Source organism: Hakea prostrata, chromosome 10, assembly GCF_041222555.1.
Source record: "Hakea prostrata isolate BN-2017 chromosome 10, UWA_Hpros_2, whole genome shotgun sequence".
Taxonomy (NCBI): Eukaryota; Viridiplantae; Streptophyta; class Magnoliopsida; order Proteales; family Proteaceae; genus Hakea; species Hakea prostrata.
In genome coordinates this window covers 39,365,626-39,426,573 of record NC_142609.1, presented here as the reverse complement: position 1 = coordinate 39,426,573, position 60,948 = coordinate 39,365,626, and the positions used below count along the sequence as shown (strand labels likewise).

Sequence of the window (60,948 nt, the reverse complement as noted above, 5' to 3'; positions counted from 1 at the left end):
GGGGATCTAACATTAGTTTATTGTCCACTAAAGAAATCCATATATAAAAAACTTTTATATTTGCTATATTGACTTACGTTTTTTAATGTTTACTCACAAATTTAAAATAAATAACTTTAGACAATAAAATAAGTGTCAATTTCTAAATACACTTCTACAAAAAAAAAGTTATAAAAAAAATGTGATCCAACCATTCCTATATTTAAACCCAATTAATTTACTTAAGTAACCACCAGAGCATTTAACCAAAAAAAAAAAAAAACCTTGTATGTTTCAATGTGTTCTAATGTAGTTTCAATGCTTACAGTTTCAAAAATGTAAATAGATTTTTGTTTCAATTTCTTATCCATTTTTTTCGTTTGATTTTTGTTTATGGATGGATCCTGATATCATTATTATTAATTATTATATTAAAAATAAATCAAATGAGGCAACAAATTTTTGATCAGAAGATTGAAAATTTGGAATGCTTTTCTTCTGATCTTTTTTTTTTGGGTAAATTATTTTCACAAAATTAACTTTATTTTTATACATTTTCTTTTAAGTCTAAGGACTGAAGGGTACAATTAATTCTTACAGGAAATAAAAAACAAGCATTTTCACCAAATGAAAGAAAAGCAAAAAATTTCAGCACGTGTTCTAAAATATTTCAGCACATGTTATACACGCGGTCACTGGATTTTTACACGACTGATATCCACAAAATGGACTAATGGAGCGTAGAAGATGAACGTATAAGAGATGAAAGTAGAAAAAGGCCCTTGAGAAGTTACTTATTTGCACAGGGACCAGGGCTTTCTACTATACTAGTAATCTTATTTCCCCTCGTCGACTCGACTCTGTCCTCCCGTTTAAAAACCGGCTTTAAACGCGAGCGAACGAGTTATAATCTAATCTCTCTGTGCTCACTTCTTCCCCTCCTCTCTCAGCGTTGTATCTTCAAATACCCGCCAAAAAGGTTTATAAACAGCTTATAGTTTTTTAAAATTTTAAACTTTTCCCTCGTTCCGTCGTGTTACCTTCACCTCTACTCGTTCTTCTTCTCCTCCTAGGGTTTCTGGTCTCTCGTATCTCATACATGGCTTCTGATCTGTCTCCTGTGCAGGTTTCTAGTTCGATTCAGGCTACAAAGTGGTTAAATTCGACGGGGAGCGGCTGTTTCAAGCGAATTACGAGAGTTGGAGTGTGTGATTACCTCCAACGACGTGTACGGAGGGGGTTTTTTCATCTTCGTGTGCAGCGGTGGAGATCTTTCGGTGAATGAGGGCTTAAGGATTGTCCAGGGATGGATCCGGCTGGTTCCGAGACCGCGGTTCCTCCAGGGAGTCCAGAGAAGTCATTAACTTCTGTTGGTTGTAAGAGGCCAGCAGAGAACGAAAATGATGTTGATTCTGGTAGGCGATTGCACAAGAAGGCTAGAGGAGATTTGAATAAGGATATGAAAAAGGTTGCGGAGATCGTTTTGGTTTTGTCGGAAATGGGAAAGATGCGTGGGGGGAGGAATCCTACCGACGTGGAGAAACGGCTAATGGCGGAAGCTCGGCAGACGTTGGCAGAGATGTGTGAACCACTGGCTCCTAAGGATATCGTTCCTGGTGATGCTGTCAAGGGTGTTATCGAGGATCTCGGACTTATTCATAAGTCAAAAGATCAAAGATTAGGATTTCGTCCTCCCAGAATGTCCATCAAGGAGAGGTTGTTGCTCACGAAGAGAAAGGTGGGTCGTGTTTTATTTCTGACGCCTTGGTCAAATCGATTTAGTTTATGGCGATTTTCTCCTGTCTTTGTGCCTGAACTTCTGTTATCTCGAACATATTGGGTGACGACTATTGGTTTTGTGTAGGTTGTTAGTATCACCTCTAGTTTTCCATTTTATAAGCAAAACTTGAAATTGCAAATTGTTAGCATGAAAGTAGACGAAGGGGGCGGAAGTTTTCATGGATACTTGCCATTGCTGGTGGAGGTGGTAACTGCAGATGTTTGTGTAAATTGGGGTAATCTGAAAAGGTTGGAAGTGCTCTCTTCAATGCATGTCATTGGTGATTGAGGTGGTAACTTGATCTGTTGGACACAGGCTTCTTAGATGGAATGTTCTTCAGATAATTGAAGCTTTTAAAATGCTCCTACATATGGAAACTATTTGACCAGTTGCTGATCAACTGCGAATAATTTCTGTTTATGTGTGTAATAATTGGCAAGGTTCTGTAATTTTCTGTATTTGAGTAGTGTGTCTGAAGACTCTGAACTGTTATGGAGACGTATAATGGTATGGAAATGTTAAACATTCTGGTTTTTCTTTTTCCTTTTTTTTTTTTTTGGGGGGGGGGGGTTTAATAGTTGGTTGGCTAGATTATTCATGTTGACTTTTATTTTACAGCTTTCCTGGCTTGTCATATGACCCCATCTTGGTTTGCTTATCCATTCAACCTTCTGACCCAATAAAGATCCTTTACTGTCTGTACATATGTGTGTTTACATCATCTCACTTAACACCATAGACACAATTGTGTTGGGAAAGCCTCTTTGCGTTCTTTTTCTGTCTTCACATCCTTTGGATTGGATACCATTACTTGGAAGAAGGCCAATTAAAGAAGTCAAACCGTGCTCTTCAATGCTGTTTTTGGTATCATTTATTACTTCCCATACTTAGTTTAGTTTCACATGTTTGTTTTGTTTAACTGAACTTTGGTCCGATTCTACTCCATTGTTGGTTAGTTTAAGTGATCTAATTTTTGTCTAGAAGTTACCTGGCAATCATTAAAGTCAGTAAATGCTAGCTGAATGCGCTCAGTTGAGTCAGCTATGCAATGTTGTAATCCAACTTAGACTTTGTTTTCTGGCCTTTATAAACAGAGCTTTGTGTGGAGGTTCTTAAATGATATATGCTGCTTGGAACAACCTAAACCCAAGTGGGTTTTCAGATAGAGGTGATCTGGGTGGCGTTAAGTTACAGGTCTAGTAGAATTTAGGAATTTATTTTATTTGGGGAATAATGCTTTATTTATTATATTTTAAGTATTTTAGAATATAAGCTGCCTAGGATATTTGATTTTGATTCTTTGAGTTTCCTTATTTGGATTTGTGTCCTAGTTAGAATTAGTCTTATTTTAAGAGCCTTGTTTCTTTATATATGATGTAATCCCCCCATTGTTGGAGATAGATTGAAAAATATAAATTTTGGTTGTCTGGAAGAGCCTATGTGGCTGTGTGCATGAGCACTCCTCTTCCTCTTATGTATTCTTCTCCTACCCTTGAATGCTGAATTTTGCTTCAGGTTTTATCATTTCAACCAGTCCGTCATCAACTTGATATTAGAGCTGATGGATCCATCGTCCTTTTTCCATCAATTTCTTAAATTCTTCTGCATCTTCTCTGCCCTTCTCTACCCTTATTGTTCTGCAACCGGTGGCAGTGGAAATTGGAGAAAAAAGAGCTGTCAGTTCCCAGCGACATCTCTATCTCTCCTTCTCTTTTTGTATCCCAACTTCCAAGGGTTTGAGCAACCCCTTCCTCAACCTGGTGTTTTGTCAACAGTCAAAATAAACTTAAAAATAGAAGAATCTTGTGTCATGTTCTATCGTCTAGTGAAACCAGAAGCCCTTTTCCATTCCCTTGTGAACATGCATTCACCTCCCAGATCCACTTAGGGAAATAAAAAAGAAAGAGAGAGGAGCCCCGCTGCCCTTTCCAGATTACAGATAACATTACAACAACAACGACTACTACTACTACTACTACTACTCAGCCTTACCCAACTAAATGGGGTTAGCTGCATGAGTCCTTGCCTTGTAATCAGCTCTATTTCAGGTTATACTGGATAAAAGGTCTAAGCCTTGGCTGTTTTAACTGTTGTTCGATTTTCTACTTTTTGTGTTCACATGACATGAGCTGGAGTTTTCCATGTCAGACTCTTGCCGGTTTGTGACAACATGTTTGGTTCACAGAAATGGAAGACTCTGTCTTCTTGTTCTTCCATGGTTTCTCAGATTTTTCTTGGTTTGTGTAAGACATCACAAACCCCAGGGTGACAGCCCCTTCCCTATTTTTTTAGTTTTCTTGAAAACACATTGCGACCTTGCTTTGCTCTTCAATTCTTTTCCCCAAACTCATAATTCCTATTTTTGTTCTTTTCCTTTAGTTTTTTCTCTTCTTTCTAACTGCCCCTTCCTCTTGCTTTATCCTTTTTGTCCTATTCTTTTTAAAACTTATTTCCAAGTGTTCCCCTTCCTGATCATACTATCAACACTCTGTTTCTAATTTATTTGTATTCAAATATTATGAATCTACCATCCCTTATGAATTCAATTTGTTTCACTCCTGCCATTTTTATCATAAATGCCTGTCTTGGAAGTTGATCAATGCATTTTCCTGTGATTGGTAATGGATATTGTGAAATGAAAACAAAACTTTCTAAACTGCCAACAGGTCTTCAGGAACTTACCAACATTAACAACTACTTGTGTGTTACAATGTCAAGCTTGATACAGTTGTCAGAAGGTGAATCAAATGCAGAAGCAGCTGCTAACAATTAAAAAGACAATCAAATTTAAAGTACATGGTCCAATCAAAGTGGTGATCGGTGGTCTGTTTTTCGTTGCATACTTCCATGATCCTGGTGGAGCTATGTTTTTTTGTCGACAAATTGTTAGCAGATCATGATGGCTGACCCTAAGATGTGCAGGATTATTGCCTCATCAAAGTCAATGTCTGTATGCTAGTCAAATGGTGTTGATACTCCAATGTTACAAAATTGTTGGGTGAATTTTTATCAACATGAGGCTGATCATACTCCAAAGATGATTGTGGTTTGGTTGGGCTAGTTCACAAATAGGTACCTTACAGATTAACAATGGAAATTATAATATAAACTGAGAAATGATGTGACTGGAAATCTTGTTGAGGCTTTGACCATGAAGTGGTTCAATTTCGGTTATTGTGAGGTTGCCTGGGAGCGCCAAATTGACGATGACTAGACTGACAAGTGTGAATGTAATGAGAAGGGCTAAAGGCCAATTAGAGTATAATATCAATCATTTGTAAATGCTTGGAGATGGCTGACAAACTGATTTTGTTGTGAACTTCTTCCTTGCACCAGACATAAGGTCTTCAATATTGGAGCTCTGGTAATTTGTAAGGAAAGGGGGAAAGATGAAAGGAGGGTTTGGGGGATTTCGCTTTTGAGTGGCATAAGCTGTCTTATCCTTGTTGGTTGAGTTAGAGATGTGTTATGTGGTAATATTGATGGAACTGTTAATTAAAAAAGCTACCTTAAATTCATGATTTTTCCATGTTATATTTCCTTTTGTAGTCTTGTACACTTGAATTTTCTTTTTGGTTGGAATATCAGTTTTTTGTGTCATCATTTCTGTCTGATGTTTCATTTTGATTTCTCTCTAGATGGAAGAATCCAATAGATTTACTGGCCGGTCTGGAACATATTCATCTCCGTTATCACAAGTAGGCTTCAATTCAACAGTTGAAAGTCGTGGTATATTGTCACAGGGTGGTCATGCTTTTCCACCAGAAAAACCGTGTCCTACTCCAGTGTCTGTTGGAGTATTTCAATCTAGTCCAGCCACAGTTCATGTTTCTCCTTTGTCTTCAACATCCTCGACACATCAGTTGCCTGTTAATGAAGTTCAGCCATCTGTGGTGTCCAGGGGATTGTCTAGCAGTACACTACAGAAAGATTCTTCTTCAACTCTGCCTCGAACAGAAGCAGCACATTTCAGATTGGATGGAAGATTCAATGGGTCAGCTTTTGCATCCCAAGTTCAAGGTGCGTCTATTTACAATGTTGAATAGCTGTTGTCATTTGTTTTCTTTTCAAAGTATTGTCACTGTTTTCATTTATATTCTCTTATCAGATTCTAACCTTCTCAACAGCTACTGTTTCTTCTCAGTTGTCACACTGCCTTGCCCCTTTTTTCTTCTTAAGAAGCTAGTAGATGTTACTATCAATGCCTTCTGCAAAATTACACATGATGGATGGTTTCTAAATTCGTTATGGTTCCTTTGTAATTAGACATGGCTTTCTACGATTTTTAGGATTAGTCCTAGTTTAGTTTCTTAATTTTAATTCTATTTTCTAGAGCTGACTCCTAGTAGGATTGGGAATGCTTGTCATGTAATACTACTCCATCAAGGAATTACGGGGAACTGCTATTCTGTCTGTTAGCAGCTAGTGTCAGAATTTACGGTAAGGTTTCTGAGAGAATTCCTGTCTAGATACTGTGTAGAAAGAGACTGAGAGAAGAGTGGTAAACAAGAACTTTTTTTTGTCTTGAGAGCACTGCGATGTTCTATTTTCAATAAGAGAAATAAGGAAATTACAAGTGGACCCCTATAAAATAACAAAGTTAAAAGTTAAACCCATGTAACTCCAAAGCTCTCATTACAACAAAAGGTTTCTGCCCCTTGCATGTGGAGTTACTTGAAATTTTGAAGTCTGAGTGTCTTTTTACATTGTGCACTGTAACATTTCAGAGAGAAGGTAAACAAGTAACTAAATCTTGCTGAAATTTTGGTTGAGATATTTGAGATAACAGGTTTATGTCTCAGTCATGGAATTGTCGGATTTTTATTGGTGGCTGCATCGGCTCCCAGCCGTGGATTATCGTGATCACGCGATATGTAAAACAGTAGATCTAACAGTTGTGAAATAAAGCACCTGGGTTTAAATGTAAATATGATATATTTTTTAAAATCTTACTAAACCCCGCATAACCTTTTAAATTCGCAAAAGAAACTCCCTGTACACGGCTGCAATATATTTAAGGGTTTCATAGGTTGTCAAATCTGCAAAATATACCCTTGGCTCATACCTGAACCTCGCAAAATGGCTTTCGGCCCTAAAGTTTTTAGCAGGTTGCAGATCAAGAGGTCAAGGAGTTCTTTTTTCTAAATTGTTCTACTTTGTGCATTTCTTTCAAGAGTTTTCATAATGAAGTTCCAAAGCTTGTAGATCTATAACTTTGGGTAAAATTAGGACTAAGAGGCCTCACTGTCTCACTTTATTCTTCATTCCAAGATGATTTATATGATGTTTTCATACCCTAGTGAACTGGGGATAAGGTTATTAGAAATTGATTTTTCTTAGAGACAAAGATGATGTTAATGTGCTTTTCCAGTTTTCTAGCATAGTCAATTTCTTAAGAACAAGTGACGATGATGTATGTGGGAATGCCAACAGATTATGATTTGGAGTTGGGCTTGTTCATGAGAGAGAGCAAAAGTAGAAGAAGACTTAAAATGAGATTTTGGTTACTTCTTAAAGTCGATTATAGAAAAGGCTATCCAGGGAGGTTTTTTTGTAAATTTAAAAGGATGAGGATTGCTTTGATAAAATAAAAAAATTCATACCCAGGCGCTTTATTTCACATCTGTTAGATCTGCTTTTTTACCCATGGCGTGATCACAATAACTCGTGGCTGGCAGTCGGCATTGCTGCAAATAAAAATCCAGACCTGTCTTGGTGAGCTTGAGTTTCTTGAGTTTTCCCAAATGTAGTAGAGGTCTCGGGGAGATATAGAAGAATATTAGAAATTATTTTTTGGGATCGTACTTGTATGGATATTATTATCCCTGTGAAGGGGAGAATTGGATATATTGGATTTTTTTCATGATGGTCATCCTTTGAGATGCTAATTATTGGTGGTTATTATTTGTCCATGTGTGACACTATACTGAGGGGGAGATTGATGGTCATTGTTCTCTTATCATCTCGTTAGCTCAAGACTATATATAATTTTTTTTTCTTCTTCTTCTTCCTGAAGATGGTAGTCAACAACAATTCATATTTATTTGGTTGACAACAACTTGATGTTTTCTAGTTTGCAGTAACCTATATTGCCTATTTGGTTTGTAAAAATTCACAGACCAAGTGTACTACTTATCTATACTGTCTATCTGGTTTGTGTTAGTGTCATCCCCCCACCCAAAAAGATTACTGATGTAGGACAGCCCTAGAAACTGGGGTGTTCTACAAAGAAATAGGATCCTAAGCTAACTAAGACACTAGGAAGGATTAAGGGAGAGGGTTGCACAGCACATATTTGGACCAACAATGGAAATTTACTACGGATATAATTTCATCAATAAGAAATATAATGCGTGCAAATTTTTAATCCAAAGACTCAATACGAACAAACCAAATAAAGCTTAGTCAATCCACAGAACTAGAAAACGAGAGGGGAGAATGGGGCATTGCATTCATGGCAATCGAAAAATTTCAGCAACAAGTGATTTGCTTTATTATTCCAGTAGGGTCAACATACATAAACAATGTCAATTTCAACCCAAACCAAAACTAAAACCTAACCGAAGATCCAAGGGAACTAAAGTAACTAACCTGAAATAATATAACCAGCAGCAAGTAGTTGTAAGGCAGCAAGGTAGCAACAGATAAAATAACAGGGCAGAACTGTGGGAAGAAAAAGATAAGAAGGCACTAGGCAGGGTTTTCTGCAGAAAAAGGGGTGGCTGCGGTAGGAGTGTGGGGGATAAAGGAGAAGAGGGCAAGAAGAAAACCCAAGTGATCGCAGAAAATTTTTACTGCAGCAGGGACTTAAGACAGAGGGGAAAGAAAAAGGAGAATAGGAAAGGAAGTTCTGGGCATAGGGGGTTGTTGTTGGGGGTAAGGGAGCAGAGGGACCAAGGAGAAGAAGGGAGAATGAATACTGAATGTCTGAAAAAAATTCTGTAGGAGGGGGATGAAGACATTGAAGAGAACATAAAATAGGGAATAGAGGGGAAGGAAAAACCAGCGGCAGAACTGGGATTACTGTGAGATCTTCGGGATAAAAGAAAAATCAGGAGAGAAGAAGGAAAAACAGAGGAAAATCAGGCGAATGAGGTGCCGATTCTCGGAGAGGAGGATTGCGGGACCCCCCCCAAGGATTAGAAGAAGTTGAGAGAGCCATCAAGAGATGGAATAGAGGATTTTCCGCCAGCGAGAGAGAGGGACAGAGCTGCATCGTTGAGTCTTTTGTTTTCTTTCTAATTTTTTCATAACATGATCCTTGCTGTTGGTTAGTGAAATAAAGGAAAATTTTTCCTTAAATAACCCAATGAGTAAAAAGGAAACAAGAAAAAGGACTTTCCTAAATAACCTCATCATAATAGAATCCTATAACTTACAAGATATGAAAAGAAACTCCCTAAACTACCCTTACAATAAATAATCCCAAATAATACTAAAATACTAATACTAATGTAACAAAAGAAAAGTGTGGTATGGACCATGGTCCCAAGGGTCCAGATGACCTTTTCTAGTAGATATCACCAAACGCCTTGCTGAACCAGGCCGAAAGGTTCTGTTGTCTCTGTCTCTGGTAATGACGAATGATGGATTGAGGTGTGATGTCCCCATTAATTACACTTTATTTCAAGTAGATGCTACTTATTACCTGCCTTCTTTGAGCAGTGCTCTGATTTAGCCATTGGGTGCTGCACTTTTATCTTTCTTTGACAAAGTGTCTACCTAATATTGGTCTTCTTTGTGGAGTGGTATCCACTATCACTAGCCTTCTTATGAAGTACTTTTGATATTGATACTGTTGTTGCTGATATGATGTTCTGGGCTGCAGTTAATTTTAACTACCACCTATTTGGTTCACTGCAGATTGGATTTGTTTGCAAATGACAGTTATCAACTGATGCCATTGTTGATTTGTGTGCTTGACTTAATTTTGCTACTTGCTCTTTCTTCCGATTTATGTTTACTCCAGCATGAGGAAGTGTACAGTTAAAGATATGTGCAGGTGCAGCTGATGATTTGTGTGCTTGACTTAGTTTTGCTACTCCGATTTATGTATACTCCAGCATGAGGGAGGGTACAGTAAAGATATGTGCAGTGGATGTTGAGTCTATCTGTCTGAATTTGCTATCATGTCCTATTATAGTTAGAATTTAGAAATAGTTTCCTACTATAGTTAGTATTAGTCCTTTTTTAGTTTCCTAATTGCAGTCATATTTTCTAGATCTGTTTCCTAGTAGGATTAGGAATCCTTGCTATGTGTTACTACTTAAATTTGAAGAAATGAATAAATGAAATATTTCCTCTCTTTTCTCCTTTGGCTCCCTGTTTTCGCATATTTAACTTCGTTACATTCTTAAAGATTGGGTTATCAAACTAAATCTGTTGTTTGCTTTATGGCTGGTACATTTTTTCAGAAAGTGTCTGGATTAGCTTACTGGTTCACTATCTAGAGGAAAGAATGGTCAAGAATTTTAGAAGTTCTTTCTTTAGGAGGTTTGACTTCTTATTGATGCATTTTTGGGATTTTCTATGCCATTTGTGGGTCAAATTATTACTAAATTTCTGGTGATTAACTTTGATTGGTAACATATTGTTTTTGAAGGCAAACAGGGAGGGTGGGGTTGGCTTACACTGTTGTCTGTGTTCTTCTCTAAAGTGTTGCATTAATAACTTGGGTGGCCTTTTCATGGAAATTAATTTTCTGCTATTATGCTTCTCTGCTGCATTTTTTCTCTTTGGATATTAGTTGATTATATTAATTTTATATGTACAGCAAACACTTCTAGTGCTCACCAGTCAGAGAGCGCCTCTACTTTCTCTCTTCAACCTCAGCCTTCTTCTATGGTTGGATTTGGTCAAACAAACGAGGGGTCAGGTCATACTCCAATCAAGACTGAAGGATCTTCTACCAATACTACTAGCTCCCAGGTATCCCTTCAAGCAGTAAAAGATCAAAGCCCTAAATCCACTGTAATTCAAACTGCAACTGGAAGCCTGCCAAGTGTACAGCAACCTTCGCAAGATTTTTCACAGTCCAATAACTACAATGACATTGCAAGGAACGTTCAGAAATTTTTGCAACCAAGGCTTCCTGAGTATCCTAATTGGACTCCTCCTTCAGTTGAGTATATGAACAAGGCCTTAACTTGTCAAATATGTAAAGCTACCATCACCGATGTAGAAAGTTTACTTGTTTGTGATGCTTGCGATAAAGGAGTCCACTTAAAATGCCTTCAATCATATAACCAAAAAGGAATTCCTAAAGGGGAGTGGCACTGCCCCAAATGCATAATATCAAGCAATGGGAAGCCATTGCCCCCCAAATATGGTCGTGTTACAAGAAATGTAACTGCTGCTAAGTTGTCTTTAAACACCAATGGAACTCTGATATCTGCAGAGAAGAAGGTTGGAATTTCAGATCAAAAGATTAATAACCAGAAGGCTGCTGCTAATGGAAACCTTGGCGTAGTTAATTCTGCTGGTGTTGGTAGTACTGGAATTAAACATGTTCAACCATTCCAGGAGCTGAAGACCTCAAGTATAAGAGAACTACAAGGACCTGATATCACAATAGGCAAAATAGACCCAGAAAAGTTAAGGGAAACTGCTGTGGTTGTTAGTGAAACTCTTTCTGGGGCAGTGAATAATAGTTCTAATCCATCCATTCAAAGTAGTGGGTCATCTTCATGGGAAACAGAAGGATCAAATCCTAAGTCACAGCCAAGGTTTGATCAAGGACAGGACTGTCCTAAGAAAATATCTGACACAGATATTGATTCTGGTTGTCAATCACAGGCATCATTTAACTCATTAGATTTTGACTCAAAGGGGCTATTAAACCGTGAGGCCTCTGGAAATCAGGAATGTGTTCATATTCTCAACAACAAAGAGCTTGAGAAACCTGATTTAAAGCAGACTTCTGAATATAAGTCAGGTTGTGAGATCAGGCCAGAGAACCAAGATTTTTCTCAGGCAGATTCCATTAAGGTTTCAGATGTTGAAAATGGAGCTAGAGATTGCAATATATCTCCTTTTGATGATTTGCATGGTGTGGATTGGGTTAGCGATATATTTCGTGTTGAAGATGAGAAGTCATTTTATCAGGCTTGTTGTGTTAATGGAGTAGGATACAAGCTTCAAGATTATGTTCTTTTCTCTTCTAGTAATGGCAGTCTGATGAGACCTTCAAAACTTCAGGTAAGACATGATCAAGCATTTTATGATTCTTGTTGCTTATGCTGTGCATGGATTATAATTAATTTTACCATCAGATATTTTGGATTAAGGTTGAGAGTTCCCTTCAACTTTCAGACACTTTACGTTATCATGAACACTATTTCAAATTTTGTCTATGGATTCTGCTAGGACTTGTGGTATGAAAAACCTCTTTCTGTCACAGGCCTTGTGGGAGGATAACAAAACGAGGAAAAGATGGGCTATTGTGAATTGCTGTTACTTGCCTTGTGACTTGCCGGAGGCAGTTGGCCGGCCGTGTACTCCTGAAAATAACGAGGTAGTAAATTTTTCTATAATTTCATCTTTGAATTTTTGATCCCCAGCCAATTTAAATTTCAAGTTAGATGTACTCTGTAATCTTCATACATGTTTTATTTGGTTAGAAATGTTCTTCTCTCTTTCTCTCTTTCCCCCTATGTTACATCATTTTTTGCTTTCCGGATGTGTACATTCAGGAACAAAATTGTGGTTGCACATTGGATTCATACATGTATTGGCTGCATTTTGTAGGTATATGAATCTAATCATGATAGCACTATAATGGCTGGCTTAATTCAAGGCCCTTGTCAAGTTCTTCCTCCAAACAAATTTAAGGAAGAAAGTGAAAGGCGAAGCCATTTATTGGATGGGGCAAACGATGGGTTACAACCTATTTTCCTATGCAAGTATGTCTTCATTTTAATTTTACAATCAAGTAATTAATTCCAATTTTATGTATTTGCTTATTATGGAAGATAGCAAGCCAAAGAATATGTCAATCAGACGTTCTTGTGATTGTGATCAGCTGTGATATTTGTTTTTGCATATCATTACCAAATGCTATTATATAAAGAGGACCAGCATCCTCCTTTATTCTGCAGAGGCAGCTTTGCTCTTAGCTGTGAGTTTGAATAGTTTTTGACAAATCTTATAGAATTGTTTCTTGTTGTGAGACCAAAAGCTGAAGAAACAGACATCTCAGATCCCACAACCCTAAGCCCCCTGGCCCCTTGGCCCCCATTGGTTTGGTTCAAAGGCTACATCCCCTGTCACTTCCTTACCCTTTGGAGGGCCCTTAACCATGCTCTCCCCACCCAATCCTTCCTTGTTGACCGCCACATCCCCGCTAACCCCAATTGCATCATCTGTTGGACCGGCTTGGAGAATCTTGAGTCGCTTTTCTTTGCTTGCCCCTTCTTTAGATCTATTTGGGAAAAAGCCCTAGCATCCATTTGGTCTTGTTCGAGGCGATCCTACAGGTTTTTTCGAGATTGGTCTTGGATTTTGAAAAACTTTTCAGGTTCTTCCATTTGCGATCGGATTGGTAAGCTAATGTACTATGCTTTGATCCATCACCTATGGTGGGAATGCAATCTTTGGAGATGGACCTCCAAATCCCGCTCTATGGATAGGATTTGGAATGCCCCATCCCCCTGTTGATGATACTGCAAGGAATATGCTTATTGTTGTCTTTTAGGATCTTAGTTCTTCTTTTCAGTCTTTCGCTTAAAGACCTTGTTCTCTTGTCTAAAAAAAAAACTTGGTATTAATTTCCACTTGAGTCTCATCTATCAATACAATATCATCAACAAAAAGCATACACCAAGGGACCTCGTCTTAAATTTCTTTGGTTAATTCATCCATTACAAGTGCAAATAAATATGGGCTTAAAGTTGATCCTTGATGTAGCCCAATTGTAATTGAGAATTCATTACTTTTCCTCATCACTGTTTTTACACTTGTCACTGAACCATCATACATATCCTTAACTATGTCTACATATTTACTTGAAACACCTAATTTCAGTACTTGCCAAATTAACGCTCTAGGAACTCTATCATAAGCTTTTTCTAGGTCCATAAATACCATATGAGGTCTTTGCTACACTCTCTATACCTTTCCACAAGTCTCCTAATTAGGTAAATAGCCTCCATTGTAGATCTTCCGGCATAAACCCAAACTAGTTCTCCGTAATTATTTTTAAGTTTCTCAAACAAGTTTCAATTACTCTCTCCCGTAATTTCATAGTATGGCTCACTATTTTAATGCCCCTATAGTTATTACAACTTTGAATATCTCTTTTATTTTTATAAATTGGAACCATAATGCTTCTTCTCCATTCATCTGGCATTTTCCTTGTGCTCATAATCTTATTAAAACAACTTAGTCAACCAAAGTAGCCCGTGGGTTCCTAAGCTCTTCCATACTTTTGTTGGGATTTCATCAGGACCTTGTGTCTTGCTTAGTTTCATCCTTTTTAGGGTTTCTTTTACTTCGAACATTGAAATTCTCCACATATATGTTTGAAAATTGGTGCATAATCGTCCGAATCACAGGTTTTTGAAGCATGCTCGTTTAGTAGACTAGAGAAATAGATTTTCCATCTTTTCTTAATGTCCTCATCACATACTAGTACTTTTACCATCTCCATTTTGAATACATCTAACATGGTCAAAATCTCTACTCTTCCTATCCCTTATTTTAGCTATCTTATAAATATATTTCCCCCTTTCTTTTGTACCCAACTTATTGTATAACTCTTCATACTTCTTCTCCCTTGCTTTCCTGCAATTTTCTTAGCTTCATTTCTAGCCAACCTCTACCTTTGAAGATCCTCAACATCCTTAGTTCTTTGCCATATCTTAAAACTAGCTTTCTTATTTCTAATGGAAGCTTGAACCTCACTATCCCACCACCAAGTCTCTCTCTAAGAATGAACTTTTCCTTTTGATTTACCTAGGACATCTTAGCCACCTTCTTGATACACATACCCATCTCATTCCACTTCGCATTAGTGTCCCCCTCAAAATCCCACTTTCCTTGTTTGACTACTTCATTATCAAAGGATTTCAATTACTCTCCTTTTAAGTTCCACCATCTTATCCTGGGATAGTTAATCTTGCATCTTTTATGAGTTTTTGGGGTTAGACACATCCAATACCATAAGTCTATGTTGTGCAGTTAAGCTTTCCCCTAGTATCACCCTGCTATCCTTGAACAACAATCTATCAATCCTTCTAGTTAGGAAGAAATCTATTTGGCCTCTATGATGTCCACTTTTGAAGGTAATTAAATGCTCATCTCTCTTTAACTCAATTAAAACAAGAAAAATTTACCAAATTGCCCTTTATTATTGTGCAATCACCTGTAGAGCCATAATGTGTTGGGCTACTAGCTTAGGCCTTGTTTGGCCCTGATTTTGGTTTATGTCAAAGAAAAAGATATAAATTAAAAAAAAAAAATTTCTAATCACATGGATTCCTATAAAAGAGGGAGAAAAGGAGGAAAAAACAAAGTAAAAAAGATAAAAAAAATCAACATAATTGATTAAGTAAGTAAAAACAAGGGGTAATTTGGCCATTTTGGAATATCAAGGGAGAATGAGAGGTAATAGTTCACTTTTTGGGGGAACCAGAGATGAAACTTTTGAGAGGGGAGTAAGAGTAAATAAAGAGAAAGTGTAGGGAAGAGAGAAATTTTCCCATGTATAAATTCTCATGTAGGGTGTTGGAATTTGAATCTTAGTCTCTCTCTCTTTTGGAATGGCTTGAGATGGGTCTTACTTTTTGCGCTAGGGATGATCTCCAAGGGTCCAGACTAAGGTTGAATGACTGAAAAGGGTTCTCGTGAGATCAATTAAAAGATAGACCAAGTCTGATGTAGGGAAATTAAGGTTTTAAGGAGATGACAGGGCAACAAATAAAATAGGGTTCCCGTGGTCTGATTGGCCTTAGACTTGGATCGAACTTAGGGGATGGTTTATAGAGATGATGCTCCAAGTTATGAGCAGATCTGATGATTAGGTTGATGGAGATTTACCTGTGAAAATTCGGTTTCTTGGTGAATTCAAAAATTCGAGAAAATGGCTGGATCTAAGGTTTGAGAGGTGTGATGTGGGTGATGGGTCTATCACTAGGTAATGGTGGTGATGATGTAGTCCAAAAGAGGAAATGATCCAATGGACAGATTGACCGAGCAGAAAATTCACAAAAGAACACCTTGCTTGCATCTCTTAGAAGGTTCTGTTGGGGAGTTGCAGCTTTTGCTCCAATGGTAGCTTGCTAGGATGTTCTTGAGGCTTTAAAGAAACAAGCATTAGAGGGGAAAAGTGATTTTGGGATGATGGATCTGCTTGCCAGGATGCTGTCTTCTGAAGGCAGTGGCTTGTAGGGGAGATGCACAGCCGAATTTAAGGGTTGGATATTACTTACTAGCTCCTACCAGCGTCTTGTATTCCATACACAATAAGCATGCAACTTGTATGTAACGTACCTAGCTTTTATCAAGATATTACTCATCAGAAAAGATTGACAAGAGAAGAAGGCAGCATTCAATTGCTTAGCAAAATCAATAGTTCTAGTTTCTTCTTCTTCTATTGTGTGTGTGTGTAAATAATCATTAGCTCTAGTTTGTTTTCCTTGTCCTGCACAATGGGATATTATATTGGCATTTATCATCCTTAATTACAGAGTCCTCTCTCATAGACAAACCAAGTTAAGACATAGAACTGACCTTCCCATGCTTGAGGTGTGAAAAAGGCCTAATAATAATCTAAAAGACTAAAACACCCTAATTTAAACTGATTCATTAAATTTACTAAATTTGAACCAATACTGAACTGGTACAAACCCTTAAACATAATTAAATTAATTAAGTCTAGTTTTGTGTACAATCTAACTACCCTATTTTGGGTCCTTCAAAGATTCCCATTACTACTTAAACCCATGGGATCAAAGAACCATACCTAGGTAATTAGGTTATTTCATAAGAAAAATATCCTGATTTAGTGCTGGATCTGGATGGGCATCAGCTGATGTCTTGGTTGGTTTGCCTACTCTTGAGATGTTATAATGTCTTAAATCCTGTACTAAAGAAAATAAAGTAAAAGATTGATTATATCGTTTGTACCGTTGTCACCTGGCACTTTGTGTCTTTTGATCCATGGCTGTATACTGTTGACTTTATCATTTCTCGGAAGCCCTATTGTCTTTCTAAGAAGTCATAGAAGGGCAGCTTTCCATAGTTTTAATGTTTATTGTCCAACTATCAGTTGCTTATTGGGACTGATGGCATTTATGATCCTGTAGGCACTGTGCTTCTGCAGATACAATTCTATTAAATTATGATGTTTGTTTTGGTGAGCCACATGTAGTTGTTTTCTGAGTTTCAAGAAAATTCTTTTTTGCAGATGGTTTTATGATGAACCAAAGGGGCTTTTTCGAGCCGTCACTGACTAATTCAAGCAACACCTTTTTTGGAGCACTATTATCTGAATTGCATTGCCTGACAATTTTCTGAATATCAATCGTTTTAAACTGGTATGCTTTCATTGTTGTTGCTACTGTTATTTCATCTCACTTTTCTGTCTCTATTCTTCAATAGAATATTGTTTTGTCACTGTTGATGGCTTAGTGTTGCAATAGCAGTTGACTGGACAGACTACCATGACCAAGTTTTGGAAACCCAGACACAAACTGAACTGGTCCAACTTAGGATTAAGTCCAACAAGTGTTCAGAAGTAGTTTAATTTGTTAGAAGTATTGGTTAATTCTCAGCAGTGTTCACATGATCATTGCTCACGTGGACTGTGGCTCTGTTGTTAGTGTTATTTGCCCTTTTGGCCCTTTACTTGTTCTCCAGGTCTTCTGCAGTAGGCCTAGATCTCTGTTTCCTTTTTTTTTTTTTTTTTTTAATGAATTGGGGTATAGTTGTATTGCTTCCTGTGCAACTGTCCCACCTCCTGTTCATTCGCCTCGATTCTCTTCTTCGTCTTCTCCTTCTTGTGTATTAGTTTCTTCAGTTTGTTACTTGTCATATAGTTATTCATTTTGTTGTTAATTTGTTTTTGAATTGGGTTTGTAGAAATAAATTATTTAGTGTTGGAGTTAGATTGCATGTTATTTTCAGTCTCAGAGTCCAGTTATGGGGCTCCTCTTTTTTTTCCTTCTTCCTTTCTTTCTTTTTCCCCCAATTCCTATATTTTTGCATAAATTGAGTAGCATTTGCTGTGTAAGTGTGTAGTTGTGCACTTGTTTGTTTGCTTCTTCTCATTGCAACTCTGAGTTTCTTTTCAGATTTCCTCTCTCCAGTCCAGCTTTCCACCAGCTTGGTATCAGAGCCACAGTATTGATCTTCCTCCCATCAGTATCCCTCTTCCTTCTGCTAAGTAGTATCAGTTACTGTTTTTGTTTTCTCAAGCATTTCATGCAGCAGTATGGAACTATAGAATATTGCTAAAAGAGAGGAGTTACCCAACATACTGTCTCATTGAAACCATAACCCCATCCATTTAGTTTCTACAGGCAACCCCAACACCTATTGCCTCGGCTGAGCACCCCCCCCCCCCCAAAAAAAAAAAAAATAAAAATAAAAAGGATCCCACAGGCAAAACCACCCGTTACCCTCCTTTCCCCTTGTTGACATCACTCAATTCCCCCTCCTCTCTCTCTCTTTATTAAAGAAGAGAGTGAAAGAGATGTAGAAAAGAGAACTCATACCTGGTTCTTTGAAGTTGCAGTTTCAATTGCAATCCTCTATTATCATCTTCCTCATCAGAAAGTCAATTCCCCACCTCCAGAGTGGTTCACTTCATTGATTGCACCCCTCCTTCCACACATCATGCCACTCCCAAATGCATTTGTTTTATCTTCAGAGGTTGAATACAATTTGATCTTTGCACCCCTCCCTCTTTGCATGATACGTCTCCCTTTTTGATTCCCGAAATTTCCCATATTGTTCCTCTTTAAATCCAACGTGATCTTAAGTTTTTTCCTCCTTCCTTTTTCTAGAACTAACCTCCATCCATGTATTCTTATTCAAGCTTGTCCGTTTTTATTCAACTTTTAAATCAGCCATCCTACCCACACTTTACACTTCTCTTGTGTTTCTAATATTGTGGTATTGCCACTTTATTCCTAATTTCAGTTTATTTACTATTTTACCATTAAGCTGTTGTCCTAAATGTTCTTTTGCCATGTGACCCAAAACTTGAAATCCTCAGTGAGATAGTCAGTTATCTCTGTGTTGTGATCATGGAAAAAATTTAGGTTGGAATTACCATAATTTCGACTAAAAGATCTGGAAAATTTGAATATGAAACGAAACTCCAAGAATTACCCTAGAGTTCAAAGTTTTGACCAAAATTTCAAAAATTTCGATCATTTCGCAAGTTTTGACCTAAATTTTGTAGGTTTCGACACTAAAATTGGGTTTTCCTTAGTTTTTGTTAATTTTTATCCCTTTTCACCTAATTTCCACAACTACTTTGCCTTCAAACACCTCTTTTGCTCATTTTTTTGCCTTCAAACACCTTTTAAGGCACAACAACTATTCATGGGCCTAAGCCCAAAATACAAAGGAAACTCATCGACAATAGAATGTGAAGCATGAGCCATACCCAACAATTCCAAACTTCCATTTTATCATTTTTGTTTTCTTCAAGCCTTAAATGATCTTGTATTGCTTTGAATTTATTTATGTTTAGTCTAGGACTATTGATCTATGATTGTGTGTTGTTAAACTTATATTTTGATTATTGCAACTATTTTTTTAATTTTTTTTATCTTTAAAACTATTTTTCTAAATTTCAAAATACATATGTATACATGATATATGAGCTTGAACTTAATACATGTGAGGACACCATCACTTGATCTAGTTGGTCATTGTATTTTGTTGACTTGTTGTATATATAACCATTCTATCAAATTCATGTATCCTGATAATTCTATGCATGTATACAGTACAATTTGTACTTGTCGGAACCAATCATTTTTTAGTATACTTGAATGATAACTTTTGAGTGATATTTTTGGGGCAAAATGCTAGTTCCATTGTGTTTATTATGCTTTAAATAGGTAAAAGGCAAGAAATCAGATGAAATGAAGGTCATATAAGACACAAACCTTGGGTCAAAGTTTAAAAAAAATACTAGGTTTCCACCGAAATTTCGCTTAAAACTTGAAATTTTCGGTTTTTTGCTAGGCCAAAACTTAATATTCGGCCGACATTTTTGCTATGGTAGCTTTTGATCAAGGAAACCGAAACCAAGATTTTGACCAGAGAAAAGGCCGAATTTTTTAGGTTTTGATCGAAAATTCAGTTGAAACATATGATTTTTAAAATTTTTATTTATTTTTTATTTTGACCTTAGGTTTCGGGCCTTATATGACGTCCATTTCATCTAATTTCTTGCCTCCTACCTATTTAATGCATAATATACACAATGGAACTAATATTTTGCAAAAAAAAAAAAAATTGAAAATTTATCATTCAAGACTGGTTTTGACAAGTACAAACTATACTGCATACATGCATAGAATCATTGGCATACATGAACTGTTTAATAGAATTGTTACATATACAATAAGTTAACAAAATAAAATAACCAACTAGATTAAGTGATGGTGTCTTACATATATTAAGTTGAAGCCTATATATCATATATACATAAAATAAAAATACATAATTTAGAAAATAATTATTAAAATCAGAAAATGAAAAAATGGTAGCAAATAAAAAAAAAAGTTTAACAAAACACAATCTTAGATCATAGTCTTAGGCTAAATATATATTAATTTCAAGGCAATACAAGGTCATTTAAGGCATGAACAAAGCAAAAATAAAAAAAGAAGAAGTTTGGAATTGTTGGGTATGGCTCATGCTTCACATTCTATTGTTGTTGGAGTTTCCTTTGTAGCTATTGTGACTTAGAAAGGTGTTTGGAGGCAAAAGATGAGCAAAAAAGGTGCTTGAAGGCAAAGGAGTCATGAAAATTAGATGAAGATGGGGTAGAAAATCAACAAAAACTGAGAAAAAACAAGTTGGAATGTCGAAATGGTCGAAATCTCCAAATTTTTGTTCGATACCTATAACTTTTCCAAAATAATTGGAATTTCATTTCGGTTTTAAAAAATGCAGGCATTTCAGACATCTTCTATGCTTCTGATAATGACAAGAGTCTCATGTAGTATAGGGATTTCCATTCCCTCAAGGTCTATCTCATGGTACATCATCATCATCATCATATGGAGTTGGTCAATCCTACTTATGGAGCTGAAAGAGTTGCACAGCTGGTTGTCCCTGATTTTTATGTGATAGTAACTTAAAGTAGTACCTTGATTGGCTTCACAATTTGGAGACATGTTTTAGATGGTATGACTTAATTGAGGCTAGTAAAATTTTACTTGTAGGGCCTAACTAATGCGCACGAGAAGAGACTGGTGGTCCTCAGGCCTAAGGAATTGGGTTAGTCGCTACTTGGTCTGGGATGAGTGAAGCTGTGAACTGTAATTCTTGTATCAACTACAAGCAATGCATACACTTCAAGTCTACATATTGAGACAGGAAAGCATGATAATTGAGGAATATGTGGATTCTACTATTTTTCCACTCATCCTGATTTTGAATTGGGGTGAATAGGCATTGATAGCATATGTTTCCATCCATCCTGATTTTGAATGGGATGAATAGGCATTGAAGCATAGGTTTGCAATGGTTTTCACCCTTGGATCAATATTGGCCTTGGTGTTGAGAGTATCAGAGTCTCCTCTTGATGTAGGAGGATCCACAGCCACCCCAGAAGACCCACGGAAGGCCTAGGGAGGCTGCCCCGAACCTTGGGGCCCTCCCAACAGCCTAAGAAATTTCGGCCATCATGAAGAGTGTTGTGATATTTTAGGCAGTCCTAAGCAAGCTCAAAGATGTCTTAGTTAGAATCAGAATTTATTAGGAGTTTGAGTAATACTTTTATTTAAAAATCAGGTGGGCGGGAAACATTATCACAAAATTAATTTCATTAATCATAATTTGAATTTTACATTATAGAGAGGCTTTTCTTTTGGATGAATAAATAAATTCATTACTAAAAGGAAAAAGATACAAGAGCACAAGGGCAAAGCCCACGCAACGTGAGCCATAGTGCTCAACTAACAAGCAACTAGGCAACAAGTCTATGACCACTCATGAGCAAAATAAATGGTTTTTTTTTTTTGGGGGGTGGGGGGTGGGGTCAGAGGTACAAGAGTCAAAGACAGAGAGAGGTTTATTTATAGCCTTTACTCAACTTTTGAATTTAAATCATACTAGGACTCATACTCATACAAGTACTCTTTCATATCTTAGTCTGGAAGGATTTAACTTGAAAACTAGAAGTATATGGAATCCTTGCAAGAAGTAGATTGCAATGGTGGACTTACCTTACACCTTGGGAATCCCAACCTAACTTGGACTCTTCAATAACTTAGCAAATAATAATTCAAACTGAAAATAAAAGTAGATTTAGGATCCCCCAAACATATTGGACCCAATGAAACCCTAAGTTGACTCAATGGAAAATTTACAAAATTACCAAAATACCCCGGTACAATGACAACCACAAGTCTTGTCCCGATTAAATGAGGTTGAGTACATGACTTCTTGCCCTCCAATCAGCTCTATTTGAGGCCGTGCTAGATACAAGGCCTATGTTCATATCATTTCTCTCCACTTCTTTTAATGTTAAATTAGTTGTGCCCTTAGCTCTTCTAAGTTCTTCAATTTGAATTTTATCACTTCTCCGTACAAGGGCATTTACGAGCCTCCATTGAATGTGGCTATGCCACCTCGAATGACTTTCTCATACCAAAATACCCCTATGCTGGCCGAAATTCCCTGGGTTGCTGGTAGGGTCAGAGGGTACTGGTGACCTTGTTGGGGCCGTTGTTGGGGTCCTAGATCTGGTTCACATTACTCTTTCTCCATGTTTCTCTGGGTTTCTCCTCAGATTTTCTTATATTTGCAAAAACAAATGATTGTTTGGTTACTTGAGTCTCAAGATTTCAAAAAATCTAGAGATTTCAAAAAATCTAGAGATTTCAAATCTGTGGAGTCATGGTTCATAAAATTAATTGTTTGGTTAGCCTGAATCTTTGGAATGAAATTTGTAGTTTCATCCTAAAAAAACATTTATGGAGTCATGGTTCAAATGTTTAACACTTTTATAGTAGGGATGAAATCTCTGGATTTCACCTCATACCCATAAATCTATAGATTCACGTTTTTAGTGTAAAAAGATGAATCTCTAGATTTCATGAATCCAAAGACACACAACCAAACGGGTATAAATCTCCCATTTGTGAATCCAGAGATTTGAAATCTCTCGATTCATGTAACCAAATAGGCCCTAAAAGTGCTCCATGTTTTTCATACAACGCAGTATAAGAGGTACATGAATAGCAAATCTCAAGGTCACAGATGAATTGATATTGGATGAGCATCAGACACAGTTCTCTAAAATTCTGGGAGCGAATGGCAGGGTTGGCCAATCCACTTGAGATCAGTTGCCTGCCCTGTTGCTGCAGTGTCCATGCCTCATTACTTCTGGATCGCTTTCTGTATTGCAGATCAATTAAGTGATTATAAAAGTTGGTTGATCACTCAGAATATTGTTAATGTTAGCTTCCTGTAATGGATAAAAACTGTAAGCATGGTCATCCAAAAAAGAAGCACAAGCTGCAGCTTTCCCTCTCACCAATCTATTTGGCTCTGTTTGGTAGGGAGTGAAGGGAAATGAAATAAAGTCGAAACAAATTAAACTGGAACATAATTCAATCATTCATTACCGAGAAGAATTGTTGACAAACTTGAACTTATTAATTTTTAGTGATTATATTATCCTGAAGTTTTCAGAGTTCTTTGGAAATAAGTCACTATAGTTGTGTCAGGAATTCTATTTGAAAAACTTGTCATATTATTTGTAAGATGATCGAGATAATTGCAAAATCATGACTATAAAAGATCAAGGGTACAAGTGTTCTCTTGGTGGACCTTACCCTCAAATCTCATCTTAAGAAGATACTGCTGCCAAATCCATTTTACCATGCGTGAAACTCAAATCATTTATAGGTAATTACCATTTGGCATTTGACTTAGCGTTCTGCAGCATCTGTCTAGTCAGATTCCTGAACCACTCTCTTTGGCTAGCCGCCAAGTGAATTATATTTTCTCTTCTTAGTTAAAAACAATCTGATCAGATGACTACAATAATCAGTTAGGTTAATATTGGGGAGGAAAACTTTATCAGGATCCATTGGCTTACATGTCTCATATCCTGAATATGGTAAAGTCCATATTGACCAGAGAAAAAACCTCAGGGCTGCCCGTGAATATTTTTGTCTCCAGTTTATTTGCTATTGTAATTTACATGTGCTGTTGATCCCGCAAAATTATTTTGTATTTCCCTTATTCCTCTTTGTCTTAACAGGTAGAAGGCAGAAGGTGATTACATTGATTTTCTGGCATTTTGTTGAGGAAGGTGATTGGAAAGCAAAATGTTGTACAGTATGTAGGTTTAAACAAGTTTGTAAGCTTCTCAATAGTTTGTAATTGCAGTCTTTTCATCATTTTGTTTGTCTATGGTTCCTTTGGCCTTTGTACTTTATGTTGTCACCCAGTTATAGTCTTGGTCCTTGGCGTTAGTAATTCTTTGATGTGTAACTCTGGGTTTTCTGTAACATGCTTTTACACGCGACCGCGGCAATCCTCAAGGTCTTTAAAAAGCTGAAGCCTTGGAACGGGTTCTCAGTCCTTGAAAGAAAAGGTTTGAATTCTGGAAATATCTGCAATTTTAGATTTTTTTTTCGCTCCATGGACAGAAGAAAATAAAGAGAAAACCGGGGGGGGGGGGTTTATCTCTTCACCAATGGTGACTCAATGTGTTTGTCATTTAATCAGAGCCTTTCTTGACTGATCCGTAAGCCCTTAGATGGTAGGCAAATTAGGGAGGGATGAAGATGCAAAAGAAGAAGGGGGCGGTGGGGAGGATCTAAGTATAGAAATTTCTTTTTGAATCTTAGGTTCGTCTGGGCTAGTTTTTGTGTATTTAATTACTTCATCAATGCCAAAGCAGATCTGTTCTAGTGGTTGAAAGTTGAAACCAACACCTCTTAGTGAAGATGTCGTGGGTTCGAATCTTGCTGAGGCATATTAATACCCCAATCCTCCGACTTAATAAAGTCCCTTTTGAACAAAATAAAATTACATCATCAATGTGATTTTTATAAATTAATATTACCGGGAGGTTGGTTGTGGGCCATAAGAATAATTGGAGATTTGATCATGACAACTGAGTAACCCTGTAATGCTAAAATATATATTGTGAATTTTACAATTTGGGAATAATACATAATAAATTATTGCGAATTTTTCCTAAGCCTTCCTTTTCCACCTGGACCACCTCTTCTCCATTGCACTATTCCTGTCTTGCCCGCTGCATCTGTCATTTCTCTGCTTCACTCTTCGTAGTGGTGTTGGAGCATGGATGAACCCATTTTATTATTTTCAAAGAGAAAAGCTGGAAATATGCTATACAGCAGGTAAAGAAACTATAGTTCTCTGGAGCTGGAGCTGCTTCAAATTAACTTGTACAGTAGCTTGAATTTTGAAGTACTAGAAGCAGAAAAAGATTCCACTCTCAAGTAAAAAGTAGAAAAAGATGATAATACATGGTGAGATATATATATAGAGGAAGAGAGAGGTGCGGATGGTAGCCGAGATGGTTGGGCAAAATAGAGAATAATCTGATTAATGACATATGGGTCAGATTTAATTTTCCTTAGTGCATTATATTCTCCTTGGTGCCTCTCTCTCTCAGGGAGAAATCGGTGCCAAATGTCTCTCTCTTCTTCTTAATGGTGTTCCTACATCGTTAGATTGGATGAGTAGAAACTTGGGTTTATAGGTTTTGAGACTTTTTTTTCTGAGTTTGGTAGTGTTAGGTTCACTTTTATTCCTAGATCTAAAATCTAAGCTTCCTAAAATTCCCATATAAATCAACCATTTCCCTAGTAGAGAAATTCATCATACACCATATCCTTCCTTGTAAACTTCTTCTTAAAGCAATGGAAGCTTCAAGGCACCTTATACGAAAGACATTAGTAATATTTAGTTTGTTTATTTGTTGTTGCATTCAAGTGACGCTCTTCTTTGTTGAAGCAAGGCCAATTCACATGGATTTCAAGAGCAAAACCCCTTCAGGAATACACTCAAAAGGAAATGTTTATGTTCAAAAGCAACATAAAGTTCCAAGTGGTCCAGCTCCCAACACATTAATGATGTAATGAGTCAATGACTATCTTGGCCAATTACATGAGCTCTGTATAAAAAATCTTACTTGATCACAGTTTGTAATGACACACAATAAGAGTTGCTACTTTGAATAAATAAAGTTACTTGATGACTTGTTTTTTAATTTTTTATTGGGAAAATTTTAAGAACACCCAAGACATATGGGGAAAAGCTCAGATACCCTATAACTACACCAAATTGATAATTACTTTCTTTTCTTTTAGAACCATTAATTGATCAGAAAAATGTCTAAAATACCCTTGATGGATATGATGCCAACGGTAAAAGATTTTCTTAGAAGTTACATTTATCCAGCCTAGGACATTCTAAGTTTACAAAATAAAACCCTGTTAAAGATTTTACCTCTGAAATTGGGACCCATTATGGTAGCCTACCTGTGCTTGAATCTGACCAGTTCCTTACTTGTGGTAAGATCTGTGGACATTCAATTGGGATTTGGACTGTAGGGAGGCAACGAGACAAATTACCCCCTCCTAGTAAGATCCTAATATGAAGTTATCAAACCAAAAGAGAAGAAACTAGAAGAAAACTAACTTATAAAAAACAATAAAGCACAGAAATTGAAGAAGGACAAACTTCAGCAATTTTCTTTGTGCATAGAAAGCTCAAAAATTATAAATTCATTTTAAACAAGACTGAGCTGATAAATTATTGAGTCAATATGGTCAATCAATTTTGATTTTATGCCACCAGCAATTCTTTCAAAGAATCGGTCAAACTAGTTCAGTTGCTGGTCGTTCGTCAACACGACAAACAGAGAGAGTCATTCAATTCTTAAGCAAGGTTTAAACGCCATTAAAATTTTTACTTCCTCCCTGATATCCTGGAGGTTTGTGTTCCACTCGGTGATGGCAATTAAAGTTGAAGGGCGAATGATATGAGCGAGAGAGGTGGTTTCGTCCATCTCCCTCATAGAAAAAGAAAAACCCAGAAGATTGAAGAGTTTGGCTTAATAGAGCAGTTAGAAGTGCTTCGTTAAATTTTCTCAGTAGAGTTTTAAAAAAAATTCCCTCTGATCTTTGCTTTGGTCTTTTACTTCAGCGAAGAGATGAGGGCGATGCGATGCTCAGACTGGACTCTGTTAATGGAAGAAATTAATGAAGACAATACGTACGTACCTTTTCTTGATCTTCTTGAAGTCCAAGACATGATCCATCATGGTTTCCATTTGAATTCATCTTTGTGTGCAACTGATCAACGATGAAGTGCATTAAATGAGTAAATATGAACTGGATTCGGAAAGAAAACTTAACCGGATTGATGAACACATGAGAAAGAAAGCCAACGTACCTCTTCTGGTTTTCTTTGAGGGAGAAGGCTTGGGAGAAAGACGAACGTTCCTCTTCCGGTTTTCTGAGGGAGAAGGCTTGGGAGAAAGAGAGAAAAAATGCGACAGCTTTCAAAATGAAGTGAGTTCAAAGTCCAACTTCCCTTCACCAAAAAAAAAATAATAGAATTTCTTGATTTTGAGTCGTGAGGTCCTGGGTTGGCACCCATCAAGTATCGCCAAGTGTTTGGAATTTGAACGTAAAAAAATAAAAAAAAAAAAAAATAAAAAAAGAATAAAGTTTGTTAATCTAGTTGGTCCACTAGGTAACTTCCTAAGCTAGGGTTTAAACTGTCCAAAATCTAAATTTCAGGGAAAAACTTTCTTCTCATGGATATTGGAGTGTTAGGTTGAGGGTTTGGTCCAAATTAACCTTGATTTTATGCTTTGAATTAATATTTTGTTTTAGCAGTGATTTTCCACTTTAGCCCCATTGTTGTTGAATGTGATTCCTCCGTTCAGAGTGGGTCGGGTTCATGTTCTTTTATCTTTTAATGCATAAAACTTAGGGCTATATAGTGGTAATCACGGGCAATCTTAAGTTAGGTTGATCCCAACTCTCTATAAATGTTAGGTTGATCCCAACTCTCTATAAATGTTTTTTATTTTTTTTTTGGTCTAAGGTTCATCCGGGTCAGCTTGCATGCACCTCGATTACATCTTGAGAGGGAGCTTTGTCGTCCGCAAGGGTCGAACCCATGGCCTCTCCACTGAAAAGTATGGATCTTACCACTCTACCAACCCTGCATTGACCTATTTACCCCTAGTCCTTTCACCTAAGAAAGTAATAATCCAATCTTCTCTTAGAAATTCAGGTGAAAAAGGAAGTTATTTAAATATATAAAAACCTTTTTCTACTAGACAATATAGTTTTTGGTCCAAGGGAACTTTATATATGTTAGGGGCATGCTACCAGGGGGGTCTATTACATAATTCACCAAGTAGAGTCAAATTCAAGACCTCTTCACTAAGAGATGTTGGTTGTTGCAAAATGAGCCAACCTTTGGTTGTCTATTGCACAATATAAGAACATCTTATCTTGGAAGGACATACATTATTTTTGTCTAAATAAAAGGACCAAACTTTATTGGATATTAGAAATGGAATTACACACACAATAACCAAACACTTAACCCTACAAATATAGTTGCCCCAATACACCTTTATTAGAAATGAAGCAAGAAAGACATAATAAAATAGCAACACTTAACTAAACCTGAATCTCAGGAGCTGCATTGCATCCCATCGCCACTCTCTTTGGATAGGTTTAGGCCACTCGCCTCTTGAGGTAGAAGTCTGATCATTTGTTGCAATTTGCAAGCAAATTTTCAATTGGATTCGTTCACGAAAGCAATGCGAGATTCTCCATTCGATGCTTTCCTAGTAATTTTCATGCCATACCAAAGCTGCAAAATAAACCATGAGATGCGAAATCCATTAGAGTGTGTTATGAATTCCATAGTTAGATTATGGGGAAATATTTCTTGAGATTCCATAGGTAGATGATAACTAAAAATTTTCTATTGGCACCCATTCTAGACTTGCACAATTTTCAGAAGTTAATTAACCTCTATAAGTCCTTGAGAAACTTTAGCCTCGTGTAGACCTGTAAACGGATTTGATTCAGCTCGGATACACCAGTATCCGAATCCGGAACTTTGTCGGATATCCGATAATAATCCGATCCGATAAACTATCTGATTTTTGATTGGTGATTGTCATTTTTTTAATTTTTTAATTTCGATTTTCAATTTCTAATTATCCGATTACCGGTTTCCGAATACGAATAGTAACCCTTTTTCTAGAGAAGAATATTTATTTCTTTACTCTAACCGAATAATTTTCGATTATCCGATTATCGATTACCGGTTTCCGAATCTGATTATCATCCCTTTGCAGGAAAAAAAAATGAAATATCAGCTAAGGGTCCATAGCTCAGTGGTAGAGCATTTGACTGCAGATCAAGAGGTCACCGGTTCGAACCCGGTTGGGCCCTCTTACTTAAAATTTTTACCTTTCTCAAAAAAAAAAATAAATAATAAAATACTTTATTCTATTTGGATAAAAATTTATCCAGATATTATCCGATAAGCAATTATCTGGAATCTAAATCCTGTTTTTTGGTAAGAAAATTTTTGGAGGAATAAATCCGTACTTAAAATGAACTCGAAAATGTGTTTATATAAAGCCCAAAAGTGGGTGAAGGGTAAGGTTATCTCTCTAATGGCATCCCAAAAGTGGGTGAAAGGGTAAGGTCATCTCTCTAATGGCATCTACACATTTTCACCCAGGGCTTTTCAGACTAAGTCCCAAGTCATATAGCTCGGTTCGTGTGGCCCAAATTAATATTACATGGGCCCTTACTATATATAAATTTTATAATCAGCTCCTCTCAACCTGATGTGGGACTAAATAAAACCATAGGATAAAAGACACGATTAAAACATTTATTTATATAAAAATAATATTAAGTTTTAAACATATTTACAACATACATACGCAATAATGTAAAAACTTGTGCAAATCTTTTTTTTTTTTGGGTAAATTAGTTGTGCAAATTTTGAAATGTACAATCACCTTCGAATAGCTACCAAATGGGGGCGTCCAATATTTAAGGCGAGAGAAACTGATATAAAACAGTAAAACCCACTGAGACTTTACAACGAGATGGCATGAGATTTTTTCACCATATGGTTGTCTCTCTTACTAAATTTAAACTGAACTGTGTCCAATGTGAATTGGATGAAATCTAGTTCGTGCTTCTGCCATGGTGATAGCAACTTCCTGCATAGAGGTACTAAGATTAAGAAAGTCTTGAGTTCGAACCTTTCGTCCCTCCATCCATCCCCCAAGTTTCTATACCATGAGCCTATAGCCCCCATCCCTTATGTGAATGTACATTGATATATGTGAGGCATGGTCCAGGTGGAATCCACAATGAAGGACCCATTTTTTATAGATTCAATCTAAAGGACTCATATGCATTCCTACACTCGTAAGTTGGGCTGTAAATGAATAATCGAAATTCGCTTTTGAATTCACATTCGTATAAGTTTAGGGGTATCCGAATTCGTCCGATTATTAATAAGATGCAGATATGATACACCCTTTTCTTACCGATTATTCATCCAATAAAATTATCCGATTAAGTTACTTATTTAGATTTATTTTTCTTATTTTATAAATTTTGTACCTATGATATGTGACTATTTTTTCTATATTTTCTACTAAAATAAATATCAAAGTCGTTAAATTTTTAAATTTCAAACTTAACCCTCACAAATAAAATGGTAAAGATATAAACATGTAGTCTAAAACTTGTGTTCAATATGTATTCATGCTCATTTAGAAGAATCTACTTAAGAAAATAATTATCTAATTATCATCCGAATCCGTCCGTCTGATATAATAGGATGCGGATATGGTACTACCACTATCTGATTCAAATCCAGTCCGTTTACACCCCTACTCACAAGTAAAGATTCACTAGCCCATGCTTGGAAAGTAAAGAAACACACAATAAGATATGAACCAAGTCGATGCTGCTAGCTGTTCTAAGAGTAGTAATCTCTTACTACACAACAATAGCTACCAAATAAAGAAAGGCAGAGAGAAAATGGAACCCTTACGACAATCTACAATGAGATTGCGTGAGATCTTTTTTTATCCAAAATTAAACAATTAATTATATTTATATGATATTCGATACTGATTTCATACTAATGTTCAGTAATTGCCAATTTAGTAGTTACCAAAAATTTCCGCTTGAGTATTGATTGATTTGATGATTTCCTTCCGTTTATTTCTCGTTGCAACTACACTTAAATGGCTTCTGATCTCACTCTGCAATTCGAGTTTTCCATATTATTCTTCTTGAGATCTTCAAAACTACCAACCTGCCTTAACCGTGACACAGATTCAAACCTAAAAATTAAGTTTCTAAATATAATTCTTTCCGAATTCCCAGTGCCCTTCTATCCCTATATAAGAGAACCCATTGTAGTTACACGATTCGTGCACCAACTCTGAGCTTTCTTTTGTTCTATTCCTCTTTCTTTGTGTTAATGGCTACTTATTCTGCAACAAGAGAAAGCTACCACTGTTCTACTGCTGCTGCCACAATGCTACTTCTCTTTGGACTGCTAATGGCAATGCTAGACGTAACAGGTCTCTCTCTTCTTATCTGCAAAAGAAAAATATGTGCATGTCATACTAGTTTTAGTGATAGTTTTGTCATTTGATCTAATGATAAAAAACTAATTCTGGGTCTGTGTAATGCAGGTGCACAAATAGGTGTTTGCTATGGAATGAATGGAAACGATTTACCACCTCCACAAGAAGTTGTGGATCTATACAAATCCCAAAACATTCAAAGAATGAGACTATATGCTCCAAACCCAGAAGCTCTCCAAGCTCTGAGTGGCTCCAACATTGAACTCATGTTGGGTATTCCCAATGAAGAACTTCAAGGTATTTCAACCGATGATGCCATTGCAAATGACTGGGTGCAGAGGAATATTGTTGCTTACCCTGGTGTTAATTTCAAGTACATTGTTGCTGGCAACGAAATTAGTCCTGTCAATGACAAAGCTCAATTGGCTAACTTTGTTCTTCCTGCCATGCAAAGGATTCTCATGGCAATTCAAGCTTCTGGCTTACAAATCAAGGTCTCCACATCTGTTGAAGCTGGAATCCTTGGCAACACCTACCCACCATCCTTGGGTCAATTTAGAGATGATGTGATGTCATATATAGGGCCTATTATTACTTTCTTGGACCAAAGTGGAGCACCATTGCTAGCAAATATTTATCCTTACTTCGCTTACCAAGATAACACTGCTGATATTAGCCTTTCCTATGCACTCTTTACATCCCAAGCAAATGTAACACCAGATCCAAATAGTGGCCTTGCATACCAAAACCTATTTGATGCCATGGTTGATGCTTTTCACTTTGCTCTTGACAAGGCAAATGGTGTCTCTGTTGGATTGGTTGTGTCGGAGACTGGTTGGCCAACTGCAGCAGGAACTTCAACATCAGTTGATACTGCACTGACTTACAATACAAATCTGATTTCACATGTCAGCAATGGAACTCCAAAGAAACCTGGGCCTTTGGAGACTTACGTGTTTGCTATGTTTGATGAGAATGAAAAGACTCCTGAGTTAGAGATGCACTGGGGGTTATTCACTCCAGATAAACAAGCCAAATACCCAATTACCTTCCTTTGAATGTGGGGTAAAAAATAGTGACAGGGTTGGATACTTGATGGAAGGAGACACTATCTCCAGTTTGGGTTTTCTTTTTCAATTTTTTTTTTGGTTAAAAAGAAAATAGTGTAGGTATACAAGCATTTAATTAGTTTTGCTTCACTCTATTTCTCAATGCTACCCTCTTGAATGATTTTGTTTACTTTAAGAAAGAAGCTTGGATTTGTAAATCTAAAGAATTTGTTGGGGAAACTCTGCAGTTCAATATGTGTCTTTCCTTTTCTTGTGTCTGTATTCAAAGATTAAGATCTTAGTGCAAAGAAAAAGAAAATTATCTCTTTCAAACAAATCTTGATTGTGAAAGATCTTTAAGGGCCTGTTTGGTTACATGAATCCAGAGATTTCAAATCTCTGAATTCATGAATTTGAGAATTATACCCGTTTGGTTGTAAAATTTCAGATTCATGATCTTAGATTCACCTTTTACACTAAACGGATCGGTTTAGGGGGGGAACGGAGATTTCAAAAAGCTATCGTACCTTCACAAAAATCTGTCGTTATGTTTTTGGTGTTCGTTTCTTCCACCCACCTTTTTAATTTGCTCTTAGTTTGGTCTTGTTTGTCTCGTATTTGTCTTGCTCTGTCCCCCAAGTTAACCACTAATCTTCCAAGTGATTTATAAATCCATAATCTCTCTCTGCCCTAAGGGACCTAAAGAACAAGAGAAGAAATCAAAGATAAGAAATAATATGTTGGAGAAAGAAGAACAATCCCTCCACCGCCCCAATTTCTTGGGTTTTCGCATATGGTTCCTCTATTTTTTGAAATCTTTGAATATGTTATAAGATTCAATCACGTGTAATATTCTAATCTAATCAGTATCATTGGATTTATTGTAATCCGTTATTTAAAATATTAAGTGGATGCATATTGTAACTCATTGAACACTTATTAGAAGAGTTCTTCTAAGGAGAACTCTAGTTTTTTGTGAGTTTTTGCTCATGCCTCACAGAGCATTTCACAAAAAAATTAATTCAAATGGATTTTATTTTTAAAAATAATTAATTAATCTTAAATTTTATGATAATTTTTCCGCACAATTAATATTCTCTCCCATGAACTACCTAAATTACCTTCAAATTTTTATATATAAATAGTTAATATTTGTAAATCTTTTTAATTATATCTAATTCAATTCCTAAAATAGGTAGACAATTGTTTGAGATTTTTAGATAACAGTAAATTACAAAATTATTATTCTCGAGTGAAAAATATTATCATTAAATTTAGAATTTGATAATTATTTTATTAAATAAAATCCATTTGAGTAAATTTTTTTTTAAATATCTGTAAATCTTTTTTAAAATCTGTCCATCTCATAATTTTGTTTTTACCAAGAATTAAAAAAAAAAAAAAATTGCTTTTACGTCCGTTACAGGTTAAATAATTTTTTTTCGTTGCGTCAACCGTTACAGGTTGAATTGGTGCTTAAATTTGGGAACGGAGAAATCGTATTTGTGAACTTAAACCCAAACGAGATCAACCAGATGCGATTCCGCTTGCAAAGCAGAGAGCCATAAAAAGGTTAACAGCAACAGCAATTTTCAATTTCCCTCTAAAAACCGTAGATATATTCTTGCAAATCACTCTCTTGCCATCTCAAAGAAACTCGAAAATTGTTCAAACTTGAGGTATTTATATTCTTTGATGGGACAATTTTTTCTAAGGTTTATTCTTCACAAATTCAGTTTCGAATTCACAACTTTTCATTCCCATAAACGCAATTGGGTTCCGCACTCCAGGGTTCTTGACTATCTTCGTATGATTCTCTGTTTTTTTTGGATTTGTAGGGTTTTCTACTGAAATAGAAATGGCGTTCGATCTTGTTTTAAAGCCGACTTGCGGTGGCTGTGGTTCAAATACTGATCTATATGGGAGTAATTGTAAGCATATGACTCTCTGCTTGTCCTGTGGAAAAACTATGGCGGAGAACCATGGAAAATGTTACGAGTGTGGCGTTCCGCTCACACGATTAATTCGGGTATGGTCTAGCTGTTTATATCCGTGCGTCATTTGAGAACTGTTGAATTAATTTATTTCATGGTGAAAGAAAGAGTCAAATAAGACCTGGTTTGTGACTTGTGAAGTGGAATTGATGATTGCTTTTCCCTCCCTAAGCACCTGTTTTCTCAGAAATGGTGACCATAGGGATATATTAGGGTTAATATCACAGTACAAGGGCCCTCTTCCAATTCCATAAGGCTGGAAATTCCTCGAGCTCCCCTTGACCTTTGGCACAACTGGGCTATGGTTTCTTCTCGTATCCCTCTCGGTCTACCTTCTAGTGCAGTGTTAGTTTGAATCACAAATCAGTGTCCAAGATAAGTCTTTCTCAGGGTTAAGGTTCAGATTAGGATGATTTAAAAAACAACATAATAGTTGGTTGGCTGGGGCCATGGGTGAGGTTGACGGTAGTAGTTATTAGGGGGGAGTCTGCGGGTAGTTTCAGCCAAATGAGGTGGTAAAACAATAGATAATGGGTATTCCAAGTTTAGTTAAGAGTAGGGACTAACGAGTTAATGTCAGTTAAACTAGGGTTTGGAAAGGAGGGGGTCAGTTACGGATCTCATATGTTAATTAACAAAACATCAGTGACTTTTTAGGCCATGGAGACTGAATCTGTTGGGTGATGGAAGGTCTAAACAATGCTTGAATGGTGGTGGGGGCAGAATAGGGAAAATAGAAATATACCCAATTCCAGCTGTCAGAACAGGGCCAAATTGAACAGTAACAGTTGCGGATCCATCCTGGCTTTATGACTCGAGGTATCAATTGGATCAGAGTCATTAGACATAATCCATTCCTTAGCAATTGAAACAGGGAGCTTCTCTGAGGAGAAGAGCAGTTGCAGCTGCAAGTGAGCTTCAAAGTCTTAAATCATGTGTAAGTTAATGAACCCCCTTATGTATAGCTTTATTGTTAGTTAAAAGCTCAGATTTTGAGTTGGACTAGGAAAACCCCAGCAAAGCATTACCACCTACTTAACATGTTGGTACTATGGGCCCTTGCAACTAAGTATTCCTCACTAGAAAACTTAAAATTATTCAATAATGGAGCAGAAGTGAACCATGGTTCATTTAACAAACAATGACTTAATAAATTATGGAAAAGAAGAAAGCAAAACAAAACAAAAACATGTTAGGCTATATATTGGCCTCTCTTGTTGGCATTCTTCCATTGGATGTAGGTCTTCAGATCTGGCGTAGCCTTAATATTATTGAGGACCAAGTATAGGATCAAGAACCAGATCCAGATTCATGTAGGGCTGCTTTGAGGGTTTGTTTTCCTGGCTTTTTGGACGGGAAGTGGGAAGTAGGGTTTGGGCTGGTTACTTAGGGTTAGGACTGAATTTGAGTGGTGAGGAGAATGGAACCAAGCTTTGACCCAAAGATGTACAAATTCCTTTAAATCAAAAGTATTGTTCTTGAAATTAGGGTTTTGCAAAAACTATGGTTCGAGGGGATAGTGGGGCTGAAAGCTGGGTCCAGTGTAAAATGGTAGAGGGATAATGCCTCCCAACTAGAATGTTTTCTAATGGCTGGAATGCTGGAAATTAGTGGTTGCAGGTTTTAGGGTTTTAATTAGGGGTGTAAATGGATTGGATTCAGATAAGATAGTGGCAATACCATATCCTTATCCTAATATATTTGGATAATATCGTATCGGTTATTGGATAGATTCAGTTGGATTCAGATGATAATTAGATACTTATGCTTTTAAATAGATTCTTATAAATGGGTATGAATACAGATTAGATACAAGTTTTTGATTACCTGTTGGCATCTTTACCATTTTATTTATGAGGGTTAGGTTTGAAATTTAAGAATTTAGCAGTTTTTATTTTTTTACTCTTTTTACTCTTTGAGTTTCTTAAAATTCTTCACTATTGATTTTCCCTTGTTTTTATTTTGATTGAAAATTTAGATAAGTATTCGCATATCCTTAGTTAAAAGTTTATAGAACTAAGAAAACAAATCCAGTAAAGTAACTTAATCGGATAATTTTATCCAATGGATAGTAATTGGTTAGAAGAGGGTATTACCATATCCGCATCCTATTAATAATCAGACGGATGTGGATTCCCCTAAATGGATATGAATTTGAATTCGAATTCGGAATTGGATATCGGTTATCCAATTACACCCCTAATTTTAATGGAGTTTTAGAGTGAAAAACCAAAATCATGTAACAAAATCAGCTCAAAACTGGGTGAAAGTTAGGGTTTTTGGGATTTCAATTTGGGTGTCTAGGATGCGAAGATCTCAATTGGGATCCCATGGTTTTGGTTCAAATAAAAGTTTTAGGGTTTGTGATGGGCTGGGGTTAATAGTATGTAATGGGTTTACTATAGGATCACAAAGGAGCAGACACAAAAGGGTTTCTTTGTTACATTATGAGATGGTGATGTAGACCAACACCAAATTGGCCTATTTTCCTTTGCAATCAACCTAGGATTGATAAATATAGGTGTTCGGCCTTTGTTTAATAAATCTGTGTAGTCACGGTCCTATTCCATGGGCTGAAATAATTACGAATACGGGTGAGTTAATTAGTTTAAGTGGTTTAATTATGTAAATTCTGCCCAGCTTAAGTTATAAGGGCTGTATAATCTTTTTTTTTTTTTTTTAATTTCAGTTTTAGGTGTCTAAACTAATTGTCCTAAACTAAGTCAATTGGTTTCCAATTTGAGTTGGTGATGTAACCAGACGGACCCCCCTAAAAGAAGCCTTTTCCTGCGGCCTCTCCAGGAAGGCTGAACCTGTCCAGGGGCAAATTGGTCATTTTGTCTTCCTTTTTGGAGTTCTAGTGAGTCAAATCAGATGCAGCATAATTTCAGTAGTCTAGATTTATTCTTACTTTGTTATTTGAGTCCTTGTTTGTTAAGTTATGAAAGAGTCATAGTCTAGTTAGGATTCCTAATTGGAGAAGGATTCCTTTTGTTAGGTCCAGAAGGCTAGTAGGATCTCAAATCTACTTTTGTTTCTGAGTTTCAGTTTGTCTTTGTCAAATTATTGGAGAGTTGCAGTTAAGGTAGGAATCCCAATTACAGAGGGATTCCCTTAGTGACAGTCCACTTCTTACAAGGAGTCTAGATCTACTCTTATTTTGTAATTTGGATCATTCTAGGTTTGAGTAACGATGGGATCCTTGTTGGATGAGAGTCCTGAGTCAAAAATTAGAGTCCAAGTTAGGTTCACCTTTTGAGTCATAGTGTGAGTTCATTCATTTAAGGCTATAAATAAAGCCTCCTCTAGCTTGTTTAAGGCAGATTTGATGATTAATAACATTTGATGTTTGGAAGGTTCCAAGAGAGGATTCATGGGTTTCCTTAGGAGGGGAGACTTGTGGCTGTGTGTGTGTGTGTGCATACAATTGTCTGCAATTGAAGTTCTTCAAAACTCCCATTATCATCAAGTAAGTACGGACAACCCCACCCCAGTCCCTTCTCCTTCTACTTTCCTCACCTTTGCAGCCCCTGCTTCCCCTTTACCCTAGCTTGTGGCAACCCCTTCCCATCCCCAAACCCTAGATCTCCTAATCCCTAATCCCTATTCCCCAATCCCCTCTCCCGCATCCCAATTCCTTTAGGAAATCTTCACTGTTACTTTTCCTGACACTTGAACACTAGAAGCAGCCCTTTTCTTCCCCCTATCTAACCCTAATCTCCCTAAAGCCTAGACTTGAAGTTTTGAAACTAAAATTACAGTAAGGTTTAGGATTGAATTTCAACCAACCCAGTTCCTAGCCAAACCGAACCTAGTCCTACTCACTTCCCATTCCTGGAACTCTATGTTCAGCCCTAATCCTATAACCACAGGGTAATAAGACCCTAATTTTTCTGCTGGTTTACTTGGACTGATCCTGAAGACTGGCCCTCAATTTGGGGGTTACATCAGTTAGTTTCTATTTGGATTTAGAGAGAGTTAGGAGTTTAAGTCATACTAGGATTCCAGCTTATTCTGTATGAATAAGCTCCTCCACTCAATGGAAACGGACCCAAATTCAGATTGTCAATAAAGTATTCTCAATTGAATCCCCTTTGCGAGTGTTGCTGCTGCAACTATATTTTGTTCAGTTTAAGATTGAAGAGCAGTAAGGTCTATGATGAAGTCAAGCCTAGATCTTGCCGCAGTTGAATTGGCAGCCTACAAACTCCATCTTCAATCATCTAACTCTTCACCACTCACAAGGCTTCCCCATCCAGTTATACGACGTCCTACATTCCATTCCCCTTCTTGTGTCACTTATATTTTTATTTTTATTTTTCTTGAATTTTCTTGAATTTTCTTGAATTTTCTTGAATTTTCTTGAATTTTTGGACTTTTCAAGCGAGCAATGTTCAAGGTCAGATCTACGCTGATCAAGCTGTCAGATCTGTCCCACACTTTAGATACATTGTCCTCCAACCCTACTTCCCAATTTGACCCTGTTATGACTATCCAATTCTAAGGAATAATATATATATATATATATATATATATATATATATATATATTTAAAGATTTTCATACTCCCTAAAACTCCCAAAACAAGGCCCTCATAACTGCCAATTAGCCTTCCAAACGCACTATCCTAATGTTATTACCTACATTCCCTTTAAGTTTCAGCTGTTTTAACACCTGTAGACTGCAATTCTCCATCTCTAAAATATTCACCACATACCTGTAAGATCTAGAAACTTTTTCCTAGTTCCATCTGAGTTGGTTCTCTTAAAGATTTGGAATAAGTGGCCCTCATTCAATTGAGGCTACATCTAACGGGGCAGAAATGGGTGAACTAAGGTGGAATAATTGAGATGTGGAAAGATGAGTTTCACTAATGGGATGGGCCTGCCACTAGGATTGAACCTAGACGGCTAAGTGTAGGGGCTGTCCTTAAACTTTGGTAGGGTTTGGATGGATGGTTTTGAAGATATCCGAGCTCTTGGTTTTTGCATAGTTCAAGAACTTCATCTCGAGGCCCATCTTGCTATCCCAATATAGCAAGGTGCCGAGATCTCACCAAGTTGGTGGGATTTCCCCCCATCAACTTGAGGCTCCAACTCAAAGGGTATTGGGGCTCAAACTTGCTGTTAAGTGTATGAACATGGTGGTCCCCTCAGATTTATGGAAAGAAAAAGGTGTCACTATGAGTTCCACTTTGGACCTCAAGTGGGAAACTGCTATGCTGAAGTGAAACCCTAAATGGCCTAACTTACTCATCATTACATCAATACATCATATATTTATATATTAATACTCAAATTTCATAGTTCAAAGTTTCAAATTTTGAACTATAATACATCACACATGTTCATGGTTCAAATTACAAAGTTCAAATGAAAATCCAATCATAGGGGTGGGCTTGGTGCAATGTTCGGTGGACCATGGTCGTACCTTGAGGCCAAGGCATCGAAACAACCTCTCAGCAAAAATTGTTGGGGTAAGGCTATGTATGAAAATTGCAAAACCCCCCCCCCCCCCCCCCCCAAAAAAAAAAAAAAAAAAAAAGGAAGCCCATCTTGTGCGGAAGCATCGTGCACTAGGTTCACCTTTTCCCCCCACCCACCTCCCCCACCCCCAAAAAAAAAAAAAAGAAAAAAAAAAATAGGCAAAATAAAGGTTACCACTTGAAAGTGAAGACAGTATGTGCTAGCTCGACCAGCTCCACCAGCAGCTGCTTGACCAAGAGTCAGGCACAAAATTCAGTGAAAATAGGTAAAGTAGCAGCTAGCTTTGAAGAAGAACCTGGTGAAACCTCTTTGTCTTGGTGAGATTGTTGAGATATCTTTACTTGATCGAGTTGGGACCCTTTTATACTGTGGCCAGATTCAAATTTGGGCCAAAATATCTGTCCAACGGAGACCTCAGATTGACCAAGACTTTGTAACTTTTGGTATCAACCTATATCTTGTCTTGCTAATGAAGAAAGCAAGATATCTCGTGAGATCTCACGAGTTCTCATACAAAGGATTTTTGGTATATAGAGAAGAATTTCAAGAAGTTGCTGGTTTTAGAATTCAAGACTGAGGGGAATGAGCAAGGGTTGGATAGAAATCAAAGGAAGCGTGGGGGAGTGTGTATGGGATTTGGTCAAAAATGGATGGTGGAATTGGAGAAACGGGGTTCTTAGAAACTTGGGTTTGGTACTCAATGGGGGCTGTTAGGGTTCAAGAGAAGTGAAAAGAAGGGTGGGGGAAAAACCTGTCCTGCAACTCACCTGCTGTAGGTCTTTTTCTTCAATGGAGGTATTGAAATATGGCAACGGCTAAGTGAATCCATGGTGACAACAAGAATCTTGGTCTTGAAACACCAAGAAACTTTAACCAACTTCAGCTTTGAACATCAGGATTTTCAGACTTCTTGCCTTCTTGGACATTAACCACAAGCCAGTAGATCTAGTTTTGGGACTCTTACATCAGCAGTTCTCAAAGAGAAGACAGCAAAAGCTGAAAGCAATACCAAAAATTAGGTGTGTATTCTTCCCCTTGAGTGGGGCTTTAAATACAGGCTTTATTCCTATCCAAATAAACATATTTTGGAATTCCTTATTATGATAGGACAACTGATCCTTGCATTGTGGTCCTTAAATGTCTAGAAAACTAGTTAGAACATAATGAAAAGATTCTTTTGTCCTTAACTCCTTATAACTTAAATTGGACTAAAATTACGTTTAAATTAACCAATTGAACCAATCATACCATGGTTCCAACCAAATTAGGCTTAAATAATGTAAAGGAGCTATGATCCTACTGAAAAAGGACAGAATCACCTGGTGAAGCCAGGCTTTCTTTCCATCCTGTGTAAGCTTTAATCTGACTGAATCACTGAACTGAAGAAAGCTCCAACTTGAGTTCGATCTTTCTCATAATTCTTGTTGGTGTGAGTGAATCAAGACGCTGCCAACCTTGTGCTGGTTTAGAATCCATTCTTTCTGCATGGAACAACCTCAAGGTCTTATTTGGGCTTCGTCTAGCAGATGTAGGTCTTCAGGCATGCATCATTTAGGGTTTGATGGAAAGGATGGCCGAGTTTCTGGTTTAGGAGAAACAGCACAATGGGAGGGTCCTTCGATGGAGGTTGAGCTGGAGATGAGGGGGATTGAATGGGTTAAAACTTAGAAAAACGGACTAGGTTTGGCCGTCAGTTCTGCAAGGGAGGACTAGGTTTGGCAATCAGTTCTGTAGGGAACTCACTGGTTTGAGTTGTCTTCTGTGGGCAGCAGCTTCTATCCTTAGTCAGTAGCTCGTGGAGGAAGATGGAACTTCAAGTAGGAGACTTAGTGCTGCACAATCACGGGAAGCTGTTTCAAATTTAAACACCAAAGTCCAACCACCTTGGACTTTGAACACTAGCAGACCGTTTGTTTGATAGAATAAACTGGGGTGGAAAAAAGTAAGCTTCTCCACAAAATACCAATATCTGAGTTGGTTTGTTTAGATGGGGTGCGATAATGGGGAGACAATCCTTTATGATTTAAGGGAATTGTTTGCTTATGTGGCAAAGCACTTTTCCCACCCTATCTTTTTTAGAAGTCCAACACTTTTAGGTGAGACTTTGTGGGAAAGGGAGGAATGAAAAAGAAACATTATTTTATTTATCATGGGACCCTCATTTTCTACTTTTCCACAAAACTCTTTTCTTTTCTTTTTTGTTCCCCCCCACTACTAGTGGGTCCTACCTGTCTATTTTTGCCACCCCTTTTTCTCTTGCAAGCAAACAGTCTATAGGGGTCCAAGGGATTTGGACTTGAATCACCAATGAATCCTGATGTAGACTTGAAACACTAGATCTGAAGCTCACAAAGGAGAAAAACAGCAGTAACTTGCTTACCAGAATTTGCACAAATTTTTTCTCTGTTATCCTCAGTGGGATACCTCTATATATGCTCTTAATCAGCCTAGTTACAAAGTCCTATTCTGACAAGGAATACTGAAATTAGATAAAAAGAGGAAAAATACATCTTCCCTTCGATGGAGGGTTAAAAGCTAAGTCTAATTATAATTAATTGTGACCTATAAGACCTAAATACCTGTCACTTGGATTGGACCAACAAATAAACTAAAAGAACCAATTGAACTGAATAAATCATGGTCAACCGGAATTACAAGAGCTTGAAAAATTAAATTAATTTAAGTATAGACACTACTAAAGTTCTATTAGCAGTACTACTTGGACGGCTTCTCCTTGGCGTTCTGCTCATGTATGTAGGTCTTTAGATCTGCATCAAGATCGACATCACCTTACCCGCTTAACACTCAAACTGCACCTACCCACCACAAATGCATGCACATCCACATTTTGTGTATATCTATGTAGTTTGTAACTTTTATCTGTCAAATCATTTAACTAATTCCTCCTTTCCTTTCCTCCGTTGATATCAACTATTTCACCATTTGCAATTTTTTTCGGGCTCAAACATTTGTTATTTATTTATTTTCCCTTTGCAGGAGTATAATGTCCGACCCAGTTCTACCAGCGATAGAAATTACTTCATCGGTAGATTTGTAGCAGGGGTTCCCAATTTTTCAAAGAAGAAAAATGCTGATAATAGATGGTCTATCCAAAAAGAAGGGCTTCAGGGGCGCCAAGTCACAGATGCTTTGCGGGTATATATGTTTTCATTAGTTTGTGATAATGTTGTTTAGATTTCTAGACATTACAGACACTTATGGTTGTGTTGGCATTATCCATTCGAGGTTGATTTCATTCTTTATGTCCGAAAACATGTATTAGATGATGCACAAATTGATAACCTTACAGCTCCATGGAACTTTTTCTATAGTCTTTAGCTCATCAAGCATACAAAGTTATATTTTGATGCATGGACGGTGCAAATACCATACCTTTTTTGGAACTTTATATTTGTCTGTTACACTCTGATTTGGGGCCAGCCAGTACCCAGTATAACTTTCAGGTTTGTTTGTGCTTGGCGTACCTTATTTTCCTACTCTACCCTAAGCCTACTCGAACAAAGAAGCCATGATGGATCCTGTATTATATATTGTCCAATATGTAGCGTATCTGTTTCCTTCATTTATCTTTGGTTTCAATATTATTATGCATTCGACAGGAGAAGTACAAGAATAAGCCTTGGGTTTTGGAGGATGAGACTAGCCAACTTCAGTATCATGGTCAGCTTGAGGGTGCACAATCTGCAAGTTATTATCTGCTCATGATGCAAGGGAAGGAGTTCGTTGCTATTCCTGCTGGCTCCTGGTATGCATAACCAACACTCTGCCGTCTCTAAGTTATAACTGGGTGAGCATGATAATATTATTTTTTGAGTGACGTTTTGTCCGGGAATGACCGGGGTTCCCATGCATATTGAACTAAAGCTTGTCTTTTACAATGGTTTTATTTTTGCAAATTCCAGTGCATGTTCTCTGATTTAATGCTTAAATTTTCTCAAATGAAGTAGTAATGACTATCTGATATTTTTTGATCCTTAGGTACAACTTTAACAAAGTTGCTCAGTATAAACAGCTCACCTTGGAAGAAGCTGAAGAAAAGATGAAAAATAGGAGGAAAACTGCAGATGGATATGAAAGATGGATGATGAAAGCAGCAAATAATGGAGCTGCTGCCTTTGGTGAGGTGGAAAAAATTGATGAAAAGGAAGGTGGTGGGGCTGCAGGGCGGGGACGTAAGAAAGCATCTGCCGATGAAGACGAAGGAAATGTCTCTGACAAGGGAGAAGAAGATGGAGAAGAAGAGGAGGCAAGGAAAAATAGACTTGGACTTGGAAAACAAGGTGGTGACGATGATGAAGAAGGTCGGAGGGGTGGTGATCTTGATTTGGATGATGATGATATTGAGAAGGGTAAGAACTTTGTTTTGGTCCTGGACACTACTTATTAAATGAGGTTATCCAATTTTTGTAAACTCAGAAAAGGAAAAGAAAGATTATGCCTACGGTCTTAAGACTGTTGCGGTGTTCGAGGCTGTCTGGTAGGCACAAATATATGCAGCCTCACACCTGTTTCATTGTTTCCATGTTTTGAAACTGCAACCTGATCGTTCCGATAGCTTAACTTGATCACTGCACTGTTGTCTAAGATTCATGAAGGGGAAAATAAAAAGAGGAAGATTAAGCAGGATCATGTTCGGACCTATAATGCTAAGTTTGTCATGGCTTCTTCTCTAAATGCATTTAGACAGTGAAATCTTCACTACTGTTTGGTCTCCAGTCAATTTGGTCAACTAAGTCTTGTCTCAACTAAATGGAAAGCCACATGGTTTTTTACCATTTCTTCAAAATTCAATTCAAACCTATTTTTTGCCTTCCCCCCCCCCCCTTCTTTCTTCCTTTAGCCTCCTCTAATCTGAATCACATCACTCCTCACCGTATCATATAGAGGTCTTTATGACATATCTCTGTGCTAATTCAAATTACTTGCTCTCAACTTATCATGTATCGGTGGTCCTAAATTACATCTTATATGCTCGTTTCTTGTCTTATATTGTATCCATTTTCATCATTCATCCTATGAGCATTTTATGTCAGCTATGCTTATTTTGTTTCCATGTTTCTTCATTGCTAACACATCTCAGTGTGGAAAATGTGCTGAAAGAATGGTTTGCAGTCATTAAGTTATGTTTACTGCATCTCTGTATACCATGATTGGTGACTGATTATCACACAAAACCTTGAAAAGTATGATAGACACTCTTGACTGATGCGAGGAGACAGTTAGCTGCCACCTTAATTATGTTTTTTATCTGGAGCTGAAAAAGTTTCTGTCATATGCATTCAAAATTGTGCACAGCTGAATATGAAAAACTAAGCTATACCCCAACGTACCCAAAAAAAGTTACCTGGCTCTCCACTTCCATCCGTAAGTCCAGCAAAGACCTCCAGTTGACTCCGCAATCCCATAAGCTTTATTTTAAAATCTTTTTCAAATGGATATCATATGCCAGGTTCTGCCTAACATCATTGTTGGACCATGAGATATTCTTCTGTCAAGAAATTCCTCCAGCTGTCTTTCTTTTCACAAAATACAGCAATATCAAAGAGAGTAGCAAGCAACAAGAATATCACTTTTGGAGATAGCTGAAGAAGAGTCCGTTAAGAGATTTTTGCAAGATGAAATACATTGAAGCCATTTTACATGTTCATTGTCGTGTTAATTGTTGCATTTTGTATAGCATGTCAAAGAAAGTTCTTGTGGCCATGGTTACCTAGGCACTAGGAAACAAGGCGTTCAAGGTCCTTCCTATGCGTTTAGTCAGCATTTAAGTAGTGCCTGGGAAGTCTAAGTTGTGTTCTAGTATCATTTTTTAAATATACTAAATATTATATAACTTATATCGTAAAAAATCAATGTTTAGCCATCAAGTCATCAAATTTCGATATAAAAATAGCGGACAGCAGACTGAAGAAGCAAGCTATTGGAATTGAAACAATCAATATGTGCATTGGTTTTGTTATTCCTAGACTTGGTCATTTTGAGGTATACACTAATTGCACATTTGGTTTATAATATTCTAGAAAGTATGATGTTGTCAATAAGTTACATTGCTATCGGTACAGAAAAATGTTGTTCTCTAAAAAGTTTGATTAATTAAGTGATTTTATATTTACATGAGAAGTATGTATTATGTTTAGAACAAAACAAGCTTTCTAATGGATTGAGGATTTTATATTGAAGGACTTGTGTTCAATCCTCAATGATTGCTTACAGAATACAAGCCTTTTTATAGTGGATTTATGCTATGCCTTGTTTTGAAACCTTCCATTGAGCTTCTTGATAGCTTAGTGCTCGTTTTGCTTCTTATCTTCCCAGGTGATGATTGGGAACATGAAGAAATATTCACTGATGATGATGAGGCTGTGGGTAATGACCCTGAAGAAAGGGAAGATTTGGCTCCTGAAGTTCCTGCTCCTCCAGAAATCAAACAGGTAACTTCTGCTTGAATTCTTCCCTGTGCTAATTGGTAGAAGATGAACTTCTTAGAAAGGGAAAGAATTCAAGTGACATACATGATACAAGGAGGAAACATCAAGAAAGTAAAAATATGCCATGTATTGAAATGGGCTTTTTGTGCTCCTGGGAATGATATTTTTTCAGGGTAAATGCTCATTATGAGGTCTGCCTGGTTAATCTTACTTCTGTAAATTAAAGGGTGTACCCAGTAGGGCCAGTACAATAATTCCTGCCTTCTCTAGGGTTTGAGGACGGTCATGATGTACATTAACAACCCTGCTTTGTGCAGAGGCTGTTTTCCTACTCGAACCAGTGATTAGAGCAACCCTACAGTTGCGCTGAGGTCAGCCCTCTTGTTAATGTCACTTCTGTAATCAATTGAAATGGTGGAAAGAATGCCATTGGTCCTCAAGTCTCCTCTTATTCTGTTCTGAGGAGTAGCAGTCTCCCAATGAGAGCTACTGTCCCAATGATCTGCCTCTTGTTTTTCAACTAAGTTAGCATGCGCCCCCCCCCCCCACCCAAAAAAAAAAAAAAAAAAAAAAAAGGAACAAAGAAAAGAAAGTTCTTAATGGTGCTGACACTGCTGAGAGGCCTCAGTCATTAACTTCTTCTTTCTACTAGTTATAATGTGTAATGAGGATACAAGAGTGAGACGGTTCCTTTGTATTGGGAATTTGAATGGTTGTTATTTCATTCCAAAATTGCTGTTAAGACGTTATATCATTCTTGCTGGCTTTTCACTAAAGGATTTTCTGACATCATTCAGTGGAAATTTATGCAAAATATTATTTGCTTTGACACATGCTTGCAGGATGAAGAGGATGAGGAAGAAGCTGATGAAGAGGAGGGAGGCTTGAGCAAATCTGGAAAGGAGCTACAAAAGCTGCTTGGGCGATCCAATGGGCTAAATGATTCAGATGGTGAAGATGATGACGACGACGACGATGTTAGTTCACATGATATTTTATCTAGATTGCCTATGATATAATGCTAGAAACATTCGTAGGTGCTTTCTAAGCATAACATGGAGCTGCTTGGCTGCTTCCATGACATATATTTGAAGAATTTCTGTTGATTGTTTTTCATGTCAATTAAGTGATGAGTGATTATGCTGCATCCTTTGCTCTGGGAGCCCTGCTATCAATCCTTTTTCCCTAATCTCAAAAAATGTGTGCTTACTGCTAGTGTTCTTAATGATAATTTTTTGTTTTTCCTTGTGCAGGTGGAGGATGAGGTTGGCCTTTCCCCTGTACTGGCTCCGAAGCAGAAGGATGCAGTGAAAGAGGAACCTGCTGATATCAGCCCTTCAAAAACAGGACCATCAGGGTCTGCACGAGGAACCCCTTCTTCGTCAAAGTCAACAAAGACAAAAAGGAAATTGGCTGGCGATGATGCAAAGGTTTCTAATGGAGCACCTGCAAAGAAAGGAAAATATGATAATGTAAATTGCTTCCTTTTGGATAGCTATACTTAACATGTTCAGTGATAAACTCGTGCTAGCACTTAAAAATTTTGTAGTAATTTTTTGTGACTGTTGTCATATTCTTATTCTGGCGCAGGAGTCAAAACCATCTGTGAAGGATGAGCCATCGTCAACTCCCAAGAATGGTGCACCTCCGAAAGTTTCAGCTTCATCTTCCAAATCTGGACCAGCATCACCAACTGGACCAGTTACCGAGGATGAAATCAGGGCTGCATTACTGAAAATGGCGCCGGTTACCACACAGGATCTTGTTGCTAAGTTTAAAGCAAGACTCAAATCAAAGGAGGTATGCTGTTAGCTTTCTGTCTTCATATTCTTCTCCACATGGTACAGTTCCTGCTGAGGCATTTCTGCAGTGTTGCTGTTACGAGCTTTTCCAAATCAAGTTTTTTTCAATTGAAAATATATTTTTATCTCTAGTATTTGATCCAGCTTTTACAAGTAAATATTTTTCACTACATCAAACTCATGTACATATCTACAGGAATTTTTTTTTTGGGGATTTTTTTTGCAATTCAGTCGACAATGTTTTGTCCTTGTGAGGTGAGGGGTCTTTTTAGGTCTTTCCATCTGAAGTAATGTGGTCTACTTCTTTATCCTTACTTTCAACATAGAAATTAGCCTTCCATGTTTATTTTTAAAACTTTTCATCACATTTTGTACCTAAAATATAATGGTAATTTTTCACAATCTTCTGTTCTGTATCAGTTTCTTATCAGCTTTCCAGGGAATTTAGGATGCACTTTTAAAGGGCTGTGGTTCCATCTTTACCAACTGATACCTTGTCATTTTCGTCTTAAATGTCAAATTGATAAAGATTAAATTATGTTTCTTTTGAGATTCCACTTAGGGTGGATTAAAAAAAAACCTTAAAAGAATGGAATCTAAACATGAGGCATACAGTCAGTGCTATGGTATCTCATGGGAAATTGAATATTCTCTATTGGTGGTGATGTAGAATTCAAGACATATTCAACAAAGAAGAAGCCCATTGGGTCAAAGTGTCAAAACCATCATCAAAGGCCTAAAGCTATCACCCAAATCAGCCCATGGTTTCATGGGTTAGGACTATTTTAGTGGGTTAAAGTTAGCCCATATATTTTGATTTCCATGGTTTAGACCTAAGCCCAAGTCTAGTTCTCGAAAAGTCAATAAAAATGGACTCAACTTTGAAAATAAAAGAACTCATTGTCAAAGGAGTTTTCCTTTGTCAAGAGTTAGGTAATAGTTGAGTTATTAATAGGTAGGTGGTGTTAGCTAGTGGTTGAATGTTGCAATTAATGTTTATGTCTCTTTAGAGTGCTTTATAAAGAGATTTATGCAACAGGGTCAGGACACAACTCAACACTCAATTTTGAAATCAAATTGCTTGTTAACTATTTCCTCTTTGAAGAATCCTAAGGCCGGGTTTACTTTGTTGTTCTTATTTTTTTCTCAATTCTCTTATATTGTTCCTTTTATGTCTTCTTCATAGTTTTGCCCCTGTTTTGAAGACCTATTTTGTCCATGTTGTTAAGCTAATATACTTGTGCTCCCACGCTGGTTTTCATCCTACCTTCTCATATGAATTTTGTTTATCTTAAGTCTATTAAATCTGAAATTATTCTCTGTGAAAGATCCTATTTGGCTACTGTTTTGATCAATCAAATACAGACTACATTATTTGGTATCAGAGCCATGACAAGGAGTGAACTTTTGGATCATCCAATCCAATTGACCCTATGGCAACAATGATGGGGATGTTTGAACAACTGAGCAACCAAATCACTGCGAACCAGAAGCAAATGGACCAGAGGTTCTCAGAAATGGAGGCTAGAGTTGCTGCCTCTACTCATGCTTCTCACCCTCCACTTGGTGAAGAATCCTAGTTAGCTCATTCTATAGCCAATTTTCCTCCTCGAAGAAATATAGGGAGAGGACCTCAAAGGATTCCAGTTGTGCAACCGACTTTCGAGGAGCACCTACGAAGTTATTTCACTGGAGAACAACCTATGTTTAATAAACATGTTGGTGGCTCTCTCAGGGTTGAGCTTGAACTCAAAGATTAAAACAGGGGGTAGAACTATGAAGAAGACATAGAATGAACAATATAAGATAATTGAGAGAAAAATAAGAACGAAGTACACCCGGGCTTCACACCACAAGGTGGATTGATTGGATCGAATACCAATCTTCCTTGATTAAACACAAGGATTCTTCAAAGAGAAAATAGCTAACAAACAATTTGATTTCAATGTTGAGTGTTGAGTTATGTCCTCACCCTCTTATATAAGTCTCTTTGGTTTGGGGTCCTGTAAGATGGGCATGTAATCTGAACCTAAGGTTCATTCTGTTACACCCCCACTAAGTTGTTATCAAAGGTATGGCTACCCCAAGTTCTAACCCTACAGATTTCATAGATCAAGTTTTAGTCCAATAGATGGATAATATCCTCAAAACTATGCATGAATGACTAGGTCACGTGATGTTTTGGTGTCTTAAGAATCATCTATAGCGCCCCCATGGGAAGCAAAGAGACCTCCATTCAAAGCAAAAGTACCTGAAGAGAAGGTTTAACATTGAAGAGATTTCAGCAGTTACTAGTGGCTTGGAAGAATAAGTGCTACCAGCTTCAGAGACGAGCGACCAACAAACAAAAGATCGACTGAAGAGGTGTATGTTGAAGAAAACAAAGTAGACAAAACTAGAAGTGGATGATCAGGTAGTGGTTGAGGAGATTCCATAAGGAATCAGCTTACAAGATGATGTGCTTCTTGAAGAGGTAGAGTTTGTGAGTCAAGATTAAAATTGAAGAGACTCCAGCAAGTAGTAGTCAGACACAAGGAAATGCTTGAAGCTTCAAGGAAAGGATCAACAAGTAGAAGATCCCACTGCAGAGGTTTATTGATGGGTGTCAAATCCACCAAAGATAATCCTTCTCTCAACTGAATTTGTATTAGTAGTGAGTAGGGTCGAATCCACAGAGATTGGTGAAGATTTATTCTTTGATAAAAATTAGGGGGTTTTGAATCAACAAACTAAATAAAAATAAATGAATGCAGTAGTTAACAAGAAAATTAGAATAATAAAAACTTTTGATCAAGATTCAACTTCAGTATTGATTCTCTCAATTGATCATTGACTTAAAAAATAAAAACTTTAATTTTGGGTAGATTGATTATGGTCATTGAGGATCAGTCCTCTAACAACCAATCTTTCCCTACTTTATTGATAACCTTCGGATCTGTCCTTTGAGTTATGTCTATTAATCGCATAAAAAATTGAAAGACCCAATCCCTAGTCAATAAACCCGGAAAAGTCTTGTTTATTTAAACTAGGATATACATTCTCATAGCAAACTCTCCAGGGCATTGATTACCTATTCGAGAATGCTATTTGTCACTTATATAAGAATAATAAATAATTATTCTAATTGACTAAGTATTGTATTAATCATAAAACAACAGGCCTCTTGTCTAGGATTAATACAATAACATAATAAACATGAAAAACACATAAATACCTGAGAATTAAAGAAAACTAATAATCCAAAGTCTCACAATTGGCGAAAATCAAACTTCCATTAATCTTGATCGAAAGATTGGAATTAGCTAGACATGGAAAAGAAAAACAAAGAAATGAAAATAGAAAACATTGTGCTATTCTTCCTAAAAAATGTGGCTTCCTCTTGTTGTAGTTTGTGATGTTCAATCTCTGAAAATGCGTTCCTTCTTATAGAGGATTCCTGCCAATTTTGCATTTTTTCCAATTTTGTCATTTCCATTGTTCGCTTTAGCAATGCAATTCTTCCCAATTCAATTGTTTCCTTTCTTCCTCTTTGCCAATGCAATGGTTTCTAATTTAGTCACTTTCCAATTCAGCTTCTTCCTTAGATGTCTGATCGCAAGAGAGAACGAAATATTTGCTTGTTGAATTAAGACGTTTGATGAAAATCCTTATGATTTGGGCAAGATCAAATCTCTAGCTTTGGACATAATCAAATCTTCCATCTTAATTTGGGCATGATTCTTTGATTTGATTTAAAAATGTGCCAATATGGTTCTAACCATTCTTTTTATGGATTTGATATCCAAATGCTATAAGCTGTCCATATCCAATAAAACAACCAATTAGTCTCATTAAAATACAAAGGATTTGATATAATATTAATGCAATTAAGTGACCTATCATTTATATGAAGTAAACACAGTAGACAAACTGATAGTGGAAAATAATGTAGTGGTTGCGGACATTCCATGAGAAATCAGCATCCGTGATGATGTTATTAAAGAGAGTTTGTGATTCAATTTTTCAATGAGAAGGATCCCAAGGCTGATGGCTCTATCTAGGATCCAAATCCTCTTCACCCGCCCTGCACTGTGTTAGGCCTTATGTGAATGTGGGGAAATGGGAGCATGGGCAGGTTGGGTGGAGAGGATCTTCACGCCTCTATGTATGTGACATCCAAGGTTGATGATGATTCAGAAATTGATGCATAGAGTTCATCATGCCACCATAGTTTTTTGAAGAGAAAGTTTAATGCCTTGAAAGCTACACTATTGACTACACTATTGACATCTAGAACAACCACATTATTTTTATTTCATTGTGCCTTTCATTTTGCTAAACTTTGGGGTCAGGTTTCTTGAAGCCAGGGAAATTAATGCCTCACATAAATGGGTAAGCCTTGTACCCTATGATTTCCTGCCAGGAGAAGGGGGGGGGGTTGTTTGGTTATAACGTAATGGGCCACCACCACCTTGATGGGCCCTAAGTTTTGGTAGAATGTAGGCATTTAGGATTAGGTTTTAGTTCTTTTTTATTTTAAGTTGTTTAATTTAATAGGCTTTGCATTCCCTTACCTTTTCCCAGTATTATTATACTTCTTAGTTCTGTTGCTTTGTGATGGGATTTTACTTTCTTAATCATTGGAATTATGCTTTAGTTTTAAAAATTAGCTTGTAAGGAGCCAAGGCTTGTAGCTGAAGTAGATGATTAATTTTCTTTCCTCTTCAATGGTGATCTGTGAGATTCAGTCGAGGGTGGGAGATTTTTGGTGGACAGTGAGGCTGTGATTCTTCTTCTTTGTGGGAAACCATTAATCATCCTCCTCATTTTGTGTTTCATTCCCTTCAAATAAGACTGTTTAAGCTCAGTAGAGGGTGGGAGATCCTTAGTGGACAGTATGATTGTCATTCTTGTTCTTTGAGGGCTTGCCTCTGTTAGCAACTGACCCTTCCGGTCAGATGCACTGACGGGAACCTCCACTTTTCATCAAGAATTTTCGACATAATTGAAAGCAAAATTTAGATTCTTGAAAGTCAACTTTTCGTCCTTTCCTCTGCCAGCTTAGAAGTCTCAACTTTTCCTTGACCTTTGTTAATTTCTGATCTGATTATGCCAAAACCTGTTGTTTCTGACCTAGTATATATTTTAGACCTGGCAGGAAAATAACTAAAAGAACCTTGACAGAGGAAAATGAATTCTTCAGATGTTTGGTTTTTGGATAAATTTGTAATATGAAGGAAAATGTTTTCCTCCACTAGACTGGAACGTTGACGACACAAATCCCTATAGGGTTTTAGTATCTTCCCCGAAACACAGTGTGTCATGGAAACTCTGGAAACTCACTCCTATTATAAAACACATTGTTTCATGCCTTGTCGTAGTTTGTTTTGTTTTCCTAATGCATCTTTCTAAACTTGTATGAGTTTGTGGTGCATTTTCTTCTGTTTAAATGTATCTGGGGTCATTGCTGCAGGACAAGACAGCTTTTGCGGATATCCTGAGACGAATTTCCAAAATACAGAAGACAAATGGATCGAGCTATGTTGTTTTGAGAGAGAGATGATAGCTAGGGCACGTGCATGGGCTTTTCTCTTATGGCATTAGCCTACTTACTTTTGGTTTGGTTTGCACATTTTGTGGAGAGAAACCAGATCAGGTGTTGCCTATGTTTTCCCCTAGGCGAGATGTGTATCCGTGGTCTCTGTAAAGTGAGGGTTCTTGTTTTCCCTAGTTCCTCCAGACTGCACTTCAGGTAGTCCTCCAGCTAATCTGTCTGTGGATCATTTGCTTGGGATTTTCCAGTTTGTTGTTTCTCGTGTAACCGTGAAAAGCAGTTTCCCTGTATGAGGAACAGTATAACTAACTGTTTCATGCTGTCAAAATACTAATCTTCTTCAAGCATGTTGTATTGATAACAGGCCAGAGAGAAAAAAGGGGGAAAAAACCAGTTACTATTTTTCTTCTCTAATCATAGATTCCTCAATCATGTACTTGATAGAAAGCCAACTGCTATCATGTTGCATAATTGGTGCATCTGGTTATAACAAAAGTGCTGAATGAGAGACTCTATTCTATTTTCTATTGCCCTTTGGGAATTGGCCATTGTATTATTCTTCTGAGTTCTTTAGGTCAGTGATAAAGTGTGAAATTGATAATCACAGCGATTTATCATTATGCCATTCATAGACTGCAACTGTTCTGCATGATTTTCAAGGTTATTGCAAATTAATTTCCCCTGCATAGACCAAGCTCATTGATTCACCAAACACAATTTGATTTTTGAAGTTTTCTTATAATACTGTAATCATAGTTGAAACTTAGTATGGGTATACAGCTGAATCTAATCTAGTTGGTTCTGATTCAAATTCTTATCTGAATCAACCAGATAAAGTACAGCCTAATCTTGATGCTGAAGGCTGTACTGAGCCATACCCCCCCTGTAGCATTGACAGGATGGCCAGTTGATCATGTGAAGGGTACCTAACATAGGCTTTATTTGAAAAGGAAAAAGGCTTTCTGGAATTGTTGAACATGAGAAACCCTGAAGCGCTGGAAAGTCACATTTTAAGTGATGAATGAGGTCAGATCAGAGAAGGATCCAAGTCCCAACTGATCCAAATAGCATATGGTTCAACAAAAGCTATCATAATCTCAAGATTTCAATAAAAGAGAGATTCGCTGGTCCCTTGAATGGATGGTAATAGGACACGACAAGATGTTGTCCTTTTCTTATTTGGAGGAAGGTTCTTGGAAACTTCAATTGAATGAACAATTCTCTTGATGTAAACCTGAATGGGGTTTGGTACCAAGAGTGAGCTGCAAGATGATGACATGGAAAATCAAAAGCTTCAAACTGAAGTTTAGAATTGTTGTCATAAATGACAGAGAAAAGTAGATGATGCTAATGCTATTGCAAAGAATGCAAATTAAACTATTACATAGTTTCGTCTGGATATATTTGGTCACAACCTGAGGTCAGAAAATTGGAATTTTGTGATCAACTTGGTTCTTTTTTATCTCAACCTATCTGTTGCATCAAGTCTCTATCCATTAGACCTAAAAGGAACAGCAGGACCATTAGCTAGCTACTGAGATAACATTCTTATTCACTATCCAGGGAAGCACTATCAGGCAAAAGGTTGGGTGGTAGGTGTTTTCTCTTCCTGGACTTTTTAGTGAATGGTTTGCTAGTACAAAGCTTTGGACTTGTTGCTGCATTTTTGTGGAGTTAGAGACCTCTCTATATTTGTTGTCTTTTACTTTCGTATCTGATGTTCGGGCCATTTACGCGCATCTTGAATATCCATAATTGTTAATGTTGGGTCAATTTACGCACACCTTATGTATCTACATTTATTATTTTCATTTGGCAAAATGCATTGGATGGATCAGTAATAATAATTCTTTCTGTTCATCCAAATTTAGGGTTTTTCAGTGTTCCATGACTTGAGGTATAGATATTAGATTGCTATATAGATCTATGTGAGTGTTGCTAGCCATTGACCTTGTATTATGTTGATTTGTATCAACAAAAAGATTAGAACTGGATCATTTGGAACATTTTCCCCTTCGAAGAACTAAAAAGGGAAGAAAGAAGATTCTTTTTAACCATTGTTGCAAGCTTGCCAATACTGTTATGTATCCTCTCCCTCCTCCAAATGAAACGAAATGATTTAGTGAAGATAACAAAATGATTTAGGAACCAATTTTGGGGTTTTGAGAAGAAATTTTAATTTCTCAGTCATTTTTGGGTAACTAAAACTAGTACTTCAAATAATGAAATAGGATTCTATTTAAGACATCGAAACATTTCTTCAAATTTAAAAGTTTCCATGATATGATCACAATTCATACAATCAAACCCTAGAAGTATCCAACCACAATTATTATCCAGTTAAAAATAAACTCCAACACAGTTACTACTAATTGCAAAAAACCAAAAGGTAGATCTCTAAAACCCCACTTCTCTAATATTGAAATTAGAAGGAAGTGAAGAAGAAGGAGAAGAAACCAATCACAAGCAATAACAGGGGAGTTGCCGCCGGCAGTATGACTGCAGTAGATGGTGTCGCCGGAGCAGCTGCGAGCTCAGAAGAAGCGATGGTGATGGGAAAGGGGTTCATCTCCTTCTGGGTATGGTCATGGGGCAACACATCCACATTCAGCTTCAGACCCTTCTTGCAGCTTTCATGGCTGCCACTGGCAAAGAAGCGAGTGCCAACACCATCCAAGGTGATGCTGTCAAGACCATCAGTGTACATACGAATTGGGTTTGCTACATCACAGGCCTCCATCTCTTCTCTGCTACCCAATTCCACAATGCTCTCTCCTGCTGCCGAATAAGCAAACCCTGCAATCCAAAAAAAACATTCCCCAACAGAGCAATCGGTCAATCAATTAACTACCTCTAAAACCCACATTCATGGAGACTCATAATCATCAGTTCTAAGAGTAAAAACAAAGGAAAGAGAAAAAGGAGTTTACAGATTTTATCTCCAACATGGAAGAGACGATTAGCAGCCCAAGCAGTGATGTCAGAAGCGATATCCCAGCCACGATCTCCACCCACAACATGATGAACAGGTTTGTGTTCTGCTGCTGAAACCCCTTTCAATCCTCCCAAACTAACACTCACCAACACTATAATCAACCCAAACAGAGAACCCATTTTCCTTCCCATCTCTCTTGGTTAAAGAAGAACAAAGAAGCTTTTGCCTTTCTGTCTTCGATGTTGCAAAAGGCTTCAAAGCCAACTCTTAGAGAAGAAGGAAAAGAATGGTTGGTACTCACACACACCACACAAACTATAAACAACACATGGAGGGAGATGGATGGAGTTTTATTTTCCATCAATGGGTTTTGACAACTTTGAAATTACATAACTACCATTCTCATTGTCTTCCTCCAACCACCCAGAGCTCTCAATAAACCACCAACCACGCTGCTCCTCTTCTGCCCCTGATGGAACTTCTCGTTATTGGTTACAACTGTTAGTCCTCCATGAGATTTTTTTTTTTTTCTTTTCGTAGAATTTGTTCTTTCTTATGTTGCCAGCTACCTCCAGGTCTCTCTTTCTCTCTCTCCTTTGTTTCGTCCCCCTTAAATGTGAGAGAGAAAGAGAGCGACTTATCCTCTGTAACGTGTTAGAACCTCATTTATTTACCACACGGGTGATGGTATTTTCAACATTAATGGCTATATCAGGCCTGTGCTAACTCAGTTATTAAGGATTTAGTTGTTGTATCAACATCGATTATTGGTCACGAAGGATGGTGATATTTCATTTATGCAACAATGTCGATGTAATCGTTACGATGTTCCTTTGAATGGATCTTGTTAGGCTAGTGCAGCTAACCTATTGGCTATTGGTGCATTAAATATAATCATCTTAAATGAAAAAGAAAAGCTTTTCTTTGAAACAAATCCAATCATATTTTGAGCAGTTGGGATTTAATGAAATACACAAGACAACTAAAACACCATCACGTCAATAGCACTAGCCTAGCAAAATCTCCTTTGAACAATTGATGTAGTAGTAAAAGTTAGTAGAGTATGATACAACCATATTGTAGTTTTACCCAAAAAAACAGATACAATCATATTGTACATAAAATGATAATAGAATCATTTCAAAGGAGGAAGGGAAAAAGAAAAAGAAAAAGGAAAAATCTGTGACTGTGAGACCTAGAAATTCAACATAAAATTTATCTCAATCAAATTGAAAATGAGATGTGACAAACGGACCTTCAAAATTCAAACTGTTATTGAATCCAATAAGGAAACAAAACTAAAAATTCTAAATTATTATTATAATTTTTTAAATGAGCCCCTTCATTTTCATTGGAAACTCGACGCACGGTGCACACCCTCAAAATTGAAACCTTACAAAGCGTCCATCTACATTTAACACCGTTATGTTTCCGTTAGTTTTAACTTTGATTTTACAATTTTACCCTTATTTGATAAATTTATTTGAAATATTAGATAGTTCTTATATGAGCCTCTTGTGGATTTTCTTTTGGAAACACTCCACACCTCTCCCAAAATCAAAATCTTACAAAGCTCTCCCCCACACTTCACACCATCAATTTTCTTTTAATGTAAATATGAATTTATTTTTTAACCATAATAAATTAATATAAAATCTTAAGTAATATTTTTAATAGTCATTTTAAAATCTTAAATAATATTTTTAAGGCATAAATATAAGTGAACGGCTATGTAAATAAATCTCACCATTAAATCTATTGAATTAAATCTGAACCGTTTATGATGGACAAATTCATATTTAATACTACAAAATTTAATTGTAAGATTTATAAGACTGTTCAGCCAAGCAATTTACACAGTCGTCCAGCCACCACCATCCCTAATTTTAATGTCACCATATTACCCCAACCTATATTTAATGAGCGAAATTTTCTCTGATTAAAATAAACTCAATATGGTCATATTAATAAATTAATTTGATTTTATCAGTTAACTACGTACTTTCATTAAAGGTGTGAAGTATGAAGGGTACCTTTGTAAAGTGTTGATTTTGGAGGGGATGCATCATGTTTCTGATAAAAATAAAAGAGATTCATTCCAAAAAAATTTCTTACAAATATTATTTAAGGTTTCAAACAAATTTATCAAGTAGGGGTATAAATTGTAAAAGTAAATTTGGAAAGAACGAAAGCGTGATTGTGTTAAATGTGGAGGGAATCTTTGTAAAGTTTGAATTTTGAGGGAGGGACACTGAATTTCTAATTGAAACGAAGGGGCTCACATAAAAAATTATTATTGTGTTTTCGGTGTTAAAAAGCATTGAAGTAATTTCTAGAATTACTCTAATTTAATCTTATATTAGATTTTATCTACAACAATAGTAGAGTACCACATTGACTTATATTAATTATTTAATAAAAATGTAAGATATATTCAACGACTTAACCGTCCATAAGCTCATCAACCAGTCAACCACTAAGTTTTTTTTTTTTTTTTGTAGTTTTTTTTTTGGTACAAAGGGGCTTTTGTTCTTTTGTATTAAATAATCGGGATCATTTCTTGGTAGAGTGCTCCTCGACTGTTTCCCAATCACAAAATCAGTGTGGGGCCCACAGGTGAAAAATATTAGTTTTTTTTTTTTTTTTCAAAATGTATTTTTCACCTATGGGCCCCACTATTCTTGTGGTTTGGAAGCCGTTGGGGAGCACTCTGTGCTCCCTCGATGGGGAGCTGATCCCAACTCTGTATTAAAATTAGGGATAATTACTATTGGCCCCGTGTACTTTGATTTTATTACTACCGCTGTCCAAAATTACTAATCCACCTTTAACTTTATCTATAATTCTATTGCCCCCTACTATTAGTTCGTTTATGATTACATCTTTTAAACCCAAAATATCCTTATACTTATTTACCCTTTTGTGTTTGCCTTTTTTAAATACAAATAAAAAAAACCCCTTTTGAACTCTAATTGAACTGTATCCTCTTTTTTTCTTTATTTGAGTTTGGGGGGGGAGTTTTGCTTTCTTATTCTAATGTTTAGGTGCATTTCATTAGACCTAGTGTAGGTTTTGAATCTACCCGTACTTTGTAGAGTCAACTCCCCATGAAAAAACAAAGTTTTGAACCACATAGTAAGGGGTGGGCCCTCCCACCAAGACTTTTACTTTTACTTTATTTTTTAATATTAACAGGTGAATCCCACCCCCTATTGTGTGGTTCAAAACTGTCAGTTGTTCTCTCCTAGCGGTAGGGGTGTAAACGGACCAATTTCGAATCAGATAGTGGTAATACCATTTTCGCATCCTACTATATTCAAACAGATTATAATATCCTATTGATTTTCGAACGGACAGTCGGATTTGGATGATAATCGGATAGTTTCTTAAGTAGATTCTTCTAAATTGGTATGATTACAAATTGAATTCAAGTTTTCAATCACCTATTGACATCTTTACCATTTTGTTTATGAGGGTTAGGCTTGAAATTTAAGAATTTATCAACTTTTGTAGTTATTTTTTTAGTAAAATATCTAAAAAAATAGTCACATATCTAAAGTAAATAAGAAAAACAAATCAAAGTAATTTAATCGGATAATAATCGGTAGAAAAGAGGTATACCATATCCGCGTTGGAATGTTCCTAAATGGATGTAGATGTGAATTCCGAGGCGGATTTCTGTTACCCATTTACATCCCTACTTGACAGGGAGGTGATCCAAATTCCAATTTTTTTGGATGCAATTGTCATTTTTGTTCCTCCTTGGGTTTCAATAAAGTCAATTGGCAATTATTATTTTTTGCCAATACCCTCGTTTTTTACTCTGTCTTCATTTAGTATTTTGTTATTAATCTTTGTTTTGTTTTTTCTTTCCATTCCTCGTCTTTTTCTCTTGGACCCTTCATCTTCTTTGTCCCTTTTCTTCTGGTCTCCCGTCTTTCCCTTGTTTCTTCCCATGAACTTTACCTCCCCTCCCTAGAGCAAAAAAACATATCTTGGCTAAGTTTTTTTCTCTCTTGGACAACTCACTTTCAACTCCAATCGCATTGCTAAGCCACATGTCATTCTTGGCCCAGATTAATTTCTCCCGTCATGCCTTACC

At 36.9% G+C, this 60,948-nt stretch overlaps 4 protein-coding genes and 1 non-coding gene across 6 annotated transcripts; 4 read left to right on the top strand and 1 right to left on the bottom strand.

Annotated features, from left to right (window-relative positions):
* Nucleotides 1–828: 828 nt before the first annotated feature.
* Nucleotides 829–24,594, top strand: LOC149002874 (uncharacterized). 2 transcript variants are annotated; one of them, XR_016170181.1, is made up of 8 exons: nt 829–958; nt 1,106–1,717; nt 5,398–5,779; nt 10,533–11,956; nt 12,159–12,272; nt 12,506–12,660; nt 17,163–17,292; nt 24,216–24,594. XR_016170181.1 is itself a non-coding variant. In XM_089136674.1 (7 exons), exons 2-7 carry the CDS (start codon nt 1,286–1,288, stop codon nt 17,209–17,211), a joined length of 2,556 nt encoding a protein of 851 aa, XP_088992800.1. In that variant the 5' UTR covers nt 829–958; nt 1,106–1,285; the 3' UTR covers nt 17,212–18,260. The 2 variants fall into 2 exon arrangements, 1 of the variants encoding a protein (XP_088992800.1); XM_089136674.1 differs by lacking the exon at nt 24,216–24,594 and having other exon boundaries at nt 17,163–18,260.
* A 4,755-nt stretch (nt 24,595–29,349) lies between these two features.
* Nucleotides 29,350–29,421, top strand: TRNAC-GCA (transfer RNA cysteine (anticodon GCA)). Its single transcript has one exon. It is a non-coding gene; the product is annotated as a tRNA-Cys (tRNA).
* Nucleotides 29,422–31,489: 2,068 nt separating this feature from the next.
* On the top strand, nt 31,490–32,656 carry LOC149002872 (glucan endo-1,3-beta-glucosidase, basic isoform-like). The gene is made up of 2 exons (XM_089138775.1): nt 31,490–31,592; nt 31,707–32,656. The coding sequence occupies exons 1-2, from the start codon at nt 31,490–31,492 to the stop codon at nt 32,654–32,656; spliced, it is 1,053 nt and encodes a 350-aa protein (XP_088994901.1).
* Nucleotides 32,657–34,116: 1,460 nt separating this feature from the next.
* On the top strand, nt 34,117–54,436 carry LOC149002871 (transcription initiation factor IIF subunit alpha-like). The gene is made up of 10 exons (XM_089136325.1): nt 34,117–34,326; nt 34,486–34,676; nt 43,125–43,283; nt 43,748–43,893; nt 44,127–44,497; nt 46,464–46,579; nt 47,419–47,553; nt 47,830–48,048; nt 48,167–48,376; nt 53,831–54,436. The coding sequence occupies exons 2-10, from the start codon at nt 34,506–34,508 to the stop codon at nt 53,918–53,920; spliced, it is 1,617 nt and encodes a 538-aa protein (XP_088992451.1). The 5' UTR covers nt 34,117–34,326; nt 34,486–34,505; the 3' UTR covers nt 53,921–54,436.
* Nucleotides 54,437–56,131: 1,695 nt separating this feature from the next.
* LOC149002870 (stellacyanin-like) lies at nt 56,132–57,179 on the bottom strand. The gene is made up of 2 exons (XM_089137485.1): nt 56,842–57,179; nt 56,132–56,707 (listed from the first exon to the last, which is right to left on the bottom strand). The coding sequence occupies exons 1-2, from the start codon at nt 57,035–57,037 to the stop codon at nt 56,337–56,339; spliced, it is 567 nt and encodes a 188-aa protein (XP_088993611.1). The 5' UTR covers nt 57,038–57,179; the 3' UTR covers nt 56,132–56,336.
* Nucleotides 57,180–60,948: the final 3,769 nt, after the last annotated feature.

What these genes read in the sequence shown, in the direction of transcription:
- LOC149002874 (XM_089136674.1), top strand. Translation starts at nt 1,286, where the DNA reads ATGGATCCGGCTGGTTCCGAGACCGCGGTTCCTCCAGGGAGTCCAGAG. An exon ending in TGTTGCTCACGAAGAGAAAG is followed by an intron (nt 1,718 to 5,397) that starts GTGGGTCGTGTT and finishes ATTTCTCTCTAG; the next exon opens with ATGGAAGAATCCAATAGATT. An exon ending in TGAGACCTTCAAAACTTCAG is followed by an intron (nt 11,957 to 12,158) that starts GTAAGACATGAT and finishes TTTCTGTCACAG; the next exon opens with GCCTTGTGGGAGGATAACAA.
- LOC149002872 (XM_089138775.1), top strand. Translation starts at nt 31,490, where the DNA reads ATGGCTACTTATTCTGCAACAAGAGAAAGCTACCACTGTTCTACTGCT. An exon ending in GGCAATGCTAGACGTAACAG is followed by an intron (nt 31,593 to 31,706) that starts GTCTCTCTCTTC and finishes TGTGTAATGCAG; the next exon opens with GTGCACAAATAGGTGTTTGC.
- LOC149002871 (XM_089136325.1), top strand. Translation starts at nt 34,506, where the DNA reads ATGGCGTTCGATCTTGTTTTAAAGCCGACTTGCGGTGGCTGTGGTTCA. An exon ending in GCTATTCCTGCTGGCTCCTG is followed by an intron (nt 43,894 to 44,126) that starts GTATGCATAACC and finishes TTTGATCCTTAG; the next exon opens with GTACAACTTTAACAAAGTTG. An exon ending in CAAGACTCAAATCAAAGGAG is followed by an intron (nt 48,377 to 53,830) that starts GTATGCTGTTAG and finishes TCATTGCTGCAG; the next exon opens with GACAAGACAGCTTTTGCGGA.
- LOC149002870 (XM_089137485.1), bottom strand. Translation starts at nt 57,037, where the DNA reads ATGGGAAGGAAAATGGGTTCTCTGTTTGGGTTGATTATAGTGTTGGTG. An exon ending in CCATGTTGGAGATAAAATCT is followed by an intron (nt 56,708 to 56,841) that starts GTAAACTCCTTT and finishes TTTGGATTGCAG; the next exon opens with GGTTTGCTTATTCGGCAGCA.